Source organism: Lissotriton vulgaris, chromosome 1_1 (genome assembly GCF_964263255.1).
Source record: "Lissotriton vulgaris chromosome 1_1, aLisVul1.2, whole genome shotgun sequence".
NCBI lineage: Eukaryota > Metazoa > Chordata > Amphibia > Caudata > Salamandridae > Lissotriton > Lissotriton vulgaris.
The window spans coordinates 255,921,810-255,993,898 of NC_141685.1; the positions used below are offsets into that span (position 1 = coordinate 255,921,810).

The following is a 72,089-nucleotide window of genomic DNA, read 5'->3' on the forward strand; positions in this document are numbered from 1 at the left end:
ATTGAAGGGTGTCCGAAGAGTGTGTTCTTCCGAATGAGCTGTGTTCATTCCTGGGACTCATTCTGAAACAGCAGCCAGAGTTCAGTGCCTTCCTCCAGATTGTTTTCTCAGCCACGTACACAAACACTTGGCAGTTATCTATACTACTATTATAAAGAGAGAACTTGCACCTTTTGGCCAGGTAAACTCAGGAACCACAGCGCCAATCACAACACCCAATACAGCGTTGGAAAGAGCAGTTGCAGCAGAAGGACATAGCTATGCAGACGCCCACCATATACATTTAAAATGTAAAAGAACCGTGCCAGCAAAGTAGTCCCTTGTGGGCGTGTCTGCATTGTGCTGTGGGTGTGTGCTGGGGGGCGTGACAATCACTGGGGGCATTCCGTCACAAGTGTTGTTTTTTCTTCCCAGGTTCTATACATTCCTGCTCCCTTTAAATAGTAATTCAGTGGAGGTCCCATTCTCTTAGAACCACCCCAAGCACAGTTATGAGCAAAAATACAACTAAAAAGCCCTGCAAAGCATTATGGGATAAGCTTAGCATAATTTTTAGCATTCATGAAAGGGTTTCAATGTTTTTGAATTTTACTCATCAGGGACATCTTGGGACGACGAGGTGAACTGCAGCTTGATGTATAATATTTTAAATGCTATTGCATTTGCCTCATCAGGGACATCTAGGGATGGCGAGGTGAACTGCAGCTTGATAAATAATATTTTAAATGCTATTGCATTTGCATCATCAGGGACATCTAGGGGCTTGAGGTGAACTACAGCTTGATGTGTAATATTTTAAATGCTATTGCATTTGCCTCATCAGGGACATCTAGGGACCATGAGGTGAACTGCAGCTTGATGTATAATATTTAAAATGCTATTGCATTTGCCTCTTGGGGACAACTGGGGAGAACGAGGTGAACTGCAGCTCTTTGTAGAAATATTTGGATACTATAATATTCACTTCCCACTGCTAATCTCGTCCCATAATGGTTTGCAGTAGCTTGATCTCAAAATCATCACCTCTCTCACTGCTTGCTGGAAGCTAATTTCAGGTTTGTGAAATGACTATATGCATTTTAGCATGTAGAAATACTTGTTATTTTACCTTGAATATATGAGGTTTCTGTTTTAATATTTGGAAATCTGACGGAACGAAATATTGCGGATTTATTGTACCAAGTTTGTGCCAATTCCGCCCACCCCTACTTTAAATACCCCTGCACCCCATAATCATAACCCACCCTTACTCTATAAAATACCCCAACACCCTTAAACACTAACCCATCTCAACCCTATAAATCTACCCTGTACCCCAAAACCCAAACCTATTCCAAAACCCTAAAAGTACCCCTGTACCCCAAAACCAAAACCTAGCCCTGAACCCTATAAATACCCCTGTACCTCAAAACCCAATCATACACCTGAACCCTAAAAATACCCCTGTACCCCAAAACCCAAACCTACCCCTGAACCCTAAAAATACCCCTGTACCCCAAAACCCAAACCTAGACCAGAACCCTAAAATACCCTTGTATCCCAAAACCCAAACCTAGCCCTGAACCCTAAAAATACCCATGTACCCCAAAACCCAAACCTAGCCCTGAACCCTTAAAATACCCCTGTACCCCAAAACCCAAACCTACCCCTGAACCCTAAAAATACCCCTATACCCCAAAACCCAAACCTAGCCCTGAACCCTGAAAATACCCCTGTACCCCATAACCCAAAACTATATCTGAACCATTAAAATACCCAAACACCCCAAAACATATACCTCAGTACCCCAAAACATATACCCCTATACCCATACTTGCCTTATCCAAACATTTTTAAAAAACATGCTTTTACCATTCATGCATTTACAACGAATTTCGTTGTAAATGTGTGCGTGGTAAAAGCATATAAAATGTAATGCCATGCGTTATAATGGCATTGCGGAGTCATGGTACTTTCGTAATGAAAGTATGCAGAGTGATGGTATGGGGAAAGAAATTTGCGGAATAATGGGTGTTTACCCTCCCCCGTAAGTACATTGGTGGCACGGCGACCCACATCTCCAGCAACATACTCATATTTTTTCACCACCAATTGGAAAAATGCACAGGTCTCTCTCATTGATGCCCAGCACCGACATACACTTTTAGACACACCTCCCACCACAAGTTCTAGAATTGCGAACTTTAGAGATGGGGCGCTACGTTAGAATCTCGGCATCAGCTCAACATCCTGTGATTCCAGGCAAATCGCTTTGTCTCCCCGTGCCTACCAATAATCAATGTGTTCTTCTGTAATGTCAATTGTGCTCATGCGATGTTGTTGAGTTCGCGCTATATAATATTGCAAGGAAAATAAAGTAGGGAAACTCGAGTTCACACACTACTGAACGTGCACTCTTAAGTGCATCAGCAGTGCACTGTGAATCGGAGCGTTTCACAGGCCTGTCACAGATAAGAAATGCTGTCAAAATGAAATCCTACGAAACAATATACTACTGGCGGGCAGCAATTCATATCCGGACGTCGGGACGGGCTGCTAGTACTAATATAATAAAGAGAGAGCCCAAACCTTTGAGGCGGGTAATCTCAGGAAACACAGCACCAATCACAACACCCAATACAGCGTTGGAAAGGGCAGTTGGAGCAGAAGGACATAGGCTATGCAGACGCCCACCATATACATTTTAAAAATAAAAGAACCATGGCAGAAAAGTAGTCCCTTGTGGGCATGTCTGCGTTGTGCTGTGGGTTTGTGCTGGGGGCGTGTGGTACGTCCCTCCCTTCGGGGTGGACTGTTCCCATGAGGCACAGGGTCAAGGCTGATTTGCATATGGCCATGTCTGAACTGGGATGGTGTGGAGTGCAAAAAAACGATGTATTTAGGCCCAGATCTCTGTACTGGGGTGAATGTATGACATTGTTCTGCATTCTGTCCATCAACTGTTGTTTTTGCATTTGTCACCCCGAGAGGGATTGGGTATGCTCAGACGTGAGTCACATGCTCTCCAACCCACTGGAGTCAAGCTATTCTGGCTCAAGATGGCTAATAGCCAGCAATTGGTCCTAGGATGTTCAAGTTCAGTTGAGGAAAGATATGGCTTGGCAGTTCAGCCTGGCATGTTCCCATGAGGCACAGGGTCAAGGCGGATTTACATAAGGCAATGTCTGAACTGGGGTGGTGTGGAGTGCAAAACAAATGATGGATTTGGGCCCAGATCTCTGTATTGGGGGGAATGTATGACATTGTTCTGCATTTTGTTTTTCAACTGTTGATTTTACATTCTGCCCTTCATGCCATGTCTCATATGGTGTGGGGGTGTGGGCGTGTGCGCGGCGCGCGTTGTGTCGAATATTTTATAGTTTTTTCTTCCCAGGTTCTGTACATTCCAGCTGCGGGTGTCCACCCTGCTCCCTTTAAATACCCCTTCACCCCATAATCAAAACCCACCCTTACTACTTAAAATACCCCAACACCCTTAAACACTAACCCATCTTAACCCTATAAATATACCCTATACCCCCAAACCTATACCTAAAACCTAAAAATACACCTGTACCCCAAAAACCAAACCTACCCCTGTACCCCAAAATCCAAACCTAGCCCAGAACCCTTAAAATACCCCTGTACCCCAAAACCCAAACGTACCCCATAACCCTAAAAATACCCCTGCACCCCAAAACCTAAACCTAGCCCTGAACCATAAAAATAGCCCTGTACCCCAAAACCCTAACCTACCCCTGAACCCTAAAATACCCCTGTACCCCCAAACCCAAACCTAGCCCTGAACCCTAAAAATACCCATGTACCCCAAAACCCAAAACTACCCCTGAACCCTAAAAATACCCTATACCCCAAAACCCAAACCTAGCCCTGAACCCTTAAAATACGCCTGTACCCCAAATCCCATACCTATCCCTAAATGCTAAACCTACCCCTGTACCCCATAACCCAAAATTATATCTGAACCCTTAAAATACCCAAACACCCCAAAACATATACCTCAGTACCCCAAAACATATACCCCTATACCATACTTACCTTATCCAAACATTAAAAAAACATGCTTTTACCATTCATGCATTTACAACGAATTTCGGTGAAAATGTATGCGTGGTAAAAGCATATCAAATGTAATGCCATGTGTTATAATGGCATTGCGGTGTCATGGTACTTTCATAATGAAAGTATGCGGAGTGATGGTCTGCCACAAGTTCTAGAATTGCGAACTTTAGAGCTGGGAAGCTACGTTCGAATCTCGGCATCAGGTCAACATCCTGTGATTCCATGCAAATTGATTTGTCTCCCCGTGCCTACCACAAATTAATGGGTTCTTCTGTAATGTAAATTGTGCTCATGCCATGTTGTCGAGTTCGCGCTATATAATATTGCAAGGAAAAATAAAGTAGGGAAACTCGAGTTCACACACTACTGAATGCACACTCTTAAGTGCATCAGCAGTGAACTGCGAATCAGAGTGTTTCACAGGCCTATCACAGATAAGAAATGCTAACAAAACGAAATCCTACAAAACAATAAACTACTGGCCGGCAGCAATTCATACCCGGACAACGTCGGGACGGGCTGCTAGTCCGATATAAAGAAACACGTTTCATAATTTCAAAAGCTGTGCCTCGTCGTCCCTCTACTGAGTGTGCACATTGAATGAATGAATGAAAAAAGTATTTGATAGAGCGCACTGCGGCCAAGCAGCTTCCTGGCGCTGGGGACCTGATCAAGCTCACAGAGGGAACCCAGGGAGACTAAGAAGGGAATGCCTGAGAGAAAAGAAAGGTTTTGAGGGCTTTACGAAAGTGAGTGTAGATGGGGATAGAGTGAATGGAGAGAGGAAGACTATTCCAGAGCTGGGGGGCCAGGACTTAGAACCGGGTGCCCCCCTTTCTGGATTTGCGGAAACGGGGATATGCAGAAGAGAAAGGGAAGAGGAACGAAGAGTGCGGCTAGGGGCATGAGAGGAGATGAGAGAGGTGATGAACAGAGGAGCAGAGCGGGAATGAGCCCGAAAAGCTAGACAGGACAGTTTAAAGGAAGATCTGAAACGGACAGGAAGCCAATGAAGGGACTTGAGAACAGGGGTGATGTGAGAGGATTTAGGGAGGGAGAGGATGAGGCGAGCAGCTTGGTTTTGAATGGCCTGGAGACGGCGGGTTTCGTAGGCGGGTATTCCCACGTACAGGCCATTCCCATAGTCGAGGCGGGAGGTGACAAGGGCCATGACTATGGTTTTGAGTGCATCGATGGAGAAAAACCGCGAGATTTTCCGGATAAGACGGAGGGAGAGAAAACAAGAAGACACAACGGAGCTGATCTGACTATGCATGGATAAGTCATGGCTGACTTTGATACCAAGGGTACGGACAGAGGAAGCGGGCGAAGGGGGGGACCAAAAGAGAGGGGCCAGTGTGCAGGGGACCAAGGGTTTGAAGGACCACCAGTGAGGACAAGTTCGGTCTTATCAGGATTGAGCTTCAGGTGGTTAGCGCTCATCCACTCAGAAATAAAAACTAAGGTGGAGCAAAACTTAGGAAGAGAATCAGGGGTAGAAGAAAGGTCAAAAACGAGCTGGAGGTCATCTGCGTAGTTGTACACAGAGACCCCCAGCTCAAGAAGGGAAGTGATGAGGGGATGGATATAAAGATTGAAAAGAAGGGGGGAAAGAGAGGAACCTTGGGGAACGCCACAGGTAACCGGGCGGGGAGGGGCAGAAAAGCCGGAGAGGTGAATCGCCTGGCACCGGTCCCGAAGAAATGACGCGAGCCAAGAAAAGGCCGCGCCCCGAATGCCCGCTGCGCTGACACGGTCGAGAAGGATGGAGTGGTCAACCATGTCAAACGCAGCGGACAGATCGAGAAGGACCAGGGCTTGGGGGAGGTTAGAGTCGGCCTTCCCCTTGAGTTCGTCCAAGACTGCAAGGACCACCGCCTCCGTGGAGTGGCCCGGGCGGAAACCCGCCTGATCGAATGCCAAGAGGCCGTTCTCCTCGATGTAAGATGTGAGAGGAGTTAATGTGACTCGTATGAGGCATTCTCATACTTTACACAAAGACCACATTTCACAACAAGATAGTGTTTTAGGGCCCGATTCACAGAACTAACTTAAGACAAAATCCTAAACTACTACTTTTGGTATTCACAGAAGTTAGGATTTTGTCTTAAGTTTGTCTTAAGACAGACTTAAGACAAAATGCTAACTTAAGTCTGTCTTAAGACAAACTTAAGACAAAATCCTAACATCTGTGAATACCAAAAGTAGTAAGTTTAGGATTTTGTCTTAAGTTAGTTTTGTGAACCGGGCCCATTGAATGAAGAGGGACTCTGGAAATATAGATGAAGTTGTAATGGCAGCCAGTGAAGCACTTGTTTAATAAAAGCTGAAGAACGGTGCCCCCTTTCCCAATTTAGGAAGTGTGACCTGATAGGTGTTTTTAAAAGTAGGAGCTTTGTGGGAGAGATACAGGAGGATGTAGTTCAAACAATTAAGCTAAGGAATTGAACTTCACTTCATTTTTTAGATACATCCAAGTAAGACATGCAGTGAATAACTAGGTCCAAATGTGGAAGGTGCTCCCTGAAGTCTCCCTGCTGGATCGCTGGAGGGCATCGGAGCCACTGGTGCAGTGTGAAAGATTAAAGCATTAATGAACAAAGCACAAATACAATCAAAGACCAAGTGGAAGAAAGATTTAACATGACCATCCAGTGCCTGCAACCAAAGAGTTTGATTGTTTTTCCTTCAGGATGATTTCAGGTGTGTTGTTGGGGAAGGGTTTCTACCCCCAAAAAGTTGCACTTTTGTTCCCGCCACAGGTCTGGGCACGAAGAGATCAGTGCAGAAATACAGATAATAAAATGTGCGCATTCAAGAAGCGGGGGTGGGACACTTGTTCAGCATTTGAGTCGCAACAGTTGAAAATGGGGATGTCTTGGGAGGGAGGCCTAAATATATTTCGGGTTTCCCAAGTTTCAACATTGGGATACAAGGACAGCAATCTCCAGTGACCACAGGAAAACTCGGGCAGGAGCCCCCAGAAAAGATAATTTTTTTATAGGGGGCGAGGGGCGAAAATATCCATAAACAGCCCTCAAATCAACTCTTAAATGAGGAAGATTTTGAGAAAATGTATTTAACCCTTCTCACGTGTGCGATACATAGCCTGTCTGGGGCAGACCTCAGCATGGCCAGGAGTGCTGCGTGAGAAAACAGTAACACAGCTAGTGACTTCACTGCGAAGAAGCTGTCTATTCAGAAATAATTTGTATACTAACACGGACTAAGTACCAGTTAAGAACATTCTGCCATAATACCACACAAGTTACCAACCCCCAGATGCATCAAGAACCCATTTTGCTATTCCTTAAAAACGAAAAATAACGATTCGCTATTAAGGAATAGCAAAATGCAATGCATGAAGAAATCACAAAAAAAATATCGATTTCTTAAAATTCCTTAATTGCGACTCGCAAATTGCGATTCGCAATTAAGGAATACCTCCCCATTCATTCCAATGGGCCTGGCCCATAGGAATGAATGGGAAGATATTCTCAATTTGCGAATCGAAATTAGCGAATCGCAAATTGAGAATGCGATTTCAAGGGTGCAGGGGTTTCCAAAGGACACCCTGTTGCACCCCTGAAATTGATCTGTACACATGTGTTGCGCACACACATGCCCAATAGGCATGTGTGTGTGCAACATGAAACTTTGAAAAATGCACTTTAGTGCATTTTTCAAAGTTTTTGCAAATTACAATGAAGTTCAACTTCATGGTAATTTGCGAGCCCTATTAGTGAAATCGCTATTTTTTAAACTTTAATGCATTGCATTTAAGGAATCTCAATTTGAGATTCCTTGAATGCAAGTAATCGCAATTTTGCGATTTCTTAATTAGCGATTTTTGCCGGTCGCAAAGGGGAAGATTCTGTGAATCTGCCCATTTGCGAGCGGATTTTACCTTCATGAATCTATGCACAAGTCTGGTTAACTGCGAGGATAGTCAAGTCAGCAAGGACTTCTCTGATCATGCAGAGGCAAGAGGGTGCTGGCAAAAAGGACAAGTAGAATGTCGTTGTACAGCCCACAGCAATGCATTCCTTACTTACCATGTAATAGCGGGTGCATTCTGATACCGGAAATGCCCTGAAAGAAGCACAGAACTTGCTAGAATTATCGACTATATCATCCACTACAATTCTTCAGCCGGAATACAACTGGAATTCCCAGTGCCGTTTTTTTTTATAAGCGCATTGCCCTTTACAAACAACGCAAGGGCTTTTCCAGAGCCACACTTTTTGAAGCGGTGCCAAGATTATGTGAAATGTCTGATAGTGTGACTGTGAATGACAGCACAGGGCCTGAACGGACCCTGCTCTGTGAAACACAGCGTGATGGCGAGCACCCAGCAATTATTCAAAATAGCCCTGCTGAAAAGCTCAGCTGGGGCTCAGATCGGGGATACAGAAGCGGCGCCTTGGCTGCCAGAGACACCTTCCACTCTGGCTCACCAGCACTCACAGCCTATAAACCTACCTTTTCATGAGTACCAGTACTCTCATAGGCAGAAGAGAAGTGCCGGTACTCAGAGTGAATAATCTAAGAAGTGCCGGTACTCAGTAACGGTGAGTACCGGCCCATTTAAAGCACTGACTTTAGCCCACGACTCAAAAAAATATCTTTAATTATTACTTATTGAAGAAGAGATTAAGAGAGAGCTGGTTTGGAGCAGAAGGTGCCATCCTGTAAATACCTACCTCCCATTGAATTTTCAGACGGAATCAAACCATACTTGCTTAATGTTTCAAATGTGTATCATATTTTTATTTTAACACGCTTTCAATAAGCGCTAGTACATCACATTATAGCCTTTTCTAAAATGAGTCTAAGAAATAAGGAAAAGCTTCTTTGCCGCTGTGACGGGACATCATCACCAACTACGTTGCACTTTTTTCTATTTTGAATATTTTGTTTGAGCCCAAGAAAGCATTTTTAAAACCACTTTTTCTAACCAGGAACATCATAAGTCAGCAATTTTATATCCTAGGGCCCTATTCACAGAATGAACTTACTACTTTTGGCATTCACAGAATGAACTTACTACTTTTGGTATTCACAGAAGTTAGGATTTTGTCTTAAGTCTATCTTAAGCCTGTCTTAAGTCTGTCTTAAGACAAGACTTGAGACAAACTTACGACAAAATCCTAACTTCTGTGAATACCAAAAGTAGTAAGTTCATTCTGTGAATATCAAAATAGTAGTAAGTTTAGGATTGAGTCTTAAGTTCATTCTGTGAATCGGGCCCCTAGTAAATTGGATGAATTATTGGTATGTAATACTGTAGTAAGTTACGAATTGTACTGAATCTAAATTAGAAAGGGGCTGATTCACAGAACTAATTTAAGACAAAATCCTAAACTTACTACTTTTGGTATTCACAGAAGTTAGGATTTTGTCTTTAGACAGATTTAAGACAGACTTAAGACAGAATCCTAACTTAGGTCTGTCTTAAGTCTGTCTTAAGACAAAATCCTTACTTCTGTGAGTACCAAAAGTAGTAAGTTTAGGATTTTGTCTTAAGTTAGTTCTGTGAATCGGGCCCAAAGTGTTTCACTTCCTCAATATGAATTTTGAATAATTTGCTTTTTTATATTAACTGCTGTATCTGGGAAATGTGCTTAATTCATTGGTCCCCGGTAGCTTGTCTCCTTTCTGGTAAAGAATTGGCTTGGTAGTTTAGTCTGCCCTGTTCCCATGATGCACTGGGCCAGGGACAGACTGATTTGCATATAGCCATGTTCTGAGCTGGGATGGGGCAGTGGCGGTTCGTCCATTGGGGGCGTTGGGGCGTTGCCCCACTAGCCATGGACGACCGTCACTGACACTGACACTGTGAGCGCATACCAAAAAATATAAATTACAAGCGCAGCGCCGACAGTCATAATCAATTATTTATTTTGAGGTCGGAAGTTCGGAACCGGTCGGAGTAAGTCACTAACTAGTGACCTCATCACGATCGCGGAAGGGTGTGGGGGGCGGGCCTGCGGCAGTTACTTGTGAGTGGCAGGCAGGCAGCAGATATCAGCTTGGTAGGGAGGGCAGCTGCAGTGTGTGCGCATTTAGGACACGTCATTTTTTAGACTTGCCCACGCATGCGCACACATGCAGAAGCCCCTTCCCTCCTCCTCCTTCAGCACGGACACAGGTAGAGACCCAGGGAGCTGGGTCTCACTACGGGCAGTTTTAGCCCTGCTCGTTAACCAATCCTGGCGCAGTGGCGATGTTATGCTGCGCCAGGATTGGCTGAGATACCGCCGCGCTTGCTAAAAGAATTTAAACTAGGCCCGGCCACCACTGGTACGAGGAGCGCTGCACAGAAACCAGCATCAGACTCCAGCGCTGGGTGTCCCGGGCCCGGCCACAGCGTCAGCGAGGCCCGGAAGATTGCTGCGCCTGCGAGAGTGTCAGTGAGCAGTTAATGAAAGCTGCCCTGCTGCAAGACCATCAAACAGAAGGTGAGTGGCCCCGGCGAGGACATTTCCAGGAAAGGACCATGTGTATTAAAGCTGCAAGGGGCTTCGCCGGCCAGAAAAATACATATAATTAGGATGGCCTGATTGAACTTTTACATCCACAAGGGGTCGGTTCTACAATGAGTATGTTTTGGAAGGAAACGTCAGTGAGTGCAGACACCCGAGCACGCAGTTGTAAACTTCCAGGCTGTTATTAAGGAAAGCCCTTACATTTGTAGTCTCTGACCTCCCCTAATAATGACTCTAACTTCCTAAAACAGGCCGTTGTTCTGTCTCCCACCTTGACATCATCTAAACACAGCGCAGAATCCAGAGATTGGTCACGTTTTTTTTTTTGATTGTGCGTGCCTCTAGGAGCTGCCCGTGCACTGGTTATGTCGCTGCGGCCTCTAGGAGCTGCCCGTGCACTGGTTATGTCGCTGCGGCCTCTAGGAGCTGCCCGTGCACTGGTTTTGTCGCTGCGGCCTGACTGATGACTCATTTGATTATGGCCGGCTGTCGGAAGTGTAGATGCGGGAGTTCAACACTTCAGGTCGCACCAAGGGCCCTGCCAGATCAGCGCTGTAAGTGTATGCCCGATGCCACCCTGGGGTCCGCCATCGAGATGTTCTACTCCTGCAGACAGGCATGCTGTCGGACTCGGGGAGGAAGGAGGCCGAGATCAGGGAGCAGCAAGTAGCAACAGAGGAGGATAAAGAAGTTGGTGCAGCAGTTAGTTCATGCACAATGACAATGACTCAGCCGATCTGCTGCCTTTGGACGGGCTGAAGAAACTGGGGACATCAAAGCCGGACACTGTGAGTGAGCATTTACTAATTACATCCCTCCCTCACCCTTACTTTCACTTAGGAACATCTGTCTATATAGATAAATGACTGTTGTGACTGGAGTGGGGAAAGGACGTGTTCAAGGTGCGTGAGCACGCAATGATTATTTAGAGAGAAGAGGTAGTAGAATCCTATATGAAATGGGAGGAAATTACTCTTTCATTCGTTTAAGTACAACATGATTATTGTATGTTTTAATAATTATAGAACTGCTGTGCCTGTGTCGAAGTTTTATAGATTAAGCTTTGGTTTTTTATAATTTTGTGAAGTGTCACCATCCATCCATGTCGCAGCATAACTGTTCAATTACGAATCTTTTACTTGCTTTGTGGGACACCGCATTATCGCATCAGTTTATTGAAATGCAGCCTAATCTCAACTTAAGCATACTAATGTATTCTTACTTACACATGAGTTTAATGAAACACCACTCGACGAGCAGGTGGTTTGACAGTACAAGCAGCAAATTCGACATTCCAGTGTTTTGAGTCTCCGCCACAGGGCATATTTTTCCACAGAAATTGTACAAAGTCCATAGGGGAAAACGGAAATGCTAATTTGTGACTATTTATAAACATCTCTAAAATGAGTTCCCACATTTTAAAATTAGTGATGTCTGTGTGAGTCCTGGGTGAGTGATGTCTGTGACAGTGCAGGGGTGAGTGATGGTCTGTGAGAGTGCAGGTTGAGCAGTGTGCCTGTGTGAGTCCAGGGTATGTGATGTCTGTGTGAGTCCAGGGTGAGTGATGTCTGTGTGAGTGCAGGTTGAGCAGTGTGCCTGTGTGAGTCCAGGGTATGTGATGTCTGTGTGAGTCCAGGGTGAGTGATGTCTGTGTGAGTGCAGGGTGAGCAGTGTGCCTGTGTGAGTCCAGGGTATGTGATGTCTGTGTGAGTCCAGGGTGAGTGATGTCTGTGTGAGTGCAGGTTGAGCAGTGTGCCTGTGTGAGTCCAGGGTATGTGATGTCTGTGTGAGTCCAGGGTGAGTGATGTCTGTGTGAGTGCAGGGTGAGCAGTGTGCCTGTGTGAGTCCAGGGTATGTGATGTCTGTGTGAGTCCAGGGTGAGTGATGTCTGTGTGAGTGCAGGTTGAGCAGTGTGCCTGTGTGAGTCCAGGGTATGTGATGTCTGTGTGAGTCCAGGGTGAGTGATGTCTGTGTGAGTGCAGGGTGAGCAGTGTGCCTGTGTGAGTCCAGGGTATGTGATGTCTGTGTGAGTCCAGGGTGAGTGATGTCTGTGTGAGTGCAGGGTGAGCAGTGTGCCTGTGTGAGTCCAGGGTATGTGATGTCTGTGTGAGTCCAGGGTGAGTGATGTCTGTGTGAGTGCAGGGTGAGCAGTGTGCCTGTGTGAGTCCAGGGTATGTGATGTCTGTGTGAGTCCAGGGTGAGTGATGTCTGTGTGAGTGCAGGGTGAGCAGTGTGCCTGTGTGAGTCCAGGGTATGTGATGTCTGTGTGAGTCCAGGGTGAGTGATGTCTGTGTGAGTGCAGGGTGAGCAGTGTGCCTGTGTGAGTCCAGGGTATGTGATGTCTGTGTGAGTCCAGGGTGAGTGATGTCTGTGTGAGTGCAGGGTGAGCAGTGTGCCTGTGTGAGTCCAGGGTATGTGATGTCTGTGTGAGTCCAGGGTGAGTGATGTCTGTGTGAGTGCAGGTTGAGCAGTGTGCCTGTGTGAGTCCAGGGTATGTGATGTCTGTGTGAGTCCAGGGTGAGTGATGTCTGTGTGAGTGCAGGGTGAGCAGTGTGCCTGTGTGAGTCCAGGGTATGTGATGTCTGTGTGAGTCCAGGGTGAGTGATGTCTGTGTGAGTGCAGGGTGAGCAGTGTGCCTGTGTGAGTCCAGGGTATGTGATGTCTGTGTGAGTCCAGGGTGAGTGATGTCTGTGTGAGTGCAGGGTGAGCAGTGTGCCTGTGTGAGTCCAGGGTATGTGATGTCTGTGTGAGTCCAGGGTGAGTGATGTCTGTGTGAGTGCAGGGTGAGCAGTGTGCCTGTGTGAGTCCAGGGTATGTGATGTCTGTGTGAGTCCAGGGTGAGTGATGTCTGTGTGAGTGCAGGGTGAGCAGTGTGCCTGTGTGAGTCCTGGGGGAGTGATGTCTGTGACAGTACAGGGTTAGTGATGTCTGTGTAAGCGCAGTGTGCCTGTGTGAGTCCAGAGTGAGTGATGTGGATGGGTGAATGCTGGCTTAGTGATGTGTCAGGGAAGGGTGAGTAACTGTGCCTATAATGCAGGAAGAGAGATGCATCTGTGCAAGTGCAAAGAGACTTGTCTGGCTACTCCCAGAGATGTATTCGCCAAGCCACCTCTTTCTCAAATGTTCTTGAGAATGCATCATTTGCCCACTTTTTTCAAAATGTTCTCGTGGGAGAACCCCCGACCCCACAGTGCAGTATTTACGCCCCACCACTTTCAAATGTCACCAGCCGCCACTGGGATGGGGCAGTGAGATAAATAACGGTGATGGATCAAGCCCTGATCTTTGGACTGGGTAAGAGTGGTCTGCTCAATTCAGACACTCTGTTCATCACCACCCCCTTTTGTAAATCGATTTTGGCCACTATAGGTGTGGCAGGGTATACTCAGACATGAGTCCCTTTCTCACTGCTCCATCAGGATTCAAGCAAGCCGGGCCGAAGAGGCTGAAATGCCAGAAACCGGTCCCCGGTAGCTTGTCTCCTTTCTGGTAAAGAATTGGCTTGGTAGTTTAGTCTGCCCTGTTCCCATGATGCACTGGGCCAGGGACAGACTGATTTGCATATAGCCATGTTCTGAGCTGGGATGGGGCAGTGAGATAAATAATGGTGATGGATCAAGCCCTGATCTTTGTACTGGGTAAGAGTGGTCTGCTCAATTCAGACACTCTGTTCATCACCACCCCCTTTTGTAAATCGATTTTGGCCACTATAGGTGTGGCAGGGTATACTCAGACATGAGTCCCTTTCTCACTGCTCCATCAGGATTCAAGCAAGCCGGGCCGAAGAGGCTGAAATGCCAGAAACCGGTCCCCGGTAGCTTGTCTCCTTTCTGGTAAAGAATTGGCTTGGTAGTTTAGTCTGCCCTGTTCCCATGATGCACTGGGCCAGGGACAGACTGATTTGCATATAGCCATGTTCTGAGCTGGGATGGGGCAGTGAGATAAATAACGGTGATGGATCAAGCCCTGATCTTTGGACTGGGTAAGAGTGGTCTGCTCAATTCAGACACTCTGTTCATCACCACCCCCTTTTGTAAATTAATTCATTGGTGGAGCATGAATTTTAAATCATTTGATGTTTTAAATTGGCTGTTGATGTATGTTCATATTTGCAGGGGCGGCCTTAGGCATGTGCAAGCTGTGCACCTGCACAGGGTCTCCAAACCCCAGGGGCCACCACGCCAATCTATACTGCTATTATAAAGAGAGAACTTGCACCTTTTGGCCAGGTAAACTCGGAAACCACAGCACCAATCACAACACCCAATACAGCGTTGGAAAGGGCAGTTGCAGCAGAAGGACATAGGCTATGCAGATGCCCACCATATACATTTAAAATGTAAAAGAACCGTGCCAGCAAAGTAGTCCCTTGTGGGCGTGTCTGCATTGTGCTGTGGGTGTGTGCTGGGGGCGTGACAATCGCTGGGGGCATTCTGTCACAAGTGTTGTTTTTTCTTCCCAGGTTCTATACATTCCTGCTCCATTTAAATAGTAATTCAGTGGAGGTCTCATTCTCTTAGAACCACCCCAAGCACAGTTATGGGCAAAAATACAACTAAAAGGCCCTGCAAAGCATTATGGGATAAGCTTAGCATAATTTTTAGCATTCATGAAAGGGTTTCAATGTTTTTGAATTTTACTCATCAGGGACATCTTGGGACGACGAGGTGAACTGCAGCTTGATGTATAATATTTTAAATGCTATTGCATTTGCCTCATCAGGGACATCTAGGGACGGCGAGGTGAACTGCAGCTTGATATATAATTTTTTAAATGCTATTGCATTTGCATCATCAGGGACATCTAGGGACATGAGGTGAACTGCAGCTTGATGTGTAATATTTTAAATGCTATTGCATTTGCCTCTTGGGGACAACTGGGGAGAACGAGGTGAACTGCAGCTCTTTGTAGAATTATTTGGATACTATAATATTCACTTCCCACTGCTAATCTCGTCCCATAATGGTTTGCAGGGGCTTGATCTCAAAATCATCACCTCTCTCACTGCTTGCTGGAAGCTAATTTCACTTTTGTGAAATGACTATATGCATTTTAGCATGTAGAAATACTTGTTATTTTACCTTGAATATATGAGTATATTCTGTTTTAATAATTGGAAATCTGACGGAACGAAATATTGCGGATTTATTGTACCAAGTCCGCGCCAATTCCGCTCACCCCTACTTTAAATACCCCTGCACCCCATAATCATAACCCACCCTTACTCTATAAAATACCCCAACACTCTTAAACACTAACCCATCTTAACCCTATAAATCTACCCTGTACCCCAAAACCCAAACCTATCCCTAAACCCTAAAAATACCCCTGTACCCCAAAACCAAAACCTAGCCCTGAACCCTAAATATACCCCTGTACCTCAAAACCCAAACCTACCCCTGAACCCTAAAATACCCCTGTACCCCAAAATCCAAACCTAGCCCATAACCCTTAAAATACCCCTGTACCCCAAAACCCAAACCTACCCCTGAACCCTAAAAATACCCCTGTACCCCAAAACCCAAACCTAGCCCAGAACCCTAAAATACCCATGTATCCCAAAACCCAAACCTAGCCCTGAACCCTAAAAATACCCCTGTACCCCAAAACCCAAACCTAGCCCTGAACCCTTAAAATACCCCTGTACCCCAAAACCCAAACGTACCCCTGAACCCTAAAAATACCCCTATACCCCAAAACCCAAACCTAGCCCTGAACCCTAAAAATACCCCTGTACCCCATAACCCAAAACTATATCTGAACCATTAAAATACCCAAACACCCCAAAACATATACCTCAGTGCCCCAAAACATATACCCCTATACCCATACTTGCCTTATCCAAACATTTTTAAAAAACATGCTTTTACCATTCATGCATTTACAACGAATTTCGTTGTAAATGTATGCGTGGTAAAAGCATATAAAATGTAATGCCATGCATTATAATGGCATTGCGGCGTCATGGTACTTTCGTAATGAAAGTATGCAGAGTTATGGTATGCGGAAAGAAATTTGCGGAATAATGGGTGTTTACCCTCCCCCGTAAGTACATTGGTGGCACGGCGGCCCACATCTCCAGCAACATACTCATATTTTTTCACCACCAATTGGAAAAATGCACAGGTCTCTCTCATTGATGCCCAGCACCGACATACACTTTTAGACACACCTCCCACCACAAGTTCTAGAATTGCGAACTTTAGAGATGGGGAGCTACGTTAGAATCTCGGCATCAGCTCAACATCCTGTGATTCCAGGCAAATTGCTTTGTCTCCCCGTGCCTACCACAAATTAATGTGTTCTTCTGTAATGTAAATTGTGCTCATGCCATGTTGTCGAGTTCGCGCTATATAATATTGCAAGGAAAAATAAAGTAGGGAAACTCGAGTTCACACACTACTGAATGCGCACTCTTAAGTGCATCAGCAGTGCACTGTGAATCGGAGCGTTACACAGGCCTGTTACAGATAAGAAATGCTATCAAAATGAAATCCTACTAAATAATATACTACTGGCCGGCAGCAATTCATACCCGGACAACGTCGGGACGGGCTGCTAGTCCTTAATATAGTAATCCTCTGAGGATGGATACATATTTGCATGGCGGTCCCTGGCAGGGATTTGGCGGCCTACGGCTCTGTTCCACCTTCCTGAGCTCCGGGGGGGGGCACCCCGCCCGGACCCCCTATTCCGGGGCCCCCTACCTACGCTCCCTGCCCAGGGCCGCCATGAGCCTAGAGCCGCCCCTGATATTTGCTTTTAATTACATCACTCACTGTTCTTTCTTTCTGGTTTATTCATTAACTAGCAGCCCGTCCCGACGTTGTCCGGGTATGAATTGCTGCCGGCCAGTAGTATATTGTTTCGTAGGATTTCATTTTGATAGCATTTCTTATCTGTGACAGGCCTGTGAAACGCTCCTATTCACAGTGCACTGCTGATGCACTTAAGAGTGCGCGTTCAGTAGTGTGTAAACTCGAGTGTCCCTACTTTATTTTCCTTGCAATATTATATAGCGCGATCTCGACAACATGGCATGAGCACAATTTACATTACAGAAGAACACATTGATTTGTGGTAGGCACTGGGAGACAAAGCGATTTGCCAGGAATCACAGGATGTTGAGTTGATGCCGAGATTCTAACGTAGCTCCCCATCTCTAAAGTTCGCAATTATAGAACTTGTGGTGGGAGGTGTGTCTAAAAGTGTGTCGGTGCTGGGCATCAATGAGAGAGACCTGTGCATTTTTCCAATTGGTGGTGAAAAAATATGAGTATGTTGCTGGAGATGTGGGCCGCCCTGCCACCAATGTACTTACGGGGGAGCGTAAACACCCATTATTCCGCAAATTTCTTTCCGCATGCCATCACTCTGCATACGTTCGTTACGAAAGTACCATGACTCCGCAATGCCATTATAACGCATGGCATTACATTTTATATGCTTTTACCACGCATACATTTACAACGAAATTCGTTGTAAATGCATGAATGGTAAAAGCATGTTTTTAAAAAATGTTTGGATAAGGCAAGTATGGGTATAGGGGTATACGTTTTGGGGTACTGAGGTATATGTTTTGGGGTGTTTGGGTATTTTAATGGTTCAGATATAGTTTTGGGTTATGGGGTACAGGGGTATTTTTAGGGTTCAGGGCTAGGTTTGGGTTTTGGGGTATAGGGGTATTTTTAGGGTTCAGGAGTAGGTTTTGGTTTTGGGGTACAGGGTTATTTTAAGGGTTCAGGGCTAAGTTTGGGTTTTGGGGTACAGGGGTATTTTTAGGGTTCAGGGCTAGGTTTGGGTTTTGGGATACAGGGGTATTTTAGGGTTCTGGGCTAGGTTTGGGTTTTGGGGTACAGGGGTATTTTTAGGGTTCAGGGGTAGATTTGGGTTTTGGGGTACAGGGGTATTTTAAGGTTTATGTGCTAGGTTTGGGTTTTGGGGTACTGGGGTATTTTAGGGTTCAGGGGTAGGTTTGGGTTTTGGGGTACAGGGGTATTTTTAGGGTTCAGGGGTATGTTTGGGTTTAGAGGTACAGGGGTATTTATAGGGTTCAGGGCTAGGTTTTGGTTTTGGGGTACAGGGGTATTTTTAGGTTTTAGGGATAGGTTTGGGTTTTGGGGTACAGGGTAGATTTATAGGGTTAAGATGGGTTAGTGTTTAAGGGTGTTGGGGTATTTTATAGAGTAAGGGTGGGTTATGATTATGGGGTGCAGGGGTATTTAAAGTCGGGGTGGGCGGAATTGGCGCGAACTTGGTACAATAAATCCGCAATATTTCGTTCCGTCAGATTTCCAATTATTAAAACAGAAACCTCATATATTCAAGGTAAAATAACAAGTATTTCTACATGCTAAAATGCATATAGTCATTTCACAAAAGTGAAATTAGCTTCCAGCAAGCAGTGAGAAAGGTGATGATTTTGAGATCAAACCCCTGCAAACCATTATGGGACGAGATTAGCAGTGGGGAGTGAATATTATAGTATCCAAATAATTCTACAAAGAGCTGCAGTTCACCTCGTTCTCCCCAGTTGTCCCCAAGAGGCAAATACAATAGCATTTAAAATATTACACATCAAGCTGCAGTTCACCTCATGTCCCTAGATGTCCCTGATGATGCAAATGCAATAGCATTTAAAATATTATATATCAAGCTGCAGTTCACCTCGCCGTCCCTAGATGTCCCTGATGAGGCAAATGCAATAGCATTTAAAATATTATACATTAAGCTGCAGTTCACCTCGTCGTCCGAAGATGTCCCTGATGAGTAAAATTCAAAAACATTGAAACCCTTTCATGAATGCTAAAAATTATGCTAAGCTTATCCCATAATGCTTTGCAGGGCCTTTTAGTTGTATTTTTGCCCATAACTGTGCTTGGGGTGGTTCTAAGAGAATGGGACCTCCACTGAATTACTATTTAAAGGGAGCAGGAATGTCTAGAACCTGGGAAGAAAAAACAACACTCGTAACGGAATCCCCCCAGCGATTGTCACGCCCCCTAGCACACTCCCACAGCACAATGCAGACACGCCCACAAGGGACTACTTTGCTGGCACGGTTCTTTTACATTTTAAATGTATATGGTGGGCGTCTGCATAGCCTATGTCCTTCTGCTGCAACTGCCCTTTCCAACGCTGTATTGGGTGTTGTGATTGGTGCTGTGGTTCCCGAGTTTACCTGGCCAAAAGGTGCAAGTTCTCTCTTTATAATAGTAGTATAGATAGATCAAGCTGCAGTTCACCTCACCATCCCTAGATGTCCCTGATGAGGCAAATGCAACAGCTTTTAAAATATTATACATCAAGCTGCAGTTCACCTCGTCGTCCCAAGATGTCCCTGATGAGTAAAATTCAAAAACATTGAAACCCTTTCATGAATGCTAAAAATTATGCTAAGCTTATCCCGGAATGCTTTGCAGGGCCTTTTAGTTGTATTTTTGCCCATAACTGTGCTTGGGGTGATTCTAAGAGAATGGGACCTCCACTGAATTACTATTTAAAGGGAGCAGGAATGTATAGAGCCTGGGAAGAAAAAACAACAGTCTTGACGGAATGCCCCCAGCGATTGTCACGCCCCCAGCACACACCCACAGCACAATGCAGACACGCCCACAAGGGACTACTTTGCTGGCACGGTTCTTTTACATTTTAAATGTATGTGGTGGGCGTCTGCATAGCCTATGTCCTTCTGCTGCAACTGCCCTTTCCAACGCTGTATTGGGTGTTGTGATTGGTGCTGTGGTTCCCGAGTTTACCTGGCCAAAAAGTGCAAGTTCTCTCTTTATAATAGTAGTATAGATAAACCAAATGGAGATTAATTGAATTGAGTTAGATTTAACTGAATACATGTCAGCCAATTAAAAGTATGGTAAAGACCATACTCACCAAGCCAAGGACAAGAACAATAAAAGGAAGGCAAGCAATTAATTGAGAGGTAAGCTAATTAGAGCAACAATAAAGCTCTAAGGCCACTGTAAGTTATTAGTATGGTCCACAAGAGGTGTTTTGCAACAAGACAGTTAAGCCGCCAGGCAGGTGAGTGATTTTCCCCCCATTAACATTAGATGTATATCGGATGGTATTGGCCCTTCAAATATAGGGCTGCCATCTGACCAGTATTTATAAGAAATTGTGAAGACAGATGAAAAAAAAGGGAAATCACCAAATCCTGGAGCCACTGCACATGGTGCAGCATTGATAGATCACCTCCTTTGTTGCAAACATGAAGATGTAAAATGCAAGCAGATACTCCCATGTTCTGAGATAGAAGTAACCATCATTTTTGCTCTTCGTTAAATGTAACTTGTTTGCTAATGTGTAAATGTCACAAACATAGTGCAATATAAATTAACACACTAATCAAATAGAAGTAAAACATTCACATTTTAATGCAAAAAAAACGTTGTCACCTCCCCGTCGGGGAATTGAACCCCGGTCTCCCGCGTGACAGGCGGGGATACTGACCACTATACTAACGAGGAGCTGTTGATGCACATTGCTCAAATGTTTACTCATTGCAACGAACAGAGCGTGACGTCCGAGTTCTTATTATAGAGAATGTTTATTTAGTCGCCACCATTATGCAGAGACTGTGAAGACCCAAAAAAGAAATGTTTACTCTCACAGGGCAACGCTGCAATTAAAAAGCATCACGCAAAGGCTATAATAAAATGTCTGAAATGGCAAATTCAACTGAAAATCTGAAAACACAGTGGCTCATTCAGCTATGATGGAGAGTACTTTAATGAATTGCTCAATCTCTCTTACGTCCCCTGCAACCTTGGTGTACCCGGCACCAGGAAACGTTCCAACACAACATGGCCGCCCGCTTCATGCCGACGCTCTACTTCTGTGGCCCAATCTGAACGATTGCCTGTTCCATGATGGTTCTGTCGCCCAATCTAAAATGGCCGCCAGCCCTCTATGTCTGTTTACAGGCGCTGGCCCAAACGTGGCCGCCGTCGGCCGTAGGTTTTATGCCTCAATGTCCCATTCTATCATGGCGCCTGTTCTCTGCTGGTGCACCACAACGCGTACCTTGTTTCTGTTACCTAACAGTGGGCAGGCAGGTGTTGTGGAATATCTGATGACACCGAAGCAGCTACCAAACTTAAGACTGCACTTAAGACTGCAGCGGACTCTAAGACTTCCAGTAAAGAGTCATTTCCAATATATAAAGATTTGGGATTTGTCTTCTATAATCTGGTTAAACCAGTACAAAACAAGGACTACAAGTTCCAGGATGCATGGTACACGAAACCGTTTATTTGGTAGATGCCACAAGAGGACAGCAACCATATTTTACCCAGTTATTTCGACACAGAAAAGAGTGACCCAACATTTGTTTGAAAACGATTTAATCCCCCGAACTTTTACTGTGAGTGAGATTCTCCGTAAACATCAAATTTCAAATATAGTGCCAAAGATGGAACACAGGGTAGGTGCACCCGGTTGAAACAGGCCGCCAACATAGCAAACGCCTTTCCTTTTCCCAGCATGCAATGGACATTTGCATATCAGGCAGTGTTGTTTACCGTGAAATATGTTGAGAATTCAGCTGAGATCATACATTTCTTCAAGCATGCTCATCATTTTCCCTAAACGCATACGGTGTGTACATTTTGAACTCGCGCTAATAGACATAGACTTAGCCGCCAGCCGGAGTGTTTTACCAAGGACGTTATAGCAAAAAGGGTTTCTGCCGTGAGTGGCACACAGGGAGTATCGGGGCAACCTGGAGCTCTTTGTGCGGAATCGATATCAAGAGATTTCGGAAACATAATTTTTGATACCGGGGCTGCTGGTGACCGACTGTCCGTGCGCCCCAATCTAACTGTTCAATGTGAGATCAAGGCTATTAACTCAGGACTACCTAAAGTGGGTTGAACTTTAAGTTTATTAAGTACGTGCCTCATTCTTAAAACGTGTGGACATTAATCCCTGGTGAATAAAGCCTTGTTAGGGTTGCGATAGTCCCTTTTGAAAGTCGTCTAAAACCGTAATTATTTATTCATTACATTTACACACTTCAGTAATACAAGTAATCTAATTACAACTGTATTTAATTTTTTAGGTATCATGCGTGGGCCTTTGCAGAATCTTAAAAGGTGAACAAATCAATGCCAGTATTTTTCTCTGGGGAATGTGGGAACCTTAGACCCTGTGCCAGCACAAAGTGGCACGTGACATGGTATGTAGTCCTTTTCAGATGAAAAAAAACATTCAGCCTTGGAAAGATGCCCCTTTAATTCCACACAAAAAACTGTTTATGCTGCTTGGCATTGCTTAGCCTCAAGGGGGCGTTACTGGGGTATTACTTGGGTGGATACACCTATGGGGCATACTATCAAATCCTGGCGATAACTATCGCCAGCGACAGTTAGTGGGAGTTTTTTTATCGCCTTTTTTCCCTGATAATTATCGCCTTGTTATCGACGTTGGTGGACGTCGATAACAGGCGATAGTGTCAGGGAACAGCGTAGAAAAATTCCGCTAACACCTGCGCGATGGCGATAGTGATTTAGGCGGTAGAGAGCGATACTTAGCGAACACCGCATTAGCGGCAGGAAAAGTCCATCTAAAGCTGCGATAATGGGCCTGATAATGTGCCCCAAGGTGCGTAAGTAGAAGGTTTGAGGAACGGATGGCGGGCAGAGACATTTAACGGCAGGGGACTGTGAGTGGCAGGAAAGAGAGAAACAATCAGTGCCAGGGACTGTGAGCAGGAGGCACGAGAGAAACAGCAGTGACAAGGACTGTGAGCAGGAGGCCCGAGAGAAACAGCAGTGACAAGGACTGTGAGCAGGAGGCCCGAGAGAAATAGCAGTGACAAGGACTGTGAGCAGGAGGCCCGAGAGAAACAGCAGTGACAAGGACTGTGAGCAGGAGGCCCGAGAGAAATAGCAGTGACAAGGACTGTGAGCAGGAGGCCCGAGAGAAACAGCAGTGACAGGGACTGTGAGCAGGAGGCCCGAGAGGGACTGTGAGCAGGAGGCCCGAGAGAAACAGCAGTGACAGGGACTGTGAGCAGGAGGCACGAGAGAAACAGCAGTGACAAGGACTGTGAGCAGGAGGCCAGGGAGAAACAGCAGTGACAGGGACTGTGAGCAGGAGGCCCGAGGGAAACAGCCAGTGACATAGACTATGAGAAGGAGGCCTGAGAGAAACAGCAGTGACAAGGACTGTGAGCAGGAGGCCCGAGAGAAACAGCAGTGACAAGGACTGTGAGCAGGATGCCGAAGAGAAATAGCCAGTGACAGGGACTGTGAGCAGTAAAGGTCAGAGAGAAACAGCCAGTGACAGAGACTGTGAGCAGGAGGCCCGAGAAAAACAGCAGTGACAGGGTCTGTGAGCAGGAGGCCCAAGAGAAACAGCAGTGACAAGGACTGTGAGCAGGAGGCCCGAGAGAAACAGCAGTGACAGGGACTGTGAGCAGGGGGCCAGAGAGAAACAGCAGTGACTAGGACTGTGAGCAGGAGGCCCGAGAGAAACAGCAGTGACAAGGACTGTGGGTAAGGGGTCAGTGCCAGCCAGGGACAATAACTGCGAGTGTGGGAGGCTGGTCAGACAGCTAGTTACAGGGACTGCGAGTATGGAGTACGAGAGAGGTAGTACATGGCAGGGGCTTTGGGTAGGGTGTTAGACAGAGACAGCTGGGCCTGGTAGGCAACAAGGACGGCGTGCACGGATGTGCGGCTAGAGACGGGAACTGTGAGTAGGATGTCAGACAGAGACAGCTGGTGACAGGGACTGCGAGTAGGATGTCAAGCAAACCCAGCGTGTGGCAATGACTTGACATGGGGGTAGGTAGAGACAACCAGGGGCAGGGCCAAATAAATTAAATTACAGGAGTGCAATCAGGGCAGTGGCGGTGCGTCCACTGGGGCATTGGGGCATTGCCACACTAATACCACATGGCCACAGCATGACCACATTCTTCCTAGTTAACTTCACCGTCCTGACTCGAAATCGGGCCGCCGAGTTAGACAGGATGCTTAAGGGGGTGGGGCAGCACTGTAGGGTTGGGTTTGTTGTTGTTTGACTGACAGCAGCAGGGCAGGCCCAGTGCGCATGTTCCGGTTTGGGCTGGTAATTGTTCTGACCAGCTTGAACATGCCCACTAGTACTAGCCTACAGTGCCCTGCATTAGGAGGGCAAGGGTTGCTACTGGCAATTGGCCGCAGCCCGCGGTCTCCAATGGGCAGGGACAGTCCGTGCTCAAGCCAATCCTGGCGCTGTTGGAGGAGCGTCTGGATTGGCTCAGAGGGGTTGCCACCAGCCACTCACGAAGGCACCAACACGGCCGCAGCCCAGGAGGACACAGCAGAGGCCGCACAGACCCGGTCAGGTATTTATTTATTTATTTATGCAATTTTATATAGCGCGGACTTTACCCGAAGGTGTCAGAGCGCTTCACATAAGGACCAATAATGATATACAGGAACAAAATACAAATGCAAACAATAAGTTACATGGATCAAAAGTGACACTAGCGAGCAACCAAAATACATGAGGTAGCAATCGGTGCATTACAGGAGAAAAACGTGAAATGGGTGCAGGTTACAAAGATGTACAAAATACAAGTCGAAGAATAATACTGCAATAAAAGGCAGACACTCCATCACAAGAACAAACGTTACGTAGGCAATGGAGGCACTTGTGCAAGTATCTAAAACAAACAAAATGTGTGAGGTAGCAAACAGTGTGTTATAAAACAAAAGTGACGTGTGCAAGTTCCAGAAGGGTACCATACACAGGTATTGGGATATTACTAAACATTTAAACTACCAGAACACACTGGGGAGGAAGACCATACTCCTGGCCAAAAGACTTTCCAGTAATGGGAGGTCTTCCTTCAAACGAAGGCAAGGGTGTGAGTTAGGCTTGGAGGTGTCTTTGGTGGAGGAGAACTTTAAGGTCCCTTTGAAGGCCTGAGAGGAGGAGGTAGTCCGGAGCTGAGGCGGGAGAGAGTTCCAGATTCTCACTGCGTTGCCTGAAAATGATTGGGCCATCGATCTTTCCTTCTTGAAAGTGGGGGGTTCAAGCAGGAGATTTTCCGCATTCCGAGATGGTCTAGAGCAGGGGTACTCATAGTACGGCCCGCGGGCCGTCAGCGGCCCGGCAAGCCTTCTGTGGCGGCCCGCGGACCTTGCAGACATGTACCTGTTTTTTATACGTTTTTTTCTAAAGAGTGTCCGCAAACACTGCCTGTTGCAGCAGTGCGTACTCCAAGAGACTCTGCTCTATGGGCAGAGATATTCAGAGTGGAGATGCAGGGGGCGCTAAGGCAGGTGAAATACAACAAAGCCTCGTTTAGCATATAAATGGTCTTTTGAAGACCTGTGAAATACTCGGGCGCTGCTGTGTGCGCGCCCGGGAAACTGCCTCAGCCGAGCTGATACATATGAGGTGTGGGGCTGAGGGGGGGGCTGATGGGGGGGGCGTTGCACGCGTGGGTAATGCAATGCCAAACATTTATATTCAGTCAAATGTTCAGCCGCCCTGTGCCATTCTCCTTGAATTAGAGACAAGGCTGGCAAATTGAACATTATCTTGTTAAGTTCGATCAGTTTGTACCATACCTACTTTTGTAGCCCTGAGATTGACAATTTGCTCTGAGAACAAGAGTAAGAGACTACTAGTTGCAGTGTCCTTCGAACCGCTTTCCACGACTTCACGATGTTTAGTGGGGGAATTCAGAGGCCTTTAAATAACTAAAATAAATTGATTAATAAGAAATACTGTTGTATCACCAACATTGCCCAAACCCCCATTGCTGAAGTTGAGGTCAAATAAGAAGTCGACAGGAAGTAATACTCAACGAAGAGGCTTCATGGAGAAACAGTTGAGTAACCTCCTCTGGAACAGTCTTTAGGAGAGAGTGGATGGATGAGAGAGGTTGAGCGAGAAGACGAAGGGAGCGCGGCTGATTTGAGCATGTTTAACAGGGCTTCTTTTGGTTCTCTAGTATATCCCTGACACTATACTGAACTGTGTGGTGAGTTTACAAGCAGCCATGTTACATATCACAAGAGAGTAAGCTGAGCTCCGTGGCATCCACACTGCGTATTTCAGGTGGGTAAGAGTATTGGGCATTAATTAGTTGAGAGATCTAAGCATATTACATTGGTTCTACCTGGATGGCTTTCATTCAAGCGTGGTAATCCCTATTTTGAAAGTGAGTTTTGCCCACAAAAGAGATACTTTATGAAAACACAAATGTTCCTCATTCTAGCAATCACAGTGATGTAAGAGTGTTGGGGGGGGGGGAGCCCTTTGAACTCAATGGCATTGCGTGCCTGTATGTACCACATATATTTCCTGCAGGGCTTGACCTGGCACGCAGGTTTATGGTGCTCACATACATAAGCTTGCTTGCACCTGACTGACGGCAAGGCTGCCCTTCACAACCTACTCTTAGGGAGGTGGTTCAATGTGTGCAGCAAACAGCTCTTGCTTTTCGAGACATTTCTAATAGAATGATTACACCTCGCCTAGATAGAAAGAGGGAGAGGGAGAGAGAAGGAGGGCGAGGGAGGGAGAGGGAGACAGACAGAGGGAGGGAGACAGAGGGTGATAGACAGAGGGAGACCGAGGGAGGGAGACAGACAGAGGGAGGAGGGCGACAGACAGAGGGAGGGAGACAGAGGAAGGGAGACAGAGGGAGGGAGACAGTTGAAGGGAGACAGAGGACTGGAGACAGATGGAGGGAGAGGGAGAGAGAAAGAGAGAGAGAGGGAGGGAGACAGAGAGAGAGAGGGAAGGAGAGAGATAGAGAGAGGGAGGGAAGGGGAGAGAGAGTGAGAGAGAGGGAGGGAAGAAGACAGGGAGGGAGAGATAGAGAGAGGGAGGGAGACAGAGAGAGAGAGTGAAAAAGAGAGAGAGAGAGATGTGTGTTTGCTGGGTCTGGTGGCTTAGTGGACGAAAGCGTCCACTGCAGGGGCCTGTGTTCAACCTCATGGTCAGTTTTTTTTTTGCTCTAGCCCCACCCCCTCTCTCACTGACCCCACCCCCAAAAGTGCGGCCCTCGGCCACAAACCACACTGTAAATTTGGCCCCTGAGAGAAAGTTTGTGAGTACCCATGGTCTAGAGCCTCCAGAGAGTTTCAGTTTATTCGACAGGTAGCGAGGAGAGGAGTGCAAGGCTTTGTGGGTGATACAGGCAGTTTTGTAGATAGCTCTAGCCTCGATGGTACGTTTTCAAGGTTTTTTTAAACTTCCCCTTCTTCACCCCCACCCCCATGCGACCCCCCGTGAGTATTGCGTGTCGCGACTGTAAAGTGTGTGCAACTTTGTACATGCTTGTGTGAGCGAGGTAGAGCAAGTGCGTACGTATGAGTGAGTGAGAGCAAGAGTGGGTTTTGTGACTTTGGAAGTACTACTGCGCATTTGCATCTGGGCATTTGAAGATGAGTGAAGCACACACTAGTGTATTTCAGTGTGAGAGAGACAGTAAAGGTTTGTACGTTTTGTCTGTGCCTGTACACGCAAGAGGAAGACCCATGTCATGTGCTCCTGTGAGTGCTTGAGTGAGAGAGAGGGCTAGTAGAGAGACTTTGTTTGTGTAAGTTTGCACATGTATGTGCATGCTTGCGTTCTCGTGAATGTGTGATAAAGAACGATTGTATGTTGGTGTGTAAGAGAACAAGAGAGTGTGATTGTATTCTTCAGCTAATTCCCCATCAACCCCCACACCGCATTGCAGCTGCATAGAAACATGTGGTAGAGCTCTTCAATCTTCGAAGTAAAACAGATTTAGCATTTCATGTAGTCAGAAATTCCCACTGTTAGCCTTTACATTTAATCCAACATTGCTGAAGACTTTACAGTGACTACATAATCTACACACAAGCACGCACACAAATATACTTATTCAGACATGCCGTCACACATTCAAACATACCCATATCCAAACAGACACGCACACCGAGACACACTGACATGCACACACCCACGTACAAAAAACAGACATGCTAATCTATGCACAAGTGCATGGTAGACCTCAGTCGGTGTTGCATCGTTTCTCGCTCTGCTTTTTTTTTTACATGTGTTCTGTTTCCAGCTTGCAGCGCAGTTTGGATGTGCAGGGTTGATGTTAAGGCTTTTGGGCTCCCTCTAGCCACTTCCTCCCACCTCACAACTACTAGTGGGGAAGCAACGGCAGGGGCGGGAGTAAAACATGACACACCGTTTTGCACCACTGCAAACTACGTAAGCGTCGATTTAGCTTGGTTTGTGCATCTTGCGTGACAGCAGAAAGAGCAAAAAATTCGCTAAAAGCATGTACTTGTTTTGTTCGGTTCCTTATTCGAGACAAAGTGCCATATGCATGAACACATTTTCCCATAGACACAGAATGGGGAAAACCCTTTGATGCATCTGGCCCACAGTCAGGTAGGGAGATTGATGTAAAATGAACTCGATCTCTTTTTTGCTCAGGTGCAACAAACATTGTGTCGATTAAACACCAGTTTGCCTCAATATAATGATGTAAGCAGGGCGTAAAGCGCACATACGTTTTGCACCATTTTGCCCAAGTGTAAAATCTTAGCCAATATGTGGCACTTCAGCAAACCCCTTTTGTTCCCCTATGTAATAACCAAGTGGTAAACATGCTGCACATTCTAGTATTTGTCAAAGGCAGGCACAGCCCCGTCACCTCAGGGCAGGTCGAAGGAGCGTTAAGGATTCTGTCCAGACAGGAAGCGCACAGAAAACGGTCAGTACAGATGAACTTTGGGTGAATAATCGTTCTTAGGAGGAAAGTTAATCAGTTTTCAATGGGAGGTGGGTGCGGGGGTCTGGCTCGTACCCATTAAAGGTATAGCGAGGACAAACTAGTCGGTGTAGCAACGGCATCGTGCAGTATCCAGTCCGTCCTGAGAGAGTGCTGGGTCTTCAGTTTATGGAGTAAGAGTGCTGTGTAATGTGTCCAAGAAGATAAGGTGCCGACTGAGTACTGATTAAGGGGTGGGAGGAGTATGCAGGAGGGGTGAGAGAGTGACACGAAAAACATAAGGGAGAGAATGGAGCGTGCGAAGGAAGAGAGAGAAAAGTAGAGGAAGAGGGGAGGAGGAGAAAAAGTGTGAACACTTGGAGAAGAGAATGGAAAGAGGGATCGGAGAGATACAGAGGGAAAAGAAAAGACAAACCACAAAGAAAGGAGAAAGGGGCCGACTAGAGTGAGGAAGCAGAGAGATTAAGCAAGAGCAAGACAGGTAAATAAGGGGAGGTGGAGAAAGCGAGAGAAAGAAGAAAGCGGAAGGAGGAAGAGAGGGGAGAGACAGAAGTGATAAAGAGAAAGAATAGAAGATGAAGATCGAGAAGGAGAGAGGAGCATAAAGAAAGAGACAGAAAGAAAGAGGAGAGTTAGAATGATAGGGGAAGAGAGGAGAGGAGTCAGGGAAGACAAGAGAGAGAGAGAGAGACCAAGGGACACATTAGCAAGAACCTCATTAAAATTATCGCTGTTTTAGCAGCAGGAAACTGCTGCTAAAACAGCAATAATATGCTTGCTAATGTGCGTTAAAGAATTCCAATAGAAGCCCAAGTTAGATGTGCAAGACATCTAACCTGGGCCTCTATTGAAATTCTATAACGTATATTAGCAAGCCCATTATCGCCGTTTTAGCGGCAGTTCCTGCCGCTAAAACGGCGATAATGTTAACGAGGTTCTTGCTAATATGCCCCTAAGTGCTGCGATTTTTGTAATAAACACAAGATGATGGATGGAGTGCTGAAACTTTACAACTACTCACCCCCAGTCAAGACAGCTGGGTTTCATCCATTGTTCTTTTGCTCACCATGCCACCCTAGTTAGGACCATGTCATATGCATATCAGTCTAGAACCTGCTCCTCATGGGAACATTCCAGCACAAACTGCCAGTTTGCTGTGCTTGCCTGGGTATGCCCAGACGTGGGTCCCGTGTTCAATACCCCCACCAGATACAAGCTAGCCTGGCTGATGAGGGATGATACCCCGAAATTGGTTTCTAGGGTGCTTAATTCAGGTCCAGGGAAGACCGGGACTGAGAGTTCGGTCTGAACTGTTCCCATAGGGAGCAGCGTTAAGACTGATTTGCATATGGCTGGGTCTATCCTGGAATGGCGTGGCATGTAAAAAAATTGATTTAACCAAGATCTGTGACTGGTTTTGAGTGTTTAATTTGTTCAGCATGAAGACTGAAGGTGGGGAGCCGGTTTATGGCGTGTTAAACATGTAATACTCCCATGTGTTTGGTTTCCAGTTCCCTGGGCGAGGCAGGTATGCTTTTAAACATGTGGGTGCTCCTGAGCTCATGTCCTGGGCTGGAAAGCTTATGTTCAAGGCTATTTTTCAGCACCTTTATCCTTTTTCATGTTTTTCATGTTTCCATATTGCCTCTTGTAGTCTTGGTACATCAGTGTGGCTAATAAAAATGCTTCCTTTGATATTACTCAGCAATGAATTGTATCTCGAAGTCTGTTATGAAGCTCTGTGGTTATACTGAATAAGCAACTACCTATGTTATATGACATCAATTGCTTTATTAACCTTCTTGCTTTCTCAAATTTGCTTGAAAATGCACCATGTGTCCACTCTTTTTTCAACATTTTCTCAGGCGGAAAACCCCTCTGAACCGTTCTTAGGTTGTTCGGGTACACTCGCTACACTCGCTCGCTCGCTCGCTGCAGTGCAGTATGACAATGATTTTACGCCTCACCACTTTCAAATGTCGCCAGCCGCCACTGAATCAGGGACCACAGGACAGAGAACGTGACAGAGGCTGAATGAGTGAGAATTACATCAAAAACACCAGACAGAGACATGTGGTGAAGGTGGCAGGGCAGGGAAGACAGCCAGTGTCAGAGGCCAAAATGATACCGAGGGCAGTGCGAGGCTCACGGAAACAGCAAGTGGCTAATGTGAAGAGAGTGCCAGGACAGAGCAGCAGAGGGGGCCCTGTCAAGAACTAAGGCTGCCAGGGAGCAGGAAGGACAGGCAGAGAGCAGCAGAGGGGTCCTGTCAAGAACTAAGGCTGCCAGAGAGCAGGATGGACAGGCAGAGAGCAGCAGAGGGGTCCTGACAAGAACTAAGGCTGCCAGAGAGCAGGATGGACAGGCAGAGAGCAGCAGAGGGGTCCTGTCAAGAACTAAGACTGCCAGAGAGCAGGATGGACAGGCAGAGAGCAGCAGAGGGGTCCTGACAAGAACTAAGGCTGCCAGGGAGCAGGATGGACAGGCATAGAGCAGCAGAGGGGCCCTGTCACGAACTAAGGCTGCCAGAGAGCAGGATGGACAGGCAGAGAGCAGCAGAGGGGTCCTGTCAAGAACTAAGACTGCCAGGGAGCAGGATGGACAGACAGAGAGCAGCAGAGGGGTCCTGACAAGAACTAAGGCTGCCAGGGAGCAGGATGGACAGGCAGAGAGCAGCAGAGGGGTCCTGTCAAGAACTAAGGCTGCCAGGGAGCAGGATCGACAGGCAGAGAGCAACAGAGGGGGCCCTGTCACGAACTAAGGCTGCCAGGGAGCAGGATGGACAGGCAGAGAGCAGCAGAGGGGTCCTGACAAGAACTAAGGCTGCCAGGGAGCAGGATGGACAGGCAGAGAGCAGCAGAGGGGTCCTGTCAAGAACTAAGGCTGCCAGGGAGCAGGATCGACAGGCAGAGAGCAACAGAGGGGGCCCTGTCACGAACTAAGGCTGCCAGGGAGCAGGATGGACAGGCAGAGAGCAGCAGAGGGGTCCTGTCAAGAACTAAGGCTGCCAGGAAGCAGGATGGGCAGGCATAGAACAGCAGAGGGGGCCCTGTCAAGAACTAAGGCTGCCAGGGAGCAGGATGGACAGGTAGAGAGCAGCAGAGGGGTCCTGTCAAGAACTAAGGCTGCCAGGGAGCAGGATGGACAGGCAGAGAGAAGCAGAGGGGTCCTGTCAAGAACTAAGGCTGCCAGGAAGCAGGATGGAAAGGCAGAGAGCAGCAGAGGGGGCCCTGTCAAGAACTAAGGCTGCCAGGGAGCAGGATGGACAGGCAGAGAGCAGCAGAGGGGTCCTGTCAAGAACTAAGGCTGCCAGGAAGCAGGATGGAAAGGCAGAGAGCAGCAGAGGGGGCCCTGTCAAGAACTAAGGCTGCCAGAGAGCAGGATGGACAGGCAGAGAGCAGCAGAGGGGTCCTGTCAAGAACTAAGGCTGCCAGGGAGCAGGATGGGCAGGCAGAGAGCAGCAGAGGGGTCCTGTCAAGAACTAAGGCTGCCAGGGAGCAGGATGGACAGGCAGAGAGCCGCAGAGGGGTCCTGTCAAGAACTAAGGCTGCCAGGAAGCAGGATGGAAAGGTAGAGAGCAGCAGAGGGGTCCTGTCAAGAACTAAGGCTGCCAGAGAGCAGGATCGACAGGCAGAGAGCAGCAGAGGGGTCCTGTCAAGAACTAAGGCTGCCAGGGAGCAGGATGGGCAGGCAGAGAGCAGCAGAGGGGTCCTGTCAAGAACTAAGGCTGCCAGGGAGCAGGATGGACAGGCAGAGAGCAGCAGAGGGGTCCTGTTAAGAACTAAGGCTGCCAGAGAGCAGGATGGACAGTGAGAGAGCAGCAGAGGGTCCTGTCAAGAATTAAGGCTGCCAGAGAGCAGGATGGACAGACAGAGAGCAGCAGAGGGGTCCTGTCAAGAACTAAGGCTGCCAGGAAGCAGGATGGAAAGGCAGAGAGCATCAGAGGGGTCCTGTCAAGAACTAAGGCTGCCAGAGAGCAGGATGGACAGGCAGAGAGCGGCAGAGGGGTCCTGTCAAGAACTAAGGCTGCCAGGGAGCAGGATGGACAGGCAGAGAGCAGCAGAGGGGTCCTGTCAAGAACTAAGGCTGCCAGGAAGCAGGATGGAAAGGCAGAGAGCAGCAGAGGGGTCCTGTCAAGAACTAAGGCTGCCAGGAAGCAGGATGGACAGGCAGAGAGCAGCAGAGGGGTCCTGTCAGGAACTAAGGCTGCCAGGGAGCAGGATGGACAGGCAGAGAGCAGCAGAGGGGGCCATGTCAAGAACTAAGGCTGCCAGAGAGCAGGATCGACAGGCAGAGAGCAGCAGAGGGGTCCTGTCAAGAACTAAGGCTGCCAGTGAGCAGGATGGGCAGGCAGAGAGCAGCAGAGGGGTCCTGTCAAGAACTAAGGCTGCCAGGGAGCAGGATGGACAGGCAGAGAGCAGCAGAGGGGTCCTGTCAAGAACTAAGGCTGCCAGAGAGCAGGATGGACAGGCAGAGAGCAGCAGAGGGTCCTGTCAAGAATTAAGGCTGCCAGGGAGCAGGATGGACAGGCATAGAACAGCAGAGGGGGCCCTGTCAAGAACTAAGGCTGCCAGAGAGCAGGATGGACAGGCAGAGAGCAGCAGAGGGGTCCTGTCAAGAACGAAGGCTGCCAGGGAGCAGGATGGACAGGCAGAGAGCCGCAGAGGGGTCCTGTCAAGAACTAAGGCTGCCAGGAAGCAAGATGGAAAGGTAGAGAGCAGCAGAGGGGTCCTGTCAAGAACTAAGGCTGCCAGAGAGCAGGATGGACAGGCAGAGAGCAGCAGAGGGGTCCTGTCAAGAACTAAGGCTGCCAGGGAGCAGGATGGACAGGCAGAGAGCAGCAGAGGGGTCCTGTCAAGAACTAAGGCTGCCAGGGAGCAGGATGGACAGGCAGAGAGCAGCAGAGGGGTCCTGTCAAGAACTAAGGCTGCCAGGGAGCAGGATGGACAGGCATAGAACAGCAGAGGGGTCCTGTCAAGAACTAAGGCTGCCAGAGAGCAGGATGGACAGGCAGAGAGCAGCAGAGGGGGCCCTGTCAATTACTAAGGCTGCCAGGGAGCAGGATGGACAGGCAGAGAGCAGCAGAGGGGGCCCTGTCAAAAGCTAAGGCTGCCAGGGAGCAGGATGGATAGGCAGAGAGCAGCAGAGGGGGGCCTCTCAATTACTAAGGCTGCCAGGGAGCAGGATGGACAGGCTGAGATAACAAGTGACAGGGATGAGGGGGTCGATAGATGCAGATCTCACCTAATTAGACAGGCAGCGACAGATACTGAATGGTGGGCGAGCCTTTAGAGTGGGCAGACAATTCTCTGCACAGAACTGCAGCAACAGATGCCAATTGTTTGAGACAGAAAGAATTCAAGGCACGTCTATGACATTTTCAGTGGTAATGGTTTCAAGTCAATAGTGTGGAGACACATGTCACTTATTTGGTGTGTAAGGCCCGCAGCCCCACAGTGCCAGTCTTCCAGACACAAACTGAGTGAAGCCTTCGAGTTGTCACACACCTTCAAACGCTTACCTCTCTCTCCTCTGTCACACCTCAGCACAGCTTGCTCTGACCCCCGTTCAGCCTCAGTCCAGACAGGGCACCATGGCTCTGTACCAGCATGGGCTGAGGAGCTGCCGTTGCTAAGGTGACTTGATTTTTGAGGTGCATTTTTTCATGAATTTCCATTTCTACGGAGCGGCAAGGAAAAATCTTCCCTCCTCAGTTTTTTTGTTCGAGGGGCCTGCCTGTACCCCTGGTTACGGGGAAGAGGGGGCTCCCAGGAAGTCTCTCCAGACCACCCTACTCAAGGATTGCACCCATTTAAGCATGCATTGCAGACCCCAGGAACGAACCGGATGGCCTGCTTGCACCCTCCGAGTTTCTGGAGGGAGCACCCGCAGAGCCTTTACCAACATGGCCGCTGGTTCGGCAGAGATGCTTAGCTGCTGTGAAGTCAGAGCTGGCGGTTCTCCCCCCTCCGACCAGGAGGAGTGGTGATTGTGGCGAGTAGCCTGCGAGGAACCGCTCCAGTGTAATCCATGGCTGGAAACCGGAGCCTGCAGTGAGTGATGGCGGTCCTGTGATTTAACCCTGGACATACCTATCCTTCAGTCCCGACCTAAATTGCTTGGCACACCACAGCCCCTTCCGGAACATAACCACCCCAGGCCCCCAGAGAACACTCTTCATCGGAGCGGCCTGTCCCGCCGTGGACTCTCATGGACTTCTTTACTTTTTCTTTTGTCCTGGCCGCTATTTTGCTGCTGCTCTCAGCCGCTTTTCTCTGGATCCCGACCCGCCATCTTGTCCACTCCTTAGTCCTTTACCCTCTTCGGGAATAAGTTCAGTACATTAGAGGTCAGCACAGTATTACCACACAGAGTCAACAATCCAGATCAGGGACCGGGTAGTGGGCCTGCTAGTTCAGTTTCACAAAGAGTGCAAACGATTTACAGTAACATTCAGCAAGACAATAATAAAGTGAGTCACCACAACACAGTAAAAACAAATTTGAGATCGGCCCTGCTAGTAAAGATCCTGAAGGGTCCTGGTGTAAAATAGCAATTTACCCACCAATCATAAAATAAATAGAGCATGATAAGTTGGTATAAATGTCAAATCAGTCAACATGGGAACTTGGAAACAAAAGAAAAGGTGCTGTAGTTAATGTTCACTCAGGAAAAGCCATTTGGCCTGTTTACTGAAGGCAGCAGTAGAAGGAGCGTCTCTAATCTCATTAGGAAGCGCTTTCCAAATTCTAGGAGCAAGGCCGGAGAAAGCATGTTTGTATGTACTGTTCTTATTGAATTTTGGAGGTTTCAAGAGTAGAGTGGATGTACTTCTTAAGTTTCAAACCGTGCCTGAAAGAACAAGCTTGTTCGCCAGATAGGCCGAGGTGTTGTAATGCAAGGCTTTATGCGTGAGGAAAGCTATTTTAAATGAATCTTCACTTCAACAGGCAGCCAGTTAAGCTGTAGAAGGTCAGATGTAATGAGATTGGGCCCGAATTCACAGAATGAACTTAAGACTCAATCCTAAACTTACTACTATTTTGGTATTAACAGAATGCACTTACTCCTTTTGGCATTCACAGAGTGCACTTACTACTTTTGGTATTCACAGAATGAACTTACTACTTTTGGCATTCACAGAGTGCACTTACTACTTTTGGTATTCACAGAATGAACTTACTACTTTTGGCATTCACAGAGTGCACTTACTACTTTTGGTATTCACAGAATGCACTTACTCCTTTTGGCATTCACAGAATGCACTAACTACTTTTGGTATTCACAGAAGTTAGGATTTTGTCTTAAGTTTGTCTTAAGACAAACTTAAGACAGACTTAAGGCAAACTTAAGACAGAGTTGTTTTACCATATATAATCCCTTGAATACCAAATGAAAGGACACCACACAAGGCATATATCAAATATATATGCATTTACTCTAAACACAACCCCTCTGCACTCTTTATGAGGTCAGAGGTAAAAATACAATACAAGTCACACAGTTAATATACGATAAGTTGCACAGTATACATTATGCCCTAGGAGCCTCACAAACCATATACTAAGAAAGTGGTATAAGTAGCACGTGAGAGTTAGAAAGCAGGCCTGGGGCCTGTGGAATCGCTGGGGCTACACTAAACAACTAAAGGTTAGGAAGTAGGAGGCCCACGGGAGATGCGTGCAGTGTCTAAACATAGACGCGGGTTACCATTGACTTTCTATGGGAAACGAATAAGTTACAAATATACAATTTAAAGACACTTCCGGATGGACAAGGATGGAAATCTTTTAAACTAAGATACTCCGAGAGTCAAGACCCACGGGAGCACTGGAGTACTCGTGTTACTTCACCCAGGGAAGCGGATTGCATTGGTGTCTTTTCGTGTCGCATTTTGTCGTCGTTTTCTATGGAGAGCTGCAAAGAAGTGCTGCAGGCGACCAGAGGAAAAGTGTCCGGGTGGATCCAAGGGTGGAGCGGTGATGTAAAGAACCTGAAAGCAGAGGGCACAGAGTCTGGGTCATTAGCCAGTGAACAGGAAGGTACCAGGAAGGAATCAGGCGATGTTGGGTGCTTGAAGGTGAAGAAGGTGTGTTTGTCTCTTTAGCCACAAGATCAAGGAGGCATCGACGATGACCAGGCACTGGATTGGAGCTGTCCCATAATGGATCTGGATGACTGCGGTGTCGGTATCCGGATTGGACCCAAGAAGCCTTGGCAACTGCAACCCATCCAGGATGTTAAGATTGGCTCTGTTGCAGACCAGCAAGGTCTGTGGTGCTTATCCTTGTCAGGGGAGCTTGGGCAAGCCTGGAACCAGGATAGCAAAGTAAATTTAAGTTGGCATCTTCAGGGGGCTCACTAGCCAACGGTCAAGGAACCAGGAAGACACGTCAAGCTCAACTGAAAGGCGGGGCCCACGGGACACTTGCGGAGTGTGGGGGCCTGGGCTTTGGTACAAATGGTGCTCGGGCTGGGGTTTCTCGTACCCCAATGCACAACTTACTGAGGCTTCACGAAAGGAGTGCAGGTAGAAAAATGCAGGATGTTCAAGATGTCTGGTCCCACATCTCTCGTGTCAGCCACGGGTCTCAGCTTTGCTGTGGATGTGGATCGGGGTCAGAGAAGTCTGGAAATCCAGCTCTTGAGTTGCAGAGTCTTCTGGTTCCGACGGGAGCCTTGAAACTGCAGACTGGCGAAGTTGCTGTTGGTGCCTGTTTGCACAGGGTGGTCACTCCTTGAGCACAAGGGAGATGTCTTCCGTCTTCCAGTCAAAATGGAATGTCGAAGGTCCAAGATATGTCTTTCAAAGATTCGTCCCGGATAATCTAAAGTCCCAGGGACACAGCTCCTATACTTATACTAGGAATGGGGGCTGGATTACATGACTAGGTCCCTCCTATGGGTGGACCTGAGAAGGGGGTGGTTACACCCCTTTCCCTTTGTCCAGTTTTGCGCTAGAGCAGGGTTGGAGTGCCCCAGTAACTGGTTTGAACCGGGCTATGCATGGAGCACCTGGTGTGCCCCAGGTAGTGTCTGAAAAAGCATCTGCTGATGCAGCCCTCCCTGCCCCAATACACAAAACCCTGTCTGGGGAGGTGCTGGAACCTCCCTGAACAGGAAACCTATTGTCCAGGCCTTCCCTGCCAGAGTTTCATCCAGCAGTAGGAGGTCAGGCTCGTGTCTGTGGCAGCAGCATTCATTTTATGAGGCTGGGGCTCTGTTTAACTTTAACCGGGTAATTAACTTTAACCCAGTAAAGCAGTACACCTACATGCCTTTTCCCTCTAGAAGCGTGGAATGCTACCCCCGCCACCAGAATTGGCGGGGGGGGGGTAGTATTCCAAAGTGTTTGACACCTTACACGACATGTTTTGATAAAGCCAAAGCAAAGTCAGCATTAACCGCGAGGATTATAATGCACTTAAGAGTATATGGTATGGCTATATCATAGAACAGCTACAGGGAGATGGTTCCGAAAGCTGCAGAGGGGCTCAGCTCATGCCAGAGCACCCTCTCACATAAAACCAAGCACTCTGCCTCCAGGATTGTCGAGGCCTACCACAGGAGTGGCTTTTAGGAGTATATGTGTCTATATATAAAGGTTGATATAGGTATACTATATCTAAGTAAGGGGGGATGACACCACCTTACCCAGGCTGTGTGAACGGACCTGTGGTGTCAGTTTGGAAGGCAAACCAGGGGTGGCACAATAAATGCTGCAGCCCCTGGTAGGCCCAAGGTGCACCTATGCCCTGGGTACCTATGGTACACTATACAGGGGCTCACAAGGGTGACCCAGTAACCAATCTGGTATGTACCTAAAGTACATGGAGTCCATTTTATAGAGAAAGCAGATAGTCTGGGGCCCTGAACAGCAGGGTCCCAGGCCAACTAAGTCGAAAACCAGCAAAACACCTGGAAAAAAAATTGTGGGTACCCATATAGTCAGATTCCACCTTCCTACAAGCGGGAGTGAGGCAATCCCGCCCAAACATCCAGATCAAGCATCTGAGCCTATGTCATTGGTTAATGGTCCATGTACCCCTCAACTACCTGATCTGGCATACCAGTGTGAGCGCCTTGACGACACATTGTTAATGTTGTTTGCAGCCACGGCCCGTGGAGGGAGTTTCGGTGGGGCAGAGAGGCGGGGTGAGGGAGGTGCAGGGTGGCGGGGGTCCTAAAAACTGGAGTATGGAAAATTGAAGGTAAGTAAACAATGTAATTAATAAAAACAAATTTCTTAGCGCGCCCTGCATCGCAAAATGCGATGCAGGGTGCGCCACGAAATTCATTTTATTAATTAAACTAGCAGCCCGTCCCGACGTTGTCCGGGTATGAATTGCTGCCGGTATATTGTTGTGTAGGATTTCATTTTGATAGCATTTCTTATCTGTGACAGGCCTGTAAAACGCTCCGATTAACAGTGCACTGCTGATGTACTTAAGAGTGTGCGTTCAGTAGTGTGTGAACTCGAGTTTCCCTACTTTATTTTTCCTTGCAATATTATATATGGCGAACTCGACAACATACATGGCATGAGCACATTTTACATTACAGAAGAACACATTCATTTGTGGTAAGCACGGGGAGACAAAGCGATTTGCCTGGAATCACAGGATGTTGAGCTGATGCCGAGATACAAACGTAGCTCCCCAGCTCTAAAGTTCGCAATTCTAGAAATTGTGGCGGGATGTGTCTCTAAAAGTGTATGTGGGTGCTGCCCATCAATGAGAGAGACCTGTGCATTTTTTAAATCGGTGGTGAAAAAATATGAGTATGTTGCTGGAGATGTGGGCCGCCGTGCCACCAATGTACTTACCGGAGAGGGTAAACACCCATTATTCTGCAACTTTCTTTCCGCATACCATCACTCCGCATACTTTCATTACGAAAGTACCATGACTCCGCAATGCGATTATAACGCATGGCATTACATTTTATATGCTTTTACCACACATACATTTACAACGAAATTCGTTGTAAATGCATGAACGGTAAAAGCATGTTTTTTTAATGTTTGGATAAGGTAAGTATGGGTATACAGGTATATATTTTGGGGTGTTTGGGTATTTTAAGTGTTCAGATATAGTTTTGGGTTATGGGGTACAGGTGTAGTTTTAGGGTTTAGGGATAGGTATGGGTTTTGGGGTACAGGGGTATTTTAGGGTTCAGGGGTAGGTTTGGGTTTTGGGGTACAGGGGTATTTTTAGGGTTCAGGGTTAGGTTTGGGTTTTAGGGTACAGGGGTATTTTAGGGTTCATGGGTAGGTTTGGGTTTTGGGGTACAGGGGTATTTTTAGGGTTCAGGGTTAGGTTTGGGTTTTAGGGTACAGGGGTATTTTAGGGTTCATGGGTAGGTTTGGGTTTTGGGGTACAGGGGTATTTTAGGGTTCAGGGGTACATTTGGGATTTCGGGTACAGGGTTAGTTTTATGGTTCAGGGCTAGGTTTGGGTGTTGAGCTACAGGGGTATTTTTAGGGTTTGGGGTAGATTTGGGTTTTGGGGTACAGGGGTATTTTAAGGGTTCAGGGCTAGGTTTGGGTTTTGGGGTACAGGGGTATTTTAGGGTTCAGGGGTAGGTTTGGGTTTCGTGGTACAAGGGTATTTTTAGGGTTCAGGTCTAGGTTTGGGTTTTGGGGAACAGGGGTATTTTTAAGGTTCGGGGTTACGTTTGGGTTTTGAGGTACAGGGGTATTTATAGGGTTGAGGGCTAGGTTTGGGTTTTCAGGTACAGGGGTATTTTTAGGGTTTAGGGATAGGTTTGGGTTTTGGGGTACAGGGTATATTTATAGGGTTAAGATGGGTTAGTGTTTAAGGGTGTTGGGGTATTTTAAGGAGTACGGGTGGGTTATGATTATGGGGTGCAGGGGTATTTAAAGGGAGCAGGGTGGACACCCGGAGCTGGAATGTACAGAACCTCGGAAGAAAAAACAATGAAATATTTGGCACAACGCTCGCTTTTTTTTCCCCTGAATCCAGCGCCCCGCACACGCCCACAGCACACAATATGAGACATGGCTTGAAGGGCTGAACCTAAAAACAACAGTTGATGGACAGAATGCAGAACAATGTCATACATTCCCCCAGTACAGAGATCTGGGCCTAAATCCATCGGTTTTTGTGCACTCCACACCACCCCAGTTCAGACATGGCCATATGCAAATCAGCCTTGACCATGTGCCTCATGGGAACAGTCCAGCCCGAACTGCCAAGCCATGTCTTTCCTGGACCGGAATCAAGCATCTTAGGACTGGTTTCTGGCTATGAGCCATGTCTGAGCATACCCATCCGACTCGGGGTGACAAATGCAAAAAAAACAGTTGATGGACAGAATGCAAAACAATGTCATACATTCACACCAGTACAGAGATCTGGGCCTGAATCCATCTTTTTTTGCACTCCACACCACCCTAGTTCAGACATAGCCATATGCAACTGAGCCTTGACCCTGTGACTGATTGGATCAGTCCATCCCTGAACTGCTAAGCCATTTCTTTCCTGGACCAAAATAACACATCTTAGAACTGGTTTCTAGCTATCAGCCATCTTTAGCAAGGATAGCTTAACTGCAGTGATGTGGAGAGCATGGGGCTCATGTCTGAGCATACCCATCCCACTCGGGGTGACAAATGCAAAAACAACAGTTGAAGGACAGAATGTGGAACAATGTCATACATTCACCCCAGTACAGCGATCTGAGCCTGAATCCATCGTTTTTTTGCACTCCACACCACCCTAGTTTAGACATGGCCATATGCAAATCAGCCTTGACCCTGTGCCTCATGGGAACAGTCCAGCCCGAATGGCGGAACGTACCACACGCCCCCAGTATTTGTCACGCCACCCCCAGCACAAGCCCACAGCACAACGCAGACACGCCCACAAGGGACTACTTTGCTTGCACGGTTCTTTTACTTTTTAAATGTATATGGTGGGCGTCTGCATAGCCTATGTCCTTCTGCTGCAACTGCCCTTTCCAACGCTGTATTGGGTGTTGTGATTGGTGCTGTGGTTCCTGAGATTACCCGCCTCAAATGTTTGGGCTCTTACTTTATTATATTAGTACTAGCAGCCCGTCCCGACGTTGTCCGGGTATGAATTGCTGCCGGCCAGGTGTATATTGTTTTGTAGGATTTCGTTTTGATAGCATTTCTTATCTGTGACAGGCCTGTGAAACGCTCCGATTCACAGTGCACTGCTGATGCACTTAAGAGTGCGCATTCAGTAGTGTGTGAACTCGAGTTTCCCTACTTTATTTTTCCTTGCAATATTCTATAGCGCGAACTCGACAACATGGCATGAGCACATTTTACATTACAGAAGAACACATTAATTTGTGGTAGGCACGGGGAGACAAAGCAATTTGCCTGGAATCACAGGATGTTGACCTGATGCCGAGATTCGAACGTAGCTCCCCAGCTCTAAAGTTCGCAATTCTAGAACTTGTGGCGGAAGGTGTGTCTAAAAGTCTATGTCAGTGCTGACCATCAATGAGAGAAACTGTGCATGTTTCAATTCGGTGGTGAAAAAATATGAGTATGTTGCTGGAGATGTGGGCCGCCGTGCCACCAATGTACTTACCGGAGGATGGTAAAAACCCATTATTCCGCAACTTTCTTTCCGCAGACCATCACTCTGCATACTTTCATTATGAAAGTACCATGACTCCGCAATGCCATTATAACGCATGGCATTACATTTTATGTGCTTTTACCACGCATACATTTACTATGAAATTCGTTGTAAATGCATGAATGGTAAAAGCATATTTTATTTTTAATGTTTGGATAAGGTAAGTATGGGTATAGGGGTGTATGTTTTTGGGGTACTGAGGTATTTGTTTTGGGGTGTTTGGGTATTTTAAGGGTTCAGATATAGTTTTGGGTTATGGGGTACAGGGGTAGTTTTAGCGTTTAGGGATATGCATGGGTTTTGGGGTACAGGCGTATTTCTAGGGTTCAGGGCTAGGTTTGGGTTTTGGGGTATAGGGGTATTTTTAGGGTTCAGGGGTAGTTTTGGGTTTTGGGGTATAGGGGTATTTTTAGGGTTCAGGGCTAGGTTTGGGTTTTGGGGTACAGGGGTATATTTAGGGTTCAGGGCTAGGTTTGGGTTTTGGGGTACAGGGGTATTTTATGGTTCAGGGCTAGGTTTGGGTTTTGGGGTGCAGGAGTATTTTTAGGGTTCAGGGGTAGGTTTGGGTTTTGTGGTACAGGGGTATTTAAGGGTTCAGGGCTAGGTTTGGGTTATGGGGTACAGAGGTATTTTAGGGTTCAGGGGTAGGTTTGGTTTTTGGGGTATTTTTAGGATTTAGGTATAGATTTGGGTTTTGGTGTACAGGGTATATTTATAGGGTTAAAATGGTTAGTGTTTAAGGGTGTTGGGATATTTTAAGGACTAAGGGTGGGTTTTGATTATGGGGTGCAGGGGTATTTAAAGGGAGCAGAGTGGACACGCGGAGCTGGAATGTACAGAACCTGGGAAGAAAAAACAATGAAATATATGACCCAATGCGCGCCCCGCACACGCCCACACCCCCAGCACACAATATGAAACATGGCATGAAGGGCAGAAAGTAAAAACAGTTGATGGACAGAATGCAGAACAATGCCATAATATCACCCCAAAAGAGAGATCTTGGCCTAACCCATCATTTTTTTGCATTCCACACCTTCCCCGTTCAGACACACCCATGAACAAGTCTGCTTTGAACCTGTGCCTCGTGGAAACATTCCAGATCAAACTACCAAGCCATTTCTTTCACCAATTTCTGGCTATCAGCCGTATTCAGCCAGGATAGTTTGACTCCAGTGGTGTGGAGAGCATGGGACTCACGTCTCAGCATACCCATCCCACTCGGGGTGACAAATGCAAAAACAACAGTTGATGGACAGAATGCAGAACAATGTCATACATTCACCCCAGTACAGAGATCTGGTCCTAAATCCATAGTTTGTTCGCACTCCACACCACCCCAGTTCAGACATGGCCATATGCAAATCAGCCTTGACCCTGTGCCTCATGGGAACAGTCCAGCCCGAAGGGCGGAACGTACCACACGCCCCCAGCATTTGTCACGCCCCCCCAGCACAAGCCCACAGCACAACACAGACACGCCCACAAGGGACTACTTTGTTGGCACGGTTCTTTTACTTTTTAAATGTATATGGTGGGCATCTGCCTAGCCAATGTCCTTCTGCTGCAACTGCCCTTTCCAACGCTGTATTGGGTGTTGCGATTGGTGGTGTACTTTTCGAGTTTACCTGGCTCAAAGGACACAGTTCTCTCTTTATAATAGTAGTATAGATGGATCAAGCTGCAGTTCACCTCGCCGTCCCTAGATGTCTCTGATGAGGCAAAAGCAATACCATTTAAAATATCATACATCAAGCTGCAGTTCACCTCGTTGTCCCAAGATGTCCCTGATGAGTAACATTCAAAAACATTAAAACCCTTTCATGAATGCTAAAAATTATGCTAAGCTTATCCCATAATGCTTTGCAGGGCCTTTTAGTTGTATTTTTGCCCATAACTGTGCTTGGGGTGGTTCTAAGAGAGTGGGACCTCCACTGAATTACTATTTAAAGGGAGCAGGAATGTGTAGAACCTGGGAAGAAAAAACAACACTCGTGACGGAGTGCCCCCAGCGATTGTCACGCCCCCAGCACACACCCACAGCACAATGCAGACACGCCCACAAGGGACTACTTTGCTAGCACGGTTCTTTTACATTTTAAATGTATATGGTGGGCGTCTGCATAGCCTATGTCCTTCTGCTGCGTACATATAATCCGGGGATCTGGACTTTCTAGCTAGTCTCCTTTTGATTTGCGTACATATAATCCGGGGATCTGGACTAGCTATCTGGTCCTCTCTCTCCCTCTTGATTCTCGCACTTCTGCTGCAACTGCCATTTCCAACGCTGTATTGGGTGTTGTGATTGGTGCTGTGGTTCCAGAGTTTACCTGGCCAAAAGGTGCAAGATCTCTCTTTATAATAGTAGTATAGATTACCTTCAATTATCCATAATTCAGTTTTTAGCACCCCCCACCATGCCCCTCCCCTGCCTCTCCGCCCCACAGAAACTCCCTCCACGGGCCATAGCTGGTTGTTTGTACAAAGGGGAGGATATGGCCTAACAGCCAGAGCTGTCAACTTTGGAGTTGGGGAACCAGACTCGAGCCTCGGCGTCATCTCAGCATCCTGTGATTCTGGGCAAATCACCTAATCTCCCCGTGCCTACCAAAAATGAATGTGTCCTTGTGTAATGTAACTGGTGCTCATTTAAAGTGCTCCAATACCTTCAGGTCGAGTTTGCGCTATATAAATCTGCACAAAAAAATGTTTGTGTCTGTAAGATAATAAGCGCTTAGACCTGCGCAGTTCTGGGAGGACTTTAAATAGGAGTTACATAAGCTGCTAAGAGGTGTTAGCATGTGGTTAATAAAGTCATGAAGCAATGTGTACAGTTGTGTGATTGTATGCTGAAGAATGAATATGTCTGTCACAGAGCTCTGTGGGGTCTATTTACTCAGGGGCCTATTTTACACAGTTGCGTCATTTTTTTTATACACTGGTGGTTCTTTCTTTGCTGCATATTTACAAGGTGATACATCTAGCCTGCATCAGTTTTTACCTTCGTCGGAATCAGCTGTTGTGTTAAAATTAATATATGCAAGTGAGGTGTTCCCATGTAAAATCCCCCGTAAAACGGACACAATGTTATTTATGACTTTTTGGAATAGTGACATATCGTTGGGAAGCAGACCGCTGCACTTGCAATGCGTCGATGACACTTCTAAAACTCAGGAGTAGGAACAACGCAGTAGCTGTGGCATAGGAGTCTGTTCAGCTGAAGTCACTTCCAACAATGTAATCTGCAAGAAAATAATGTCCCCTCAACAGGTAAGTGCACAGGTAAGGTAGGTAACACAATAAATGTCACATTACACAACATTAATGACTTGTATCCACACACATAGGGCCCGATTCACAGAATAACTTTAAGACTCAATCCTAAACTTACTACTATTTTGGTATTCACAGAATGCACTTACTACTTTTGGCATTCACAGAAGTTAGGATTTTGTCTTAAGTCTGTCTTAAGTCTGTCTTAAGTTTGTCTTAAGAAAAACTTAAGACAAAATCCTAACTTCTGTGAATACCAAAAGTAGTAAGTGCATTCTGTGAATACCAAAATAGTAGTAAGTTTAGGATTGAGTCTTAAATTAATTCTGTGAATCGGGCCCAGTAGTCTCACACAATATGTCACACATGTAGGTTTAGCGGTAGACAGTGGCGTAATGAATCTTGAGGGGGCCCTGCTGCAGGGTATGTGGAGGGGCACCCTCCGCGCTCAATCTAGAGCTCTCCGGCTGAAGTGCGGTGCTGAGGGGCCCCCCCACACCACAGGGCCTGCGGGGGCCTGGGTTTCGCACCTAGTGGTAGACAGAAGTACACTATACCCACTTGTACTCGAGACATACAGGACCAAAGTAATAGAGTCCAAGGTAAGTTTTTCCCCTGGTCCCTATACAGTAGGCTACTTGCGTCAGTCAATTCTGATGCATCATCTTTGCTTTTTTAACGCATTGCTGTACAGGCACCAGTCTTATGTCCAGCCACAGCAACGGGCTGCTTTTGGGCGAGATGCCAATCAAAATGCTTCCCACAGATACATTATTATTATTTTAGACCCATCTGGCGCATCCATGGAGTTGTATGGATTTCTGCCGCAGTCGCAAGTAAATTTGATGCAGCAATGCATCATTTGTTTAAATAACGCCCTAAGATTTTACGCTGTGTTTGCGTCACAAAAGTGATGGAAAACAATGAAAAATCTTTTTCACCTATTTACTTTGCAGTGTAAAACCTGTTTTACGCTGGAAAATCACTTGAAAGTAACGCAAAGAAGCAGATAACGCTGCTGCTTTGCATTACTTAGCGCCAAAGGGGGGCGCACCATGGTTTCTGATGATAAGCCCTATTTACTTAAAAAAGTAGACAAGGTTTAGTGACAGAAAATAGCTCCTATTTCAGATAGACGCTATGAGGAGAAATGTTTTTATTTCTCCTTTCTGTTCCGACTTTGCATGTGTGCGGCATTGTATAGCACACATACAAAGTGGGAAAAGGTTTAAAGTAAGGGGAATATTTACAACAAACTGACGCACTGCAAGCCAGCTTGCGGCACTACAAGTAGAGTGCAGGGATGGGTCATATTTACAACAATAAGACGTATCAATGTCCTTTTTTTGCACTGGCGCACAATTGGCTGCCTAGCGCCAATGTATACACCCTTGCACCATGGTGCAAGGGTGTGTGAGTTGTAGGAAATATTGATTTTGTGCAGGAAGGGACACCTTCCTGCACAAAATCAATCAATGGAGGTGTTTGCCTCCTATTTGTGCTGCAGAATGCGGCACACATTCAAAGAGGAAAAAGAAGGGAAAATAAAGATATTTACGCCTCCCGTGGGTAGGAGTAGGCGTTTGACACATTCCAGGTTTACCCACTGCAACACCCATGGAATGCCTCTTTGCCGCAGAGAAAAGCAACGCAACCACTGGCGCTGCTTTGCCTTACTACATATTTACGAGGCCATGAAAATCCACGTCTGCACTCTGCGCCACCGCTTCGTCAAAAAAGTGACGCGCCGGCAGCACAGGCTCCCTGTAATATGCCCCTTAGGCTAAGCATGGAATTTTGTACCGGAGCCTTCCGGTGCAAACCTATGTTAGCCTAGCTGAGATACCCTTGCACTATGGTGCAAAGGTGTGGCCATGGTGCACGGTCGCACATTTCTGCGCAGGCGTTGGGGAGAGGGGATGAGAGTGCCATATTGCTGTAAATATGGCGCTTCTGCTCTCTCCTTCTCAAGCAGCGCAGCATTTACAGCTGCTGCTCTGGCTGCGATACAATTAAACAAGTAAACCTAGCTCAGTAGGCTCAGTAGCATGCTCCCAGGCGGGGGAGGACGCTACAATACAATTGGTTACTGGACTGGTACACCTTTCTCATAAATGTCTGTAGGTGGCGCTATTTTATGACCCACAGTGAATAATGGCCCTTTAATTTCGAAAGATTGTTTTCCTATATATCTTTGCAGTTTTATATAGCGCGACGCTGGCCTGAGAGCCCATCAGCGCTTTACAAGAGAACCAGACACCTTCCAGGCACGGGGAAGAGTGGTTTTTTCAGACTCCCCTGCGTTGGGCGGAAGCCGTGATCCGAGCCGGGTCACCGGCTCCAAAATGTGCAGCTTTTGCTGCTGTTCTGCGGGTGACCCCATTCAGTGACCCGGAAACACAGCTGTGGGCGGGGGTGGACTGACCCGGCGGTGCCTGAGCCGGTCAGACCCTCAGACCCTCAGACCAGGAGCTCGAGCTGCGCCAGAGGCGGAGGAAGGGGCGACTTAACAACCAGAGCTGCGACCCTCGACCAGGGTTCGAGTCCCGGCTGCGGCACAACAGCAAATCACGGAAAGACCTGCGGGGAATTGAATATACATATAAAAAATCTGCCCGTGTATAGTGGAGGCAGACTAATGCTCGTGTGAAGCGTTCTATTTTCTCTAGAGCAAACTTTGCGCTAAGAGAGCAACAAAAGTAAACCCGGTTACACTCTCGAGGGTCACGTGTGACTGCGAAGGCTTGTCACGAGGGCTCCAGTAGGGGTTATTTGCATACCCACAATCCCCTGCTGCTTGTAATCCTTCTTATGTAGTTGAAATTAATTTACCACTCAATCTAATCAAAAGAATGATAACAAATTTACTGATACATTTTAAATCTTTTTATCGGTTTTTTTGTCCCACTCTCAGAGTCCTAGGAGTTGTGTTCAGTGCGGTTTCTGCTTCCCCAAAATATAAATACACTCTGGTTTCTCTTCAAACCGAATAAATCTTTCGCCTTTTACTAAAGATTTCCGTGGAGAGGAACATCAAAGAGTTTCACTAAATTTTTGAAAGTTCTATCTCTGATAGAATTGCCCAATCTAGTTAAAATAAGAACTACGAACTTTGTGTCCTCTGTCTGCAGAGGTAACTTTGCTGGATTCAATCTGAGGTGAGCACCTCCGGAGAATATAGGATAGTGGTAATTACCTAGTCAACAGACTTAGCCCACCATTATTACTGACCTTGAAACCATGACCATAGTCTCCAAATCTGTCTTTGTGCCTCTATCTTGATGATATCCATAAATGTAAAACACACACGCAGATGGCAAAGGTTATTTAGACCAGCACACAACAAATTGAATTGTGTCCTAAAATACCAAAAGGTGCACAAAACCAGGGAGTACTCCCCTCTAAACTCCCTACAAAGTAGGACCAAGTCCCTTAGCAAATTGCCCTGCAAAGAGGTTTCAGCACTCTTGTATACAGATATTACTTTGGCATATTGCAGTCCACAAATTATCAGCACAATGAAGAAGAATTGTCCAACTCCTGTGGTATATGTTTTCAAATGCAGTTTTCACTTTATTTTTTCATCAAAGGATTCACTCCACAACTCCATAAAGCAAAGCCAACGCGTTTCGTCTACTGAGAGACTTCTTCAGGGCTTTAATGTATGGTGAAAAAAATGAGGGAAGGAGGAAGACCCCTTTGGTCAAACGTGCTCCGTAGTGCGTCCTCCTCGTCTGCACCTAAATGTATACTCCTCACCACCATCGAGGAGGTGAGGAGTATACTCCCTCACCCTCCTATGGGACAACTTGATCCCATGTCTTGGGTTTGAACACACAAGCCAGATAACAATGGAGCGTGATGTAGATCACGCCACCTAGTGGAACCCTCTCACCATAGCTTGAACTGGGGAACAAGAAAGAAACAATCTTTTACTGGGATAGCAACAGTACAAAATGTGATGCAATACTTTTTCACCATACATTCAAGCCCTGAAGAAGTCTCTCAGTAGACGAAACGCGTTGGCTATGCTTTATGGAATTGTGGAGTGAATCCTTTGATGAAAAAATAAAGCGAAAACTGCGTTTGATTTCCATAAATGTATATAGCTTAAAATATCTTAGTCTTAGTTTAAGGTCAATAATCGGGCCAAGTTTGCCCATTTCCTATCTGCTGCCCTGATAATACAACTACATATTCGAAAAGGCTGTGGCGTGTAGTGGGAGGATATGTGTGTGGGTTTGTGTATCTGGGTAGAGTGACACAACTCATCTATTCTGTTTATTTTCCTGCAGTCACCAGCTCTGACTTTCTTATTGTACTATTATTACATTATGGAGGATAGCTACATAAGAAAGCAATATACACACTCTGCAAACTTACTCGGCAAACCTCTATGTAGTCAGAGAATGAAGGGGCATATTTACGAGTTCTGGTGTATCTCTGCATATCAGCAGAGATGCGCCAGAACAAATGCGCACGCAAAACTACCCTTGCGTCACGGCTGATGTGCCGCATTTACAATGCGGCGCGCCGTGGCGCAAGAGTAGGCAGATGCGTGACGCATCTCGTGACGTAAGGGCGGTGCATCGCTGCGCGTCACAAGCAGGACGCAACTCCAGCAATGCTCAGGGCCGCCCAATACTTAACATGCTGCGTCAGTCCTGCTTCAAGCAGGCGTAAGGAATTGACGTAGCATCGTCGTGGAAGTGCCTGCGTCAAATCTTGTAGATTTCACGCAGGCACTTTTGCAATGCGCACAAGCGCCGGAACGCCCACCCTGCGTGGGAACGCCCCCATTGTGGCGCTGGGCTTTATAACCTGACGCATCTCCCTAGATGCGTCACGTTTTAAATGCCTCGCAGGGATGCGCCACATTTACGCCGCTGTTGCGTAACGCAAGGTGGCGTAAACGTGGCACAAGGGGCTTGTAAATCTGCCACTACGGGTCTAAGTGGGAGTTTGTTTCCTCAATGCAAGCCATGGATGGCCTGATATGCAGGAAGTTTTCTCCATGCATGCTGCCCATTCTACACTTTCGCTACCCGTATCCACTGTGCCTTGGGAAGGGAGAATGAGTGATGGTAGCACCACCCTCAAAGCATGGAACACACCAGGTTGGAGGTTTACACCAGCAGAGGCTCCACAGGTGCAAAAATGGCCATTCCATCAACTCTAAATAGAGTGGGGGGTAATGGAGAACTGGGCAGGGCAGATCCACCACAGGGTTATGGTGGTGCTCCTGCTCTTCCAGACTCTAAATGAGGCCCTCTGTGTTTGTTCATGGTTCCTAGAAGCCACCAGAATGAAGCTAAAGAAAACACCAAGAATGATCTGACGAACAGCAAAGCATCAATCTTTAGATTAGGGCAGGATGGAGGTAGTTTAGGCACATCCGGTTAAGGTCATGGAAAGAGAAATACGTCTGCAACCCATGTAACAGAAACATTCTTGCATTCAGCAAACCACAAACTTGTATGTGTGAACATAACCACATGCGCACACACACATGTCAAGTTCTATAGCACCATGGAAATTTCAACAAGACATGCATTAAAAATTGTCTCTTATTGCTACTAATACCTCTTTTTTTTCAAGCTCTATTTCTCAGGTCTCTAACTCCTCGACTACTCTTTTTCAGGCAGCTTGATGATAGGGCAAGGCATACTTAGCAATGATTTGTGGAGAAGTGTGGCTTAATGGTTAGAGCGACAGACCCTGATGCAAAGGTCTGGCCCGGGACCAGGGTTCAGTTCCCGCTTCGGCGGGTCTTGGGCTCAATGTCCTCAGACCTGATAATTCTCGCCTCGGTGCCTATTCTAATCATGGGTCCCACTCTGCAACTCTGGGCAATAGCTTGCTTAATCTCCACAACAGCGCTGGGATGCCTGGCTTCACCTTGTGAAGCAGGTGTAAAGAACGTAGCAATAACAGAGGTTATTGCTACTTTGCGTGTCGCTCTGCAGGTTAGCGTGCCCATTGATAATTGGAGAAATGTTGCATGGCGACATTTCTGCAGTTAGGTCAGGGCAGGAACGCCCACTTTCCATCTCATTAGAGATGCTGGGCATTCAGAAAACAGGTGCCAATGCAAGGTTTCACGCAATAGCGTGACCTTGCTGATTAGGCAATAAAATTATCGCCGCTTTTCATCCGAAAACGGACGCAAAAGCGTCGTTAATTTTTTATCGCCTCTTTGATGATATGGCCCAAGTGAATATGGAGGAGAGGAAGGCTTCCTCCTTGCTTACCTGCCCAAAGACAGTCATCATAGAGGATGTATGTCTGGCCAGGACTTTAACATCTTTAGCTGTGGTCGCTACACCTACTTTTAACTACACTGTTAACACCTGTTTTCATCTTGTATTGTCCCTAATGGATGGAAGAAAGGGGTTTCCAAACTTGGACCCCAGGACAGAAGCTAACCACAGGCTTGTTTTTTTGTCACCAACAGTCACTAATATTGGTGGGAAGTTCTGTCTTACTGGCTCTAAACATCTTGAAGAGCACCAGTTACTAGATGCTAGCTGGATGAATTTAAGGTCTGATTTAGGCACTGTGACTTCTCCAGTGGTTGTGTTGAATGACGTCAGACAAGATTACAATGGTGGAATATCCACCTGCCTCATTCTGCTGTTACAGTTGTGTTGTCCTGATTATTCCAAATGAGGATCTTGAAGAAAACCCTTAATTTTATATGTACCTCTTGAAAGCTTGTGTTGTTAATGCCACCATCATTTATTGACTGAACCATGCCAATGCTTGTTGCACTGGCCTTCCTGAGGAAACTATTTGCAAGCTTTAAGGCGTTCAGATTATGTCAGGAAATTTGATAGGTTCTCCAAGGCTCACCTTCTGCTACACTGGCGGCCAGTTTCTAGAACAATCCATTGGAAGGCGCTTTGGGCCCGATTCACTGAACGAACTTAGGATTTTGGGGCATATTACCAAGGGCATTATCGCCGCTTTAGCGGGAATTTTTCCTGCTAAAGCGGCGATAATTGTATCGCCCTATTACCTAGCTGTCGCTAACACCAGTTAGCGACAGCTAGTAAGAGATAGCGGGAATTTAGGTGCCCACTTTGCATGTCAGCGATAATTATCGCTAATGACATGCAAAGTGGGTGTGTCAAGATGTTAGCGACTGGAAACAGTCGCTAACATCTCTATCTCCTATTACCAACTTTTGGAAATAATCGCGCTAAGCCATAATACCAACTGAATTTTCAGCGATATTCATGCTTTGCGGCGATTTTTATCGCATTTGCGTTAAACCTTGGTAATACCAAGGTTTATTTGCGGTAAAAATCGCCGCAGCTCAGCGGTAAATTTTTGTCTCTACCAAGCAATAGCGATAATTATCGCTATTGCTTGGTAATATGCCCCCTGATTTTTATAGAAGGTTTTGTTTTGCTGATCAGACCTGCACCCCCGTCAGTGGTGGGATGAGCAAAAGGTGACCTCGAAATTTTAGTTTCAACCTTATTTCCTGGTTTCATTGCTATGTGATGTACAGATTCTCCCTTTTAACAATTTTGGGGCATACAATCAAGACAGACTATAATGAGCTTGATAATATGCCCTTGTGAATTCCCATAGAAGCCCAGGTTATGGTGTGAACCTGGGCTGCTATGGGAATTCACAAGGGCATATTATCAAGCCCATTATCGCCACTTTAGCGGCCTTGTCCGGCCGCTAAAGCGGCGAAAATCTTATCGGCTATCTTGATAATATGCCCCTAAGGTTTTATTTACAATTCAGGAAGTTTCCTTAGTTTTAAATAAAGGGCTCCAATAGAAAGGCTGCCACCCAGACAGTGCCCCTTGTGGACATATATGAAAACCTTCTTGAACACTGACCTCCAGTTCTAAATGCAGCAGGAGCAAGCTTTCTTCCAGCGTAAGGGTTAGAAAAAGTCATAGGGGCACATTATCAAGACAGGCGATAAAGATATCGCCGCTTTAGCGGCAGAAAACTGCAGCTAAAACGGCAATAATGGGCTTGATAATATGCTCTATGGAATTCCAATTGAAGCCCATGTTAGATGTGAAGGACATCTAACATGACCTTCAATTGGAATTCCTTAGAGCATATTATGAAGCCCATTATGGCTGTTTTAGTGGGAGTTTTCTGCGGCTAAAACAGCAATAATGTTATCGCCTGTCTTGATAATGTGCCCCATAACCCTTATCTTCAAGAAAGGTAACAGAGCAGATCCATCCTGTTACCAACCTATAATCCTCCTTGACTCCTCCACCAAGAGTTTAGGGAGAGTTATTCTTGCGAGGCTCAACATCTGGACGGAAAAACAACCTTTACTAACTCCAGTCCAGTTCAGTTTCAGAAAGGAAATGTGAACCATAGAGTAAGCATGAAACCTTAATGTGTAAGTAGTAAAATACATGAGGGCAAAAGTTGGCACTCGGCATCTCTGTTTCATGGATCTGTGTAGCGCCTTTGACTCGATCAATCATACTAAGCTTTGGATCACCGTGAGATCATTGGCCGCGGCTGAGGACTTAGTCATTTTACTTGCCAGGATGTACGCAAATCTAGTTGGGAGGGTATGCTATGGCCCCAAAGGGGGGCGCAGTCCAAGCTTTGATGCAAAGAGGGGTGTGAGGCGGTGTTGCATATTGGTACCCATCCTCTTCCCCCTTTATATCATACTAGCAGCCCGTCCCGACGTTGTCCGGGTATGAATTGCTGCCGGCCAGTAGTATATTGTTTCATAGGATTTCATTTTGATAGCATTTCTTATCTGTGACAGGCCTGTGAAACGCTCCGATTCACAGTGCACTGCTGATGCACTTAAGAGTGCGCGTTCAGTAGTGTGTGAACTCGAGTTTCCCTACTTTATTTTCCTTGCAATATTATATAGCGCGAAATCGACAACATGGCATGAGCACAATTTACATTACAGAAGAACACATTGATTTGTGGTAGGCACGGGGAGACAAAGCGATTTGCCTGGAATCACAGGATGTTGAGTTGATGCCGAGATTCTAACGTAGCTGCCCATCTCTAAAGTTTGCAATTCTAGAACTTGTGGTGGGAGGTGTGTCTAAAAGTGTATGTCGGTGCTGGGCATCAATGAGAGAGACCTGTGCATTTTTCCAATTGGTGGTGAAAAAATATGAGTATGCTGCTGGAGATGTGGGCCGCCGTGCCACCAATGTACTTACGGGGGAGGATAAACACCCATTATTCCACAAATTTCTTTCCGCATACCATCACTCTGCATACTTTCATTACGAAAGTACCATGACTCCGCAATGCCATTATAACGCATGGCATTACATTTTATATGCTTTTACCACGCATACATTTACAACGAAATTCGTTGTAAATGCATGAATGGTAAAAGCATGTTTTTTAAAAATGTTTGGATAAGGCAAGTATGGCTATAGGGGTATATGTTTTGGGGTACTGAGGTATATGTTTTGGGGTGTTTGGGTATTTTAATGGTTCAGATATAGTTTTGGGTTACGGGGTACAGGGGTATTTTTAGGGTTCAGGGCTAGGTTTGGGTTTTGGGGTATAGGGGTATTTTTGGGGTTCAGGGGTAGGTTTGGAGTTTTGGGGTACAGGGGTATTTTAAGGGTTCAGGGTTAGGTTTGGGCTTTGGGGTACAGGGGTATTTTTAGGGTCCAGGGCTAGGTTTGGGTTTTGGGATACAGGGGTATTTTAGGGTTCTGGGCTAGATTTGGGTTTTGGGGTACAGGGGTATTTTTAGGGTTCAGGGGTAGGTTTGGGTTTTGGGGTACAGGGGTATTTTAAGGGTTATGGGGTAGGTTTGGGTTTTGGGGTACAGGGGTATTTTAGGGTTCAGGGGTAGGTTTGGGTTTGGGGGTACAGGGGTATATTTAGGGTTCAGGGGTATGTTTGGGTTTTGAGGTACAGGGGTATTTATAGGGTTCAGGGCTAGGTTTTGGTTTTGTGGTACAGGGGTATTTTTAGGGTTTAGGGATAGGTTTTGGTTTTGGGGTACAGGGTAGATTTATAGGGTTAAGATGGGTTAGTGTTTAAGGGTGTTGGGGTATTTTATAGAGTAAGGGTGGGTTATGATTATGGGGTGCAGGGGTATTTAAAGTAGGGGTGGGCGGAATTGGCGCGAACCTGGTACAATAAATCCGCAATATTTCGTTCTGTCAGATTTCCAATTATTAAAACAGAAATCTCACATATTCAAGGTAAAATAACAAGTATTTCTACATGCTAAAATGCATATAGTCATTTCACAAAAGTGAAATTAGCTTCCAGCAAGCAGTGAGAGAGGTGATGATTTTGAGATCAAGCCCCTGCAAACCATTATGGGACGAGATTAGCAGTGGGAAGTGAATATTATAGTATCCAAATAATTCTACAAAGAGCTGCAGTTCACCTCGTTCTCCCCAGTTGTCCCCAAGAGGCAAATGCAATAGCATTTAAAATATTACACATCAAGATGCAGTTCACCTTATGGTCCCTAGATGTCCCTGATGAGGCAAATGCAATAGTATTTAAAATATTACACATCAAGCTGCAGTTCACCTCATGTCCCTAGATGTCCTTGATGATGCAAATGCAATAGTATTTAAAATATTATATATCAAGCTGCAGTTCACCTCGCCGTCCCTAGATGTCCCTGATGAGGCAAATGCAATAGCATTTCAAATATTATACATCAAGCTGCAGTTCACCTCGTCGTCCCAAGCTGTCCCTGATGAGTAAAATTCAAAAACATTGAAACCCTTTCATGAATGCTAAAAATTATGCTAAGCTTATCCCATAATGCTTTGCAGGGCCTTTTAGTTGTATTTTTGCCCATAACTGTGCTTGGGGTGGTTCTAAGAGAATGGGACCTCCACTGAATTTCTATTTAAAGGGAGCAGGAATGTATAGAACCTGGGAAGAAAAAACAAAACTCGTGACGGAATGCCCCCAGCGATTGTCACGCCCCCAGCACAAGCCCACAGCACATCGCAGACACGCCCACAAGGGACTACTTTGCTGGCACAGTTCTTTTACATTTTAAATGTATATGGTGGGCGTCTGCATAGCCTATGTCCTTCTGCTGCAACTGCCCTTTCCAACGCTGTATTGGGTGTTGTGATTGGTGCTGTGGTTCCCGAGTTTACCTGGCCAAAAGGTGCATGTTCTCTCTTTATAATAGTAGTATAGAAGGGTGGAATGCAGAACTTCAGACGTCAACTTTTGATTGCACTAAAGTGGGGTTTCAGAAGGCCCCTGTCTTACCATAAACAGATGGTGCTGTTTTACTTTTGCAAACAGGAAATGGATTTCTAAAGCGTATATTGACACTTTTACTTCATACATGGAGGACAGAGACCTAAGGGTTAACATGAAGAAATGTTTTTCAGTGGTTTGTGGGAAAGTTAGGTCTAAGACACGTCCACACTACATACATGGAATGCATATAGCGAGAATCTCAACGTTCTCATACTTGGACATTCAGGGGCAGATTTACAAGGCCCGGTCGCCACATTTGCACCGCCGTTGCATCACTTTTGTGATGCAGCAGCGACGCAAAGCCAGCGCCATGCTGCGGGGTATTTACAACGTGACGCATCTAGGAAGATGCATCATGTTGTAAAGCCCAGCGCCACATGTGGGTGTTCCGGCACAGGGGGGCGTTCCGGCGCAGGAACGCCTCCTAAAAGTGGCTGCTGAGTGAAATCTACAAGATTTCACTCAGTCACTTTTACGGCCATGCTGCGTCAAAACCCTGCGCCTGCTTGAAGCAGGCGTAAGGATTGACGCAGCATGTTAGGCATAGGGGAACCCCGAACCTTGCTGGAGCTGCGTCGTGCTTGTGACGCAACTCCAGCAATGCGTCACCTTTCCGGCATCAGATGCGTCACGCATCTGTCAAGTCAAGTCAATTTAGCTTTATTCAAGCTGCATTCATAAAAGCATAGAAATTCCATAGATTTCACAGATATTTGGTCAATAACATTTTTAAATTTAAAAGTCACATACAAATAGTTAAAAACACAGGGGCATATTACCAAGCAATAGCGATAATTATCGCTATTGCTTGGTTAGAGACAAAAATTTACCGGTGAGCTGCGGCGATTTTTACCGCAAATAATCCTTGGTATTATCAAGGTTTATCGCAAATGCGATAAAAATCGCCGCAATGCATGAATATCGCTGAAAAGTCAGCGATATTCATGCATTACCGAGCTAATGCTCTTAGCCATGTTATCCACCTACCATTGGATAACATGGCTAAGAACTGCTCAGGGCAGGTGTTAGCTTTTGGAGATATTCGCGCTTAGCGCGAATATCTCCAAAAGTTGGTAATAGGAGATAGCGATGTTAGCGACTGTTTTCAGTCGCTAACATCTTGGCACGCCCACTTTGCATGTCATTAGTGATAAATATCTCTGACATGCAAAGTGGGGCCCAAGATGGTCGCTATCTCCTACTAGCTGTCGCTAACTGGTGTTAGCGGCAGCTAGGTAATAGGGAGATAATTTTATCTCCGCTTTCTTGGCTTTTAAAGCCAAAAAAGGGGAGATAAACCCACTTGATAATATGCCCCACAATCCTTAAACAATGTTTTAATAAAGTTCATCTCGTTTGCTATGTACAAAATGACTAATAGTTCTAATTAGATTTAAAAGTTTTTACAGAATCAAACTGTGTAAATGTTCCTTTCCAGCAGACACACAATCAGCGGTCAAAGCCTAAAATGTCTGCCTTAGCAGCCATGCCCATCCTAAATATTTAGCAGGTGCTATTGAGATGAACAATAAAGTGCTAGTGCGTATGAGTCTCAGTGCTTCAGCACTGCTGTTCGTACCCAAAGACTTGCGCAGTGGGATTAACCAGACTCGTCTTGGAATTACATAGGCGGGACAAACAAATAGAAAGTGAGCAATGGATTCCTTATGATCCCACATGCAGGGCAGATGCTGGTACTTGCACTAGCCCACCTGCCAGTCAAAGACTTGAGGGGTAGGGATCCTGCTCTGAGCTGGAAATAGAGCTTCCTGTCCCCGGGTTTGGTGATGGCGTCCTAATAAGGCTCTAACCTGGGGGTAAGCTTTGCCTCTAGAAACCCCCCTGCCATGGTCGAAGAACCAGTGCCACTCCAGATTCGGTATGCAACCTTCTCCCAATAAATCTCCTTTAAAACATTTTTTGATGGAAAAGAAGCTGTCGCTGGATTTTCCCACAGCATTTGCATACTCAGGCCTACTAAGGTATTTCTAAGCTCCTTTAACCAGCTAATTTTGTGGAAGACATCGGATTTAATAATATCCATGAATCCTTCCGCATAATTCAGGAGCTCCGGTGTAGTCCAAAGCCTACGCCAATATAAGATTGGCTGGAGTCTTGCTAAATCCGAAATAGCTTTCCTACCAAGATCATACCTAAGTGGCTGCAAAGGGGTACTCACTGGAAGTCCAGTAATGTTACGGAGAAACTCGTTTTCAGAAATTATTAATGGCCCCAATTTCTCAAACCCCCATAGCTCCGCTCCATAGAGCGCAGAGCTAAAAGCCTTGGCTTCATAAACTTGGAGTACAGACTTTATCAGCTTTGTTAAAGATTTCTTATGCTCCAGTTTTAAGGCCCCTGCATGTTGTCTATGCCTTAATGCCGCTATATCTATATGTTGGGCCCATTTGTTATCTTTCGCCACATGAATCCCTAAATACGTAAAGGCCTTGACCACTTCCAATGGTTGGCTATTCATAAAAAGTTTACCTTTAAAATTATGGTGCGGATTAAAAACCATGAGCTTGGTTTTAGCCACGTTAAGTTCCAAGCCATGGTCCAGACAAAAGTCCTCAAAAATTAATAGGGCGCGCTGCAGGCCACTCGGAATCCGCAAACATTAAAATCGGTGTCTTACCGCCAGCTAGAGTGGGAGTATCTGTATTTACTGATGACATGCTATTTCACAGAATGAACTTCAGACTCAATCCTAAACTTACTACTATTTTGGTATTCACAGAATGAACTTACCTCTTTTGGTATTCACAGAAGTTAGGATTTTGTCTTAAGTTTGTCTTAAGACAGACTTAAGGCAGACTGAAGACAAAACCCTAACTTCTTGTGAATACCAAAAGTAGTAAGTTCATTCTGTAAAAGCCAAAAGTAGTAAGTGCATTCTGTGAATACCAAATAGTAGTAAGTTTAGGATTGAGTCTTAAGTTAATTCTGTGAATCGGGCCCACAGACTCTACCTTTCTTAAGTAGACGATCACCCGGTTCAGTTCGATCTTTCTACGGTGTAAATATGGAAATTTTCGGGGGTGGCCCGGCCCGGCAGCCTCCAGCCCCTGACGGCCACAGATGGCCAGCCCTTTGCCCGGGCTTAGCCCGAGGCCGCCCACGCGCGTCCCGCGTTGGGAGGCTCCCCTCCGATTTTATACGCCTCCGGGCACGGACTAGGCGTAGACGGCTTCCTGGCGCTTGGGCTGCTGGGACCTGTAGTCCCCCCTCTCTGCGGCCGCGCCAGATACCAGGAGGCTTGCGGCGGTGGGGGGAGACCGGCCCCGGGAGCAGGAAGCAGGGAACTGCGGTGTTTCTAGTGCCCGGTAAGTTCTTCCCCAAATAATGCAGGCAAGTGACAGGAGCGGCGAGAGATTCGCTCTGTAAAGGCTCCCCTCCGACTTTAAGCGCCTCCGGGCGCAAACTAGGCGTAGGCGGCTTCCTGCCGCTTAGGTTGCTCGGACCTGTAGTCCCCCCCTCTCTGCGGCCGCACCAGATACCAGGAGGCTTGCGGAGGCGGGGGAGACCGGCCCCGGGAGCGGGAAGCAGGGAACTGCGGTGTTTCTAGTGCCCGGGAAGTTCTTCCCCAAATAATACAGGCAAATGACAGGAGCGGCGCGAGACCCGCATCCGTCTATTCTTGCCCCATGGTGCGCCGCATTGTAAATGCAGCGCATCCATGGTGGCGCAAGAGCTGTCTGCCGTGACGCACTATAACTGGTGCATCCTTGCTGATATGCAGGGATGCGCCAGTTATTGTAAATCTGCCCCTTAATTCTTGGACTCAGGTAAGTGGATCAGCCACAGAAAACATGTTAGTACAAAGCTAAAAAATTTTATGGAAGGAGACCTTATATTTGCTATTCAACTGGGGTCTAAAAGCTAGGCGATATGTTATGTTATGTTATGTTAATTTTAATTTCTATAACGCACGGCTACTCCATTGGAGTGTCCCGGCGCTTTTTATTGGCAGCTCATAGAAGAAAAACATAACACAGATAAAAACATTCATTAACAGCAAGGAGACATACTAAAGGGTAAAAAGCCAGGTTTTGAGGCCCTTCCTGAAAGACAGCAGATTAGAGGTACAGCGTAAGGCCAATGGCAGAGTGTTCAGTAGCTGTGTTGCCCTCAGTCTAAAGGATTCAGAAAAGGGGGTTCAGAAAAGGGGGTGGTGATGAACAGAGTGTCTGAATTAAGCAGACCACTCTTATCCAGTCCAAAGATCAGAGCTTGATCCATCACCGTTTTTTAGCTCACTGCACCATCCCAGCTCAGAAACTGGCTACATGCAAATTAGTCTGTTCCTGTCCCAGTGCATGATGGGAACAGGGCAAACCAAACTACCAAGCCAATTCTTATACTGGGAAGGAAACAAGCTACCAGGGACCGGTTTCTGGCATTTCAGCCGTCGTCGGCCCGGCTTGCTTGAATCCTGATGGTGCAATGAGCAAGGGACTCACATCTGAGTATACCCTTCCACGCTTATGGTGGACAAAATGATTCAGAAAAGGGGGTGGTGATGAACAGAGTGTCTGAATTAAGCAGACCACTCTTACCCAGTCCAAAGATCAGGGCTTGATCCATCACCGTTTTTTAGCTCACTGCAACATCCCAGCTCAGAACCTGGCTACATGCAAATTAGGGATTCAGAACCTGTAATAGTATCCATAGGGATGATAGAACAAGCGGCAAGCTTATTCACCACCAGAGCCACCCCTCCTCCCCTCCCCTTCAATCTATCTTGCCGAAAAATATTATAATATCGGTATTGGAAAGATCCCCCAGCCATGTTTCTGTCAACATCAGACATAATGGTTTTTCCATAACAAGGAGGTCAAAGATCTCCAGGGCATGGGTGCGCACTGATCTGGTGTTTAAGAGCAGGCAAAGATGTTTCACATTGGCCTCTCCCCTCTGCAATGAAGCAGCAGGGGCATAACCTGGTGACCAACCACATCAAGGGCATGTTGACCACATACAAAATCTAGGGGCATATTATCAAGACAGGCAATACAATTATCGCTGTTTTAGCGGCAGAAAACTGCCGCTAAAACAGAGATTAACAGTTCAATTAACAAGGAGACTGGCCGCTCCTTCCCTCCCAGCACACCACAACCTAAACAACAAGTTAAACTTTTTTCAACAGACGAAACGTATTAAAAGGAGTGCACCTCACAACCACCAACAATTGTAATTCTTCTAAGCCAACGGTGAAGTAGCACCCACCAAAAAGAAAAAAACGTAAAAAAGCAAAAATGTCTTTCGACGCAATCTCAAATATAACGGATAACAAAGCAGAAACCAAAACATATACCACAGCACAAGCTTCTGATATATATTCTCTGATCACAGATATCCGATCTTTCGGCACACGAAGAGGATCAGTAACTCAACAATTGAGACAACTGGAATTTATCTCTAGGAGAGTACTTAATCAAAAGCTCCACGCATTAACCTTGATACAATATCACAAAGTACAAAGAATTCCCCGAGGATTAAGGTTTTCAATCAAACCTATGCTTTACAAGTTTCAATACAATAAACACTTCATGGATAAATGGTACTCCATACTCAACAAATGCTCTTTGGATTTAATTTTACTTTTGGTAGAGGAGTTAGCAAAAACTATCAAGGAACTAGAGGAAGAGATTGATGTCCTCAAACAAGAAATTTCAAAACAAATGGAACAGGAAGAATTAGCAGCAACTCTAAAAGATCTCAATGACATACTTGATAAATATGAAAAGGACACACAAGAAATGAAACTACGAAAATACAAAAGGGACACGATAGATTACAAACTTAATGAGGTCTATACTTGGGCAGAAATCTACGCCAGGAGAAAACCACCCTCAAAATTTGTATCATCTTCCCAAGAGAGTGTAGTTTCAGACAAAGATTTATCAACAACTCGGCAACCAATAACCACAACAGCCTCAGGAAGTACAACTCATTCGGAATTAGCTTCTACAAGCACAACATCAAAACAACAGAGTTTTTTAAACAAGGGACCCTCAACCGAGAAACCCCCGGAAACATCAGAAAACGTAAGACCCGCCGTGGAAAAGGACACAATCAGCCAAAACCTGAGAAGCAAAAATCCGAAAGTTTAGTGATAAATATATCATCTAAAAAATTCAGCAAACAACAACTGAATGTTTTGGAAAAAGGGACAGGATTTGTACCAACATATCACAGTACAAAACTAGAAACAGAGATAGCTTTCTTCAAATTTATGAGAGTGCTAAGACTAAGACACTTTTTTGAGAACATTGTACCATCTATGCCAGATTTCACCCAACCCAGAGAAGAAACTGAGTACAAAGAATTTAAAGAACCCAGCACATATATGGTACCAATGTCACACAAAGTTTTGGACATGTTTGAAATACTAGTTAAACAAGACCTACAACAAATCAACTGGCACCAACAACAGAGAACAAACTTGAATAAACATGAAATTGACACTCTAAAGAAGTTGTCAGAGGATGCTTCAATCACAATGAAAAGAGCAGACAAAGGAGGAGCCTTAATTATCATGGATACTTCTTTTTACAAAGCTAAAGTAGAAACCCATATTCAAGATAGCACTACTTATTTAAAACTTCAACAGAACCCCACACAAGAAATTGCCAAAACATTGGAAGGAATTCTAAACAGAGCATTGGAGATGGAATGGATAACAGAGAACACCAAAAAATATCTGACTGTCAAATATCCCCGATGTCCTGAACTTTACATGCTTCCCAAGATTCATAAAAATGCCATGGATCCACCAATGAGACCCATAGTCAGTGGTTGTGGGTCATTGTTTGAACCCTTGGGAGTATACATTGATGAGTTTCTTCAGATCTTTGTACAAGGATGGAAATCTTACATAAAAGACACGAACCACTTTCTTCAACTATTGAATGAAATAACAACAGCAGACGACAACATTTGACTATGTACTATAGATGTTACATCCTTATACACTTCAATCCCTCTAGGTGAAGGTCTAGAAGCTTGGGAATGGGCACTACTACAATTATCCAACTTGAAAGCTAACAAAGTATTCATTCTTGAACTCCTTCAATTCTGTCTACAACACTCGTACTTCAGATGGAACAGTGAGTATTACTTACAAATCAGTGGTACCTCAATGGGCTTTTCAGGAGCCCCATCTTTTGCTAACACCTTTATGGCGAAATTCGAAAACGATTTCATTTTAACGGAAAACATCTGGAAAACTCACACCATTTTCTACAAACGATTTATAGACGATATTTTTTTGCTTTGGAAAGGACCAGAAACTATACTACTTGACAAAATCACAGAGCTTAATCAAAGAAACCCAAGAATTCAATTCACCTTCACAATCAATAAAAAGGAAATACCATACCTAGATGTGTTAGTACAAATACAAAACAACGCAATAGAAACTTTGGTATATCATAAACCCACAGACAGAAATAATACTTTGTCCTACAACAGTTTTCATCCTAGAAGCCTCCTGCGGAACCTACCATATTCCCAACTGATACGCTGTAAAAGAATTACATCCACCACAGAAAATTTGGGTAATGAAATTATCACTCAAAGAAATAGATTTGAAGTCAAAGGATATCCAAAAGAAGTCATAAAAGAAGCAGAAAAGAAAATTGCCAAAATCCAACGAGAACAACTGCTACATACCAAACCCAAATCAAAAACAGATCGACAAGTGTTTGTAACTAAATACTCAACACAAACAAACCAGATCAAAAGAGTCATCAGTTCAAGATGGGAATTACTACAAAAAGAGGAAGATTTCCATGGGAAATTTGCAAACAAACCTTTGTTTGCGCATACCAGACACCACAATATACATGATATTGTTACACACACCAAAAAGGGTCCAAGAACTACCGGCACCATGAAAGGAATGAAAAAATGCCACAACTGCACTCATTGCAACAATGTAATGGAAGGACCCTACATACAACATCCCCAAACTGGCAAAAAAATCACTCTCAGGCAACGTACTGCCTGTAACTCCATGTACGTGATTTATTGTATAAAATGTCCCTGCGGCAAATTATACATAGGGAAAACAGAGAGAAAAATAAAAATCAGAATTACAGAACACAAGAGCCGAATCAGGAACAAAAGTTTGACATCGAGTTTAGTAACTCACTGGACAGAGATGAAACATACCATTCCTCAACTAAAATTTCAAGTCCTGGAACAAATAGACATTAAACCAGATCGAAACAATGTAATTTGGCTCTCACAAAGAGAAATATGGTGGATAGACTTTTTGCAAACCCAGACACCGAAAGGTTTAAATGATAAAATAGATATGTCGTGTTTCTTGTAAATAATATAGAATTTATTGCCATTGTCAGTTTGCTCATATCAGAACATTATGGTTTGAACTTGATACTCATCTAATCAAAAACATACATACTCACAGATCTCTCTACTCCCCAGCTTTCATTCAGCGCCAGTGAACTTACATCTTTTTCCTTCCTACATTCCAACACTTTCGCTCACTATTTCTTTACATTTTATCTTTTTGTCTCCTGCAGCTTTTATCGGAGTATCTATCCTCACCTATTTAAACTTAATAGTATTTCTTCTCTTTCTATCGTCTCTCTAACCCCATAACAGTATCATAAAACTTTTTTCACTACACCCGGTTCTTCTTTCAGTATTTTTCCTAATTAAACACATACTCTTCCTACATCTTATTATTGTAATCCCCCACCCGGACAGTCATACACGCAGCCGATAAGTATCTCCTCTATGTCCATCCCCGTTCGACTACTAGTCACTCCCACAGTCCGCTGTCTATTTCGTTACAAACCCCGGAAGAAACGTTGCGTCGCATCTTGCTAGGCGGTCGCTCTCCCCAAACGATGAAAATACAGCTTGTGACTCCTCACAACTAAGGTAAATCCCGTATCGCGTTTTACAGCCTTTTAGCCGTACTGTTAGCATTCACCGATTGTAGTCATTATCTGTTGTCACCATAGATGCTGAACTTTTTTTCGCTTCGGATATTGACAGCATGACAATCAAGAGGCATCTTTCTGAGGAAAGTACCCACTTATCAACATGCTAATTCCGTTTAAACTTTCACTCGTTTCTTTACCCTAACGGAAACTGTTTGGTTTTCTACATAGATATCGCAATTGCAACCACAGAAACTTTCCGCATTGCTGAACATTAGAACCAGCCCAGAAGTCACCACATTTTACTACTCCAAACCGGTAAATATAAACGAGTGCTATTTATTAAGCTACTGGTCACTGACGGTTAGGACCATGATAGTCGAATCCTAGGCATGTAACTTCTGAAACGTCTCCCGCTGGTTTTTACAAAATTGATGCATGACTACTTTTGTGAGAAACCCTATTTTTGTGTACAGACATTTTTTCGATAGGGAACATTACAGCGATAGCATCATTTTCTAAAAAAATTCTTGTATGGACTTTTTTACAGTTACTTATCACGCTGACAGCTTGGGCCTACGCAGAATACATTCTCGTATTTTTACCAATTTGGATAGAACCTTGGAGGTAAACCCAGTGATTGTATTGACTAAAACTAACTGCTTTATCTTCATAAATATAACAAAACAACTTTTTCTAAAAATCATTTTTGTGTATCCACAGAAGCATCGATTTAATTAGAATATAGCTCTACTTCTCCACATACAATCCTTGTAAAAACGAACGAGATTCTTCAACAAGGTATCCATACCCTGTATCACTTCATCCACAAGGGCAAGTCGCTATGAAGATAAACCCATATTCTTACCACTCTCTCTCTTCTCTACCCAAAGGTGCATTTGCAACAGTTATCTCATGTAAGAACACCACACCACTTCACACAGCAGCATATTTAATGGTGAGTTTCGAAGCTTGAAGCAACCTTCAAACTTATCAAATGACATAATGTTGCCACTTTTATGCTTGTATCGAATATAAGGCCAAACAATGACAACCAAAGATGTGTTTGCAAAAATACGTTTTATTATACAGGGAAGAAATAACAGTTATATTGTGAATTTATTGTTGATACTCTCGTGTGCAGATTAATAAGGATACATATTCATGATTATGTTCAATTAATTTTTACAGTTCCCCTGACGAAGGGATTCATCCCGAAATGCATTGGGACGGAAAAAAAGTTTTTCTTTTTGCTGCATAAAGTGTAATGTTGTTCACAACAGAGAATGAATAATCTGTAAAAGAAAAAAAGAAAAAAACATCACATACAATTCTTCACTGAAAAAAGGATTAATCAAGAACTCTTGAAAGCAAGAAAAATAAAATTAAAAAGAAAAGTATTCATTTGAAAATTGAGTAATCTGGACAATTATTTCTATTTTGGATTACAAATAGGCGGACGGATCTCCGCCAAAGGTAGTGCGGATAGGGGCTAGTGACAGCAGTCACTAGCACACCAGCAGTTCAATTAACAAGGAGACTGGCCGCTCCTTCCCTCCCAGCACACCACAACCTAAACAACAAGTTAAACTTTTTTCAACAGACGAAACGTATTAAAAGGAGTGCACCTCACAACCACCAACAATTGTATTCCTGAGCAGTTCTTAGCCATGTTATCAAATGGTAGGTGGATAACATGGCTAAGAGCATTAGCTCGGTAATGCATGAATATCGCTGACTTTTCAGCGATATTCATGCATTTTGGCCGATTTTTATCGCTTAGGAGATAAACCTTGATAATTGCAAGGCTCCTAAGCGATAAAAATCACCGCAGCTCGGCGATAAAAATATCGCCGCTAAACCAACATAGCGATAATTATCGCTATTGCTTGGTAATATAAGTTTAAGTTTAAAAATTTGTATAGCGCACTACTCACCCAGAGGGTCTCAAGGCGCTTGAGGGAGGGGAGGTCGTTTACTTATCGAATATCCAAGTTTTTAGTTGTTTTCTGAAGGAGAGGTGGTTCTGTGTAAGGCGGAGGTGGATGGGGAGAGAATTCCAGGTCTTGGCCGCTAAGTAGGAGAAGGATCTTCCCCCCATGGTGGATCTTTGGATGCGTGGAATTGCGGCGAGGGCTTGATTGGACAATTGTAGTTGGCGGGTGGGGGTGTAAAAGGACAGGCGCGTGTTGAGGTATTCGGGTCCTAGGTCGTAGAGGGCTTTGTGTGCGTGGGTGAGGAGACGGAACATTATTCTCTTGTTAACGGGGAGCCAGTGGAGGTCTTTCAGAAGACCGGAAATGTGAGCTTGGCGGGGGATGTCTAGGATGAGTCTGGCTGAGGCGTTTTGGATGCGTTGGAGTTTTTTCTGTAGTTCCGGCGTAGAGGGTGTTTCCGTAGTCCAGTCGGCTTGTGACCAGTGCATGGGTGACCGTCTTTCTTGTTTTGGTGGGGATCCAACGGAAGATTTTTTTGAGCATACGTAGGATGTTGAAGCATGATGATGAGACGGCGTTGACTTGTCTGGTCATCGAGAGGGAGGAGTCCAGGATGAAGCCCAGGTTACGTGCGTGGTCCGTTGATATGGGTGCGTTTCCCAGGGCCGGTGGCCACCATGAGTCGTCCCAGGTGGAGGGGGATGATCCTAAGATGAGGACTTCCGTTTTGTCCGAGTTCAGTTTTAAACGGCTGTTCTTCATCCACTCAGCTACTTCTTTCATCCCTTCGTGTAGGTTGGTTTTGGCGGTGTTTGGGTCTTTGGTGAGGGAGAGGATCAGCTGGGTGTCGTCTGCGTAGGAGATGATGTTGAGGTTGTGTTGGCGTACAATGGATGCGAGGGGACTCATGTAAACGTTGAAGAGGGTGGGACTGAGTGATGATCCTTGTGGTACGCCGCAGATGACTTCGGTGGCCTCTGATCTGAAAGGGGGGAGGCGGACTCTTTGGGTTCTTCCGGCAAGGAACGAGATGATCCAGTCCAATGCTTTTCCTTGTATTCCGACGTTGCTGAGGCGTTGTATAAGGGTGTTATTGCAGACTGTGTCGAAGGCTGCGGAGAGGTCAAGTAGGATGAGGGCAGCTGTTTCTCCGTTGTCCAGTAGAGTTTGAATGTCGTCTGTTGCTGCGATGAGGGCGGTCTCGGTGCTGTGTTTGGCTCGGAAGCCGGACTGTGAAGGGTCGAGGGATTTGTTGGATTCGAGGAAGGCGGCGAGTTGACTGTTGACGGCTTTCTCAATGACTTTGGCAGGGAATGGGAAGAGCGAAATGGGGCGGTAGTTCTTTAGTTCAGTGGGGTCTGCTGTGAGTTTCTTCAGGAGGGCGCTGAGTTCGGCATGTTTCCAGTTTTCCGGGAAGGTAGCGGATTTGAGGGAGCAGTTGATGACGTCTCGGAGATGGGGTGCGATAATGGAGTCTGCTTTGTTGAAAATGTGGTGGGGACATGGGTCGGTTGGCGATCCTGAGTGGATGGAGTTCATCAGGCGGATGGTGTCTTCAGTGGTGATTGGGTTCCAGGCGCAAAGGTTGTTGGAGGGGGCTTTTAGTTCGGAGGTGGGTGGGGTGGACTGGTCTCCATAGCTGTTATGTATGTCAGCGATTTTGTTGTGGAAGAACAAGGCTAGAGAGTCGCAGAGGTCTTGGGAGGGAGTGATGTCATTGGTGCCAGCGGTGGGGTTGGTAAACTCTTTGACGATGTTGAATAGTTCCTTGCTGTTGTGGGCGTTGTTGTTGAGTCGATACTTGAATGCTGATTTCTTGGTGGATCGGATCAGTTGGTGGTGTTTGCGGGTGGCATTCTTGAAGGTAGCTAGGTTGTCAGTGGTTGGGTTTTTTCTCCAGGCTTTCTCGAGGGTGCGACAGATCTTCTTGGATTTCTTAAGGTCATCGTTGAACCAGGGGGCTTTTTTGCTACTTTGCTTGATTTGATGGTTTTTCAAGGGTGCTAATTCGTCAGCGCTGTGGGTGATCCATTGTGTGAGGTGGTGGCTGCTTGGTTTGGGTCCGATGATTTGGCAGGAGAGTTTTGGTGAAGCGATGTGAAGAGTTGGTCGGTGGTGATTTTGTTCCAGTTTCTGCTGGGAATTGGTTGTGGGTGGTTGTGGGTCGTAGTCTTTTTGTAGTTGAAGTGAACGCAGCTGTGGTCCGTCCAATGGAGAGTTGTGGTGTGATTGAAGGAGATGTGCTTGCTGGAGGTGAAGATTGGGTCGAGCGTGTGCCCGGCATAGTGGGTGAGGGTGTCAACAAGTTGTTTGAGTCCGAGATTTGCGAGGTTGTCCAGAAGGGTGGTGGTGTTGCTGTTGTTGTTCTTTTCCAGGTGGAAGTTGAGGTCTCCCAGTAGAATGTAGTCTTCGGAGGGGAGGGCGTGTGGGCTGATGAAGTCAGTGATGTATTCGCTGAATTGTGTGCGGGGTCCTGGTGGCCTGTAGATGAGGGTGCCTCTGAGTGTGGTCTTGGGGTCGGTGTGGATCTGGAAGTGAAGGTGTTCGGAGGCTGCGAGGTTATCGTCGGAACTGGTCGTGATGCGGCTGGTGTTGATGCGGTCCTTTCGGATGATCTTGTAGCCGTCCGGGATGGCTATGGCGATGTCGGGCGTTGATGAAGAGTTCATCCAGGTTTCTGTAAGAAAGGCGACATCCGGCGATATGGTGTCGAGTAGGTTCCAAAGTTCAATGGCGTGTCTGTGGGCCGAGCGGGTGTTGAGCAGAATGCACTTTAGGTGGTTAGTGTCGGAGCTCTGTTTGGAGTTTGTGGATTTGGTGTGGGTCTTGATGCAGTCAAATTTGCAGGAGTGGCAGGTGAAGGCTCCATGGGTGTGTCCTGGGGCGGCTTGGTAGCAGTTTGGTAGTCGACCGGGGTTAAGTGCTGAGAGGGTTGCGGCGTCGTACGTTATGAGGGTGGAGTGGGTTTTGGGGGGAACAGGGGGTTTGGCGCTGGGCGCGGTCCAGGCGCGGACGGGCGTAGACGGGCTTACCTTAGACGCACCTTCGGCGCGCATGGGGCGCGTCCGCTGCGCATGAACGCTGCGCGCAAGAGCATCCGTCATAAATGGATCGTGGAGGGGGCGGAGGGAGGGAGGAGCAGCTGGGAGGCGGGAGCGGGGTTGCGAGGTCTGGGGATGCCGGAGGGCTGCGGGGGAGGGGCCATGGGTCAGCAGGCACAACAAATGGCACGATAACAGTGCAGGACGGGGTCGGGGGCACTATCTGGCAAAAGCGGCGATACCAGGCAAAGTGGAGCAGAATTATTAAATCAAATGGGCAGATCGAAACAAGTTAAAAGCAATTGGCAGGCGCGGCAATGAGCACAATATTATAATATTAGATTACGAAATAGGCAAATCAAGGCAGCTTAATATCAATGGCCGGCGGAGCAGTGAGCACAGCAATACAGGCAGCCCAGGAGGGAGCAATGTGGACACCAAGTAGCCACGAACACCAGGCAGCTCAGGAGCGAGGTGGAGCAACCGGTTCTGATGAGGTCAGGACTGTTCTTTCTTTCTGGTTTATTCATTAATAAACCAAATGGAGATTAGTTGAATTGAGTTAGATTTAACTGAATACATGTCAGCCAATTGAAAGTATGGTAAAGACCATACTCACCAAGCCAGGGACAAGAACAATAAAAGGAAGGCAAGCAATTAATTAAGAGGTAAGCTAATTAGATCAACAATAAAGCTCTAAGGACACTGTAAGTTATTAGTATGGTCCACAGGAGGTGTTTTGCAACAAGACAGTTAAGCCGC

General features: G+C 46.1%; 1 long non-coding RNA gene and 3 other non-coding genes across 4 annotated transcripts; 3 read left to right on the forward strand and 1 right to left on the reverse strand.

The window, feature by feature from the left end:
• Positions 1-20,962: 20,962 nt before the first annotated feature.
• On the reverse strand, positions 20,963-21,034 carry TRNAD-GUC (transfer RNA aspartic acid (anticodon GUC)). The gene has a single exon. It is a non-coding gene; the product is annotated as a tRNA-Asp (tRNA).
• Positions 21,035-22,240: 1,206 nt separating this feature from the next.
• Positions 22,241-22,380, forward strand: LOC147746829 (U11 spliceosomal RNA). Its single transcript, XR_015300262.1, has one exon. It is a non-coding gene; the product is annotated as a U11 spliceosomal RNA (small nuclear RNA).
• Positions 22,381-49,163: 26,783 nt separating this feature from the next.
• Positions 49,164-49,279, forward strand: LOC147746830 (U5 spliceosomal RNA). The gene has a single exon (XR_015300441.1). It is a non-coding gene; the product is annotated as a U5 spliceosomal RNA (small nuclear RNA).
• A 16,987-nt stretch (positions 49,280-66,266) lies between these two features.
• On the forward strand, positions 66,267-67,283 carry LOC147746831 (uncharacterized). Its single transcript, XR_015299449.1, has 4 exons — positions 66,267-66,347; positions 66,581-66,667; positions 66,900-66,976; positions 67,073-67,283. It is a non-coding gene; the product is annotated as an uncharacterized LOC147746831 (long non-coding RNA).
• Positions 67,284-72,089: the final 4,806 nt, after the last annotated feature.